The sequence below is a fragment of the Miscanthus floridulus genome, chromosome 10 (assembly GCF_019320115.1).
Source record: "Miscanthus floridulus cultivar M001 chromosome 10, ASM1932011v1, whole genome shotgun sequence".
NCBI classification, from domain to species: Eukaryota; Viridiplantae; Streptophyta; class Magnoliopsida; order Poales; family Poaceae; genus Miscanthus; species Miscanthus floridulus.
The window spans coordinates 131,708,004-131,780,092 of record NC_089589.1 but is presented as its reverse complement, the minus strand read 5'-3'; the positions used below and the strand labels follow the sequence as shown (position 1 = coordinate 131,780,092).

Here is a 72,089-nt window from a genome sequence, read left to right as displayed (position 1 = left end):
CTATGAAGGGTGAGAATGGGCCAATGACGGTCCGTCCAATCTAGCCCCGGGGGCTAACCAACCGACGGCTCCGTCTGGCCCCAAGGTCATGGAGCTTAAAGAGGATCCAGTGATAGAGCCTGACCCTCTATACGACTGGAGAACACTCTACCTCGACTACCTCCTTCGTGACACGCTACCGATGGATAAGATGAAAGCTCAACAGCTCGCACGTTGCGCCAAGTCCTTCATTCTTGTAGAGGGCAAACTCTACAAACAAAGCCACATTGGGATCCTACAGCTCTATATCCCTATCGAATAGGGGAAGCTTCTGCTGAGCGATATCCACAGTGGGGTCTGTGGTCATCATGCCACGCCTAGAACCTTGGTTGGGAACGCATTCTGATAGGGCTTCTACTGGCCCACTACAGTAGCCGATGCCGAGCAGATCATACGCACCTGTGAAGGGTGCTAGTACTACGCTCGGCAAACCCACCTCCTGTCCTAGGCACTCTAGATGATCCCCATCACATGGCCCTTTACGATCTGGGGGCTCGATCTGGTTGGGCCTCTCAAGAAGGCGCCCAGAGGTTACACCCACTTGCTTGTCACCATAGACAAGTTCACAAAGTGGATCGAAGCTCGGCCGATCTCCAAGATTAAGTCCAAGCAAGTTGTGCTGTTCTTCCACGACATCATCCATCACTTTGGAGTGCTGAACTCCATCATCACAAACAATGGCACACAGTTCACCGGTAAGAAATTCCTTCAATTCTACTATGAACAACACATCCGGGTCGATTGGGTTGCTATCGCGCACCCCCAAACGAACAGGTAGGACAAGCACGCGAATGGCATGCTCCTACAGGGCCTCAAGCCTAGGATCTTCAATCGGTTAAACAAGTTCAGCGCATGCTAGGTCACCGAGCTTCCTGCAGTGCTATAGAGCCTGAGGACAACTCCTAGTTGGGCCACTGGCTACATGCCTTTCTTCATGGTCTACGGTTCTGAGGTCGTCCTACCAACCAACCTCGACTATGGAGCGCCGAGAATCAGAGCATACGATGAATAGGTAGCCGAGGCATCCCACGAAGATGCCATGGACCAGCTAGATGAAGCTCGCGACATCGCCCTCCTCCGTTCGGCTAAGTATTAGTAGGCGCTGCGTCGGTACCATAGCCGATGGGTGCAGGACTGAGCCTTCAACGTTGGGGACCTAGTTCTCCACCTCGTGTAGAGCAACAAGGATCGTCACAAGCTCTCCTCGCCCTGTGAGGGGCCATACATCATCGCGGAAGTACTCTAGACAGGCGCCTACAAGTTGAAAACCATCGACGGCGAGGTCTTCACCAACGCTTGGAACATTGAGTAGCTACGTCATTTTTACCCTTAAATAAACGCATACTTTTTCTTATCAGTTTTTATCATAAAAATCCCCAATCTTTAGTGACATCTGACCCCTACAAAGTGCAAGGGGTCAGACCTCACTCGAGGGCTGATATAAGTATGTTTATCTTGCAAACACCCTCTGTTTATCTTTGCAAACATTCTCTATGTTTTCCCTCTTTTCTCATGGCGAGTCCTAAGGGCTAGGATTTTGGGAACAAAATCTGAGTATAACTGGTAGGACTATGGGAAACCCACACCCTAGCAGCTACGGCCTCCTTGCTCACCAGTGTGATCAGATTTGGCTCGCCCGCACTACAAGTTTTTGCAATCTTAATTATGGGAAGGGTCGGAAGGCACGAAACCTCTTTTACAAAAAGAGGGAGAAGAGCTGAAAAGTTGTTTGCCGTAATGAAAGTTGAAAACTTATTCTTTTTTGCACAAATTCATCGCTTATAAAGTGGGGCTTCCCCATGACTTATTCGATTACAGTTTCTGACCAGTTCTACTATAAGCACTACTACGATCGCCGCACCATGCTCTCCATCGGCGACGTCCTACCTCTCCATGAGATCCTCAAGGGCACCATCGTCTGCAACGTTGAGCACCATGTTGGTGACTGTGGTGCCTTTGCTAGGGCATCCAGGGATTATGCCATTATGATCAGCCACAACCCTGACAATGGCACCTAGACGGGGGGCGCTCCCCGCCGAAGAAAGGCCGCCATGGCTGATGGACGTCTCTGACATCTCATCAAGCTTCATGAACTGGATGATCTAAGCAGCTGCAAGGGTGTCACCTCCTATCGACATAGTCCTAGGTGGCTTCCCCACCAATGAGACTCTCCCGGAGAAGATCCGTCGGAAGAGCCTCCCATATGGCTCCAGCCTGACGAAGGCCTCACGGACGACGACAAAACCGACGATGCCCAGCACCATCTAGTGCGCCTCCCCCTTCGGCAGAAGCAGCCCCTTCTCAGCAAAGGCGGCCAGCACCATCTCATCTTCGTTGGATGACCTCCAGCTCAACATCACACTCTGGATTCACGAACAAATCTATGAGTTCTCCTCTCCCTCGCATTACCCTCTCTCACTTAGGAACCGCCATGACATGCGAACACGCTCAGCGAGAAGGAGAAAGGAGGAGAGGTAGTGGCTCAAGAATAGGCGAAGGAATGGGATGAGAACTCCCCTCACCCTCCCTATTTAAGGAAGAGGCGCAGCAGCTGAGGAAAGGCGAAAGGTTGGGATGAAAAACTCTCTCCTTTCCCCTATTCAATGCAGATAGGAAATCGATGTTGATAGGAATCCGAGGGGACGCGCCTAGACCGATGGGACACGCTCTGGTCGATGAGACATTGCCTGGTCAAAAAGGATGTTACCTGGGCATGGCCCACCACTATCGCACGCCGGGCATGAGAATCAGGGCGCACCCGCATGCAGGTGACTCTCTACTTCCCCAGGTAGGACCATGGAACAACCCGACGACGGAACCCCCATCTAGGGGGCCAATAGGCCTCCTGCGTCGCTTGGACGGCCTAGGTAAAATGACAAACGAATGATCGCTGAAAGATAAGCACCTCTGTTTACTTACTTTGCGTGTTAATTTCATTATCGAGCTTTCGACCCCAGCAACGGTAGGGGCACGGACATCGCTCGGGGGCTATCGAGAGTGTCTACTTGTTTAGACATCCTCTTCGTCTGACCCCTCCTTACATTTAAAAATTGGAGACACGGTGTGCAGGTGTAAAACTTTGAGTAAAACTAGATGAACCGCTAGACCCTACGCCCCGGCGGCTATGGTGTTTTCGTTCACCAGTATAATTGAATTCATAGTTCCCCGTACCCCAAGCTTTAGCATCCACCTTCTCGAGAAGGGTTCGGTAGGGTCCTCCTATAGAATCTCCTTCAAGGAGAAGCTGTCAGATCGCCTAAAATCGATCAAGCGGCTTGGATCGCCGCCGAGAGACAGAAACAAAAAATTGCGATGCTCATGTAGGTCACGCCGGCCCCATCGCAAACATCGGAGCCGAACCTCGCACGGACATGTCTGATAAGAGCTTCTCGTTGCCCATGCCACCAAGGTAACATTACCGACCCCCGCTTATATTTCGATTAAATCGTACATTAATCCCATACATCCAAACGTTGCATATGCAATCACTGCATCTCAATGCTTCGTGTAGCGCCACAAAGCGGCACCCGCCTCATTTGATATGAGTGGCAACTGACCGAGGTTTGAAGGCTGGCCCACAAATGGCTCGAGGCCACCTCGCGTCAAACAGAGCCAGGGGAGAAAAATTGAGATTAGCCCCAGCGGCCTTGCCCGACCCCGCTCAGAAGTGGACAGGGACATCTCGACCTTTCTCATTCGATTCTAACCTCAAGCCAAACCCACATAATCTCCATTGAGGAGAGGCCAACGGGCCACCTGAGCCTATCGAACGGCTCAGGCATCTACCGGGAGGCGGGTTAAGAAGTAGTGGAATGCCACATGAGGGCTCTGCCGACCCCGTCAACTAATGATGGACCTAGATTCCACACAAACATACCCATTAGCGAGCTCATTGAGCATGACACTCGAGCCATTGAGGCAAGTGTCGTCAACTCAGCCCCTCTGGTTGCAGAAACTGAGGATAGGGTCACACATGAAACACGACCGACCCCTATCAGACCCCAAGGGGCTCGGGGCTCGAGCCACTTGATCTGATATCGAGAGACTGAGGTTCGAAGGCTGGTCCATGAAGGGTCCAAGGCCGCCCCGCATCAAACAAGAGCTAGGGGAGAAAAGGCAGATGAGCCTCAGCGGCCTTTGCCCAACCCGCATTGAGGCGGATAGGGTCATCTCAACCTTCTAGTTCAATCTAGCCTCTAGCCGAGCCCATGGAACCCCCATTGAGGGGGAATATGTTGGAAGGCAGGTCATGGAGCAACAAAACGCCACCCGAGGGCTTTGCCGACCCTATCGCAAAGCAATGGGATTGGATTCCTTTGAACATCCCCGTTAGCGAGCTCATCAAGCACGTCACTTGAGCCATCGAGGCAAGTGACGTTGCCTCAACCCCTCCAGTTGCAAAAATCATGGACGGGGCGACAGTCACAAAACAAGCTAACCCTTGACTAAATCCCTGCCATGCATGGGGGCTTAGGGAAGGCCTGGCCAGCAATGAGACCAAACACACGGTCACAGAACAATCACCAAAATCCTAAGTAAGGGCTACATGTGAATACAAGAGTAAGTTTGCTACCCTCGCTTCGGTCTCTAGTAACATCCGGCCCCAGCGACCGCAAGGGGTCGAATCTCACTCGGGGGCTGATAAAGGTATAAACACCTCTTTTTTTGAAACAGTCGTTGCATCAGACCTCTTCCTCGCGTTAAGGTCAGCGGCAAGGTTTGTGGGAGCAGATAAACGAGCATGCCTGGTAAGACTGCAAAAAGCTCGTGCCCCAATGGCTACAGTAAATTTGGTCACTAGCATAATCGAACTTCCCCCTTATAAACCCCGGGCCCTACGGTCTTAATGAACGGAAGGGTTGGATCGCATAAACATTTTTTCTCGATTGCAAAAGGGAGGAAAGTAAGCTCAAACGAATGAAACAAAATTGTGAAACAAAATTACGAATCTGTTTTCGGACACAAAAGTACCAACACTTGTCCACATATTACAGATAAATGTTTATCAAACTTATTCAACTAACAACTTCCTCAGAGGAAGAACTATGTCTTTCAGCCTATTCACCAGGTCCCGCGCAATGGGAGTCACCGCCATCTCAATCTCATCCAACTCAGAGTTTTCATAGCCAGGCGCAAAGCCAAGGCTCATTGCCTCCAAGTTAACTTCCTCATCATAATGAGAGCGGGCAACAACAAAGGCTTGGGTGATCCCAGCATGAAAGGCGTTCTCCTCAAGCTAATGCACCCACACCGTGATATCTACGGCATGGGCCGCAAGTGAGCGAGTTCCCTCCAGCCACGCCACCCCTAGGTCATCAAAAACAACCCCAATGATAGCGCGTAGGAGATCATGCTCACTACTCTTAGCCTGAAGAATCCCTTGCACCTCGGCGAGCTCTGTGCGTAGCCTAACAGAGATGCTCTCGGCCTCCAGCCTTCGGGCCACCACGACTCCAAGATCCGCCTAGAGGGAGCTGACCCCCTGACGCACATCATCGCACTCTCAGATGGCCAGGTCGTGCTCCTCGTGGGCCATGCCGCACTCCGAGCAAAGTCTTTCTATGGTTTGGCGTAGCTCATCTCGCTCCCTACGTAGTTGGGCGATCACCTCGGCATCCAGATTCACCCTCTGCTGCAGGGCCGTAGACCTTTCTTCGGCTTTCAGCTTGAGGTCCCGCTCCCTCTCTAGCTCTTCTAGGAGCTCGACGGCCCGCTAGCTAGCCTCAGCGTCCTTCTGGAGTAGCTCATCCCAGTCCTTTGGACCCTGGCGGCCACCTCCTCGTCCTGCTACACCCTCACCGACAGATCCTGGAACATCCCATGGATCTCCTCCGTGTCCCGACACGCCTCGGCTTCCCGCTGCTGGGCGGCAGCAAGCTGGGTGCTCACATCTCCGTGCATCTAGGCCTCCTTGATGAGGCGGTCCCATTCCACCTTCTGCTCATGGAGGAACCGGGACTTCTCCTAGCTATGAGCAATGAGGAACTAAAAAGAAGACCAGTATCAAAAATACAAAAATACAAAAATACATGAAGAAAGAAGAAAGCGAGAGGAAAGATCAAGCAGATACCTGGCCAGTGGGAACAATGACATCACACAGGACTCCCCTGGCCTGGCTCAAGGCATCCATCATAGCCAAGAACCCAACGTCGAGACTCTCCCGCTCTATGCTCTCGGTAGCATCGTTGAGCGAGAAGGGAGTTGATGTTGGGTCTTGTGGAGCCATCCACTGGAGCGGCGGCTCACCCCACGTGAGCGAGCAGCCACCCCCAACATCAAGGCCAAGGGTGACCCCCCGCTGATCCTCTCCACCACCACCATGATGCCCAGGGACCCTCCGGTTGTGTCCCCCTCCGTCTGGCCCGCCTTAGGCACCGCCGCCTAGGCCACCGGTGGCACGAATTGCACCGCTCCCTCAGACACCACCGTGGCTGCGTCCGACTCTTCCTAGCTTGTCACGGTCGTGGCCACCTCCACTTGCGATCCTAGGGCCTCGACTTGCGGCACTGCGCCAACCACAGAGGGTGCCACAAGCGTGGGCGATAGCTCCATCCGCTCCAACATAGGCGACGGAGTCACCTCCGCCGTCGTCTGCTCGGTGACCGCCGAGGGTGCTTCTTCAGTCCCGATGCCTGCTTGACCCACCGAGGGCACGGGCGCCATCGCAGGCAGCGCCTGACCGGCCGACAAGACCGCAACATTGGCTCCGCTCCTGCCCAAAATAGGAGCGACGTCAGGCGATGGCACCCGTTCTGCCTCAAGAGCAACACTCTTCTTGGGCGCCAACACCAAAGAACAGCCCCATCGCAAGAATCTGCAAGAGTTAAAAGGCATAATGCCACACTAAAAAACAGAAAAATAGGAAAAACAGAGGAATCGGTGACTTACGCTGGCGCTGTTGGGCGGTAGGAATGTTTTGGAGATGAATCCCAAGATTCCTGCTCTAACTCGTCTGGGCGGGACCGTTTCAAGCCTGCCCCCTGCTTCCGGGGTAGAGGGGCTCGTCTCCCTTGCCTCCGAGGGCACGGCGGTGGAGCCACCCCTCTCTGTTGGCGCCTCAAGCGCGGCTGGAGATCCACCTGCCCCTATCAGCTCGTGGGGCACGACAGTGGAGCCGCCCCCTCCACCGTCACCCCGGGCACAGGGGTGATGTCAGAACTACACCATGGCTCCATTAAACGATTGGAAGGGGGGTGGATGCGAGCTTGATGGTGGCTATGATGCGGACGCGAGCTCGACGATGGCTGCGATGCGGGTGCAGGAGGTTCAGTCGATTGGCGGTGGAGGCTATAGATGCAAAGGTCGAGGAGGCAAAGTACGGAACTCTGGGGGTGGACCCCTTGGTTTTATAGGGGCGATGAATGCGAGAAGAGCAACCGTCCGGCTAGGTCTCCGAGCCTGCCATGATACACCACCATGTCACGTCGTGGGATATGCGCCCACGATCCCTATCCTTTCCCACAAAAATCGCGCCGGACATTTCGCCTTCCTGAGCAGACTAGGACTCTTTTCCCATAGAGGGGATATGGGTCAAAAAGCTTTTTCTCTATCCCGCCTGGACCCAGGAGTTCAAGGGCTAGCCCAACAGTCTCGATGGCTGTCCCAACGAGGGATGGGCCCATGAGCAGCCAGAAATTAGGCGAACAAGCCTCAAGGGAGCCTCGATCCGTAAACAAGTGTCAACCGAGCTAACCCTAGATGAATCCCTACGAACAGGATACCAGGGTTCCCTTTAAACTGTCCAGTTGACAAAAACCAAATCTCATAGCAATATCTGCGAAGGGTTCGAAATTACATCCCAGGCAATTCTATCTGAGTCACCTAGGGCTCAGAGGCTACACCCTATGGGCGCGCTCACGCGCACCCTCTGGCGAATCGAAATACCCCCTGGGCGATTCTGCCCAAATCACCCGGGGGCTCGAGGGCTACACCCGTCGGGTGTACTCGCACGCACCCTCTGGTAAGTCAAAACACCCCTCGAGCGATTCTATCCGAATCACCGGGGGGCTCGAGGGCTACACCCGATGGATGCGCTTGCGCGCACCCTCTGGCGAATTGAATTACCCCCCGGGCGATTCTGCCTGAATCACCTGGGGGCTCAGGGGCTACACCCGTCGGGTGTGCTCGCGTGCACCCTCTGGCAAGTCAAAACACCCCCCCGGCCGATTCTATCTGAATCACCCAGGGGCTCAGGGGCTACTATCGGGGACCTAATACTAGGGTACCCAATGAGGTTGAACTAATAACCATTAGACATTGACACTTCTAGCCAGACAAGAATGCTACTACGCTTCTTGCCCGAATGATGGAAGATTGGTTCTGCCTCGCCTAACCCCCGAGGGCTAGACTCCACCTCGCCCGATGTCTGAGGGCTGCCTCCACCCTGCCCGATGGCTGAGGGCTAGCTCTGCCTCGCCTGACGTCTGAGGGCTGGCTCTACCCCACTCGATGGCTGAGGGCTGGCTCCACCTCCCCCGACATCCAAGGGCTGGCTTTGCCCCGCCTGACGGCTGAGGGTAGGCTCCGCCTCACCCAACGTCTAAGGGCTAGCTCCGCCTCACCCGATGGCTGAGGGCAGGCTCTGCCTCGCCCGACGACTGCACCCTGCTCCTTCATGATGATGAGTAGGAGGTAAGACAGGACACTCAGGTCAACCACAATATCGAGGACCATGCCCTGCACGCCTACAAGAAGGTACCATCAGGATACGATGGGACGGGCGCTTTAAGCCCTTTCCGACCTGACAGAGCCTGAATAGTGTTGTAGGCGCCGACTTTTGTCGTACAGTGTTGTAGGCGCCGCCATCAGCCCTCGGGCGCGAATACTAACACATGCATACGATAACCACTACAATCCAAGGAAGAACTCACATCATATATAGTAACAGGCATATAGTCATTTCCCCGTCTACTCCCCGCAGAGTCATGGCTCGATGCCCTGACACACCGCACCGTCTGCCCAGGGAGGATGGGACATGACCACTCGCTGAAATGAAGCCAAAGCCTGGCCCTATCAGGATAAGTGAAACATGCTATCCCTGGCATGGTCTGCCATGACAGCAGGATAGGCTCAAGGGAAAAGGAAGACCCAGCACCTTCGAAGGACGTTCTCTACCTTTGGTTTTTTCCTTTTTTCTCCCATATGTAACCCCTACTCCCCCCTTAGTCTATAAAAGGGAGGGCAGGGCACCCCACTAGAGGGACGGATCAATTCCGCACACACAACACATAGCCAAGCAGCAACCGAGCTCTTAGCGTCCTTTTAACCTTTCCATCAAAGACTTGGGACCTGTCCCACTCTCGACCGTTTGTACCCCTACTACGGACTTTTTTCGGTACTAATAACACGAGCAACGGTGAACTAGATGTAGGGACATTCTACCCAAACCAGTATAAACCTTATGTCCTTTAGTACACCATCCGAGCCTAACGCGCAATAATATAAATTTACTAGTTGGTGTTTGTTAGAAACACTGACACTATGTTTTCAAAAGAAGAAAACGTATTATGAATCTAACAGAGGGATTTTATGCTTTCTGAAAGAGAAAACGTATTCTAAATCTACTAGAAAGAAACTACGCCTTCGGAATAGGAAAACGTATTCTAGAAGTGTGCCATGGATTGTGGTTATATTACGCAAAACTACAGAGGCTCTTTTGCAAATAAACCCGCACGAAGGGGTACGGACGATCTTGGACCATTAGATTGAATTTGGACGGCCTAGATTAGAAAGGAGGGGGAGAGAGAGTCACTGGCCGAAGAAGAAAACCGACGTGGCGGAGCTCCATTACCGGCGGCGAGAGGCTCCCCGGAGCGCTCAGTTTGGGCCCTAGAGGCCACGGTTTGACGAGCCGAGAGCATAGGGAATAAGAGGAGAAGACGGCGAACTCACCTAGGGCCTTCTTGCGATCGATGGTGGGTCTACAACGTCGGGCAGCGCGACGACGACGACGACGACGACGGCGAGAGATGGAGGAGAAAAATCTAATTTACTACATGAGGGATTTCCCAAACTAGAGGCTCCCCTTACGGTAGTTTTGGTGTGTTTTGCCCAAAAGGTTGGTTAATATATATAGGGAGAAAAACTCCTGACATCCACGTCAACTAGCAATATGGTACTAATTGACGTTGCACCCTCCACATTTACTAATGGACCTAAATAATCATTAAAGACCATTAGTAAATAAATGCATGGGCCTTTGAGATTTATTAGGATTATTGCACATGGGCTTTGAGAGTTGGTTGGAAAATGAGATATATATTTTATTTTCGGAATTAATTAATTTTGTGAATAAAATAATTTTAGAAAAGTCCAGAATTGATATTTAAGCCATGAAAAATACTCCGAGACCTCCGAAAATTTGGGGAAAATTCTCGGAGACACTTTGGAACATGATGAACCCAAATAAAGTATTTGGAGCTCATGAAAAGATTATTGGGAACTTGGAATATGAAGATTAAGGTGAAGAAGGTAGGAATCAAATTCTAGAAAGAAGCTGAAAATTTCCTAAAGATAGATATTGGTCTCCTAAATGTATTTTTAAAAAAAATCACATTTTGCACATAGAAACACAAGGTGTGACCGGCATGAATGCAACAAACACATTTCTACCTTAAGATAAATTTTAATCTAATGAAAAATTATTATTTCCCTATGTTTTCATGAGCATAAAAATACAAAATTAAATCATTTTAGCTCTGTTTCAAGAGAAGCAAATTTTAGGGTGTTACAGCAAGATCTTCTTTGCTACTCTTGATCGTTCCATTAGTTATCAATCTCGTTATAATTAATGTTTCATTAATTATGACAAATTATCTAATTGAGATAGAGATAGATCGGCATCATACTATTTTAATTGGTCATCTCATAGTCTAGTCACGCATTAAGTCTTAAGATTGACGGCTCATTCTGTTAAATCGGCTGTTCTCTTTCCATCTCAATCGAACTTAGCACGCATTCGAAGATATGTTTAAATCTTGACTAAACCCACTAGTTAACTAAATTTAATCTAATGACACTGCCATAGCTGCATCAATTCGGTCGAACCTCACCGGTAAGACTTTAGATTGGAGATTATTGACTAAGTGGTTTTGTTCATGATCGGGACATATACTCTATTTGTTGGCTAAGCCTGCATCGGCTGTTTAGCCGGTCACCTATAAATCTCACATGTATAACATGTTGCTCATGAATCTATTAACGCATAGATGGTTTTATAGATTCTTTGGCTTTAGTTTGTTATCATTATCATAGCTGTATTGATTCAGTCGAACCTTACTATTGATGATAATAAATTAGAACTAGATTGTTTATAGATTCATTTATGATAAACAATCATCGCATGTTGTACCCCTTTCTATTGAGAAATCGGTTGTTTCGAGCTATACTGTCATTAGTCAACAAATAGGCGATTTCCTTTGTAAAGCGATGGATATTGACTGTTTAGTCGATAGCCTCATTTAATGGCTTTTGAAGCCGTACATTGGAACTGTCCGGAGAAATACCTACATGTTCCGCCCTAAGATTATTGATAAGACTTTTTCTCCTTGTCAATTGCAGGTTGTGGGGGTATTAACCCCTATACCCTTACGGCTAGGCTTGGGCCGGCCCGAATCAGTGGGTTCGGTCCACCAAAAGACGACACGCGGCCCGGCCAACCTGTTCGGAGTCCCGCGTAAGGAGTCAAGACAGATTTGGCGATCAATCAAGATCCTAGTCGGTTAGAATAGAAATCCTTATCCGGCCACATATGGCAATTGTAACTGGCTAGGATTAGTTTCCAGATCTATAACCCTGCCCCCCGGACTATATAAGGAGGGCAGGGGACCCCTCTAAAAAACATCTCTCATTGACATACAGCAATACAAATCAGATGCAGGACGTAGGTATTACGCCTTCTTAGCGGCCGAACCTGGATAAAACCTCATGTCTGTCTTGCGTCACCATTTTGTTTTGTGGCTTGCGCATCTGTCTGCCGACAATCTACTACCTTGGGTATACCCCTAGGTAGACTGCCAACCATATTTCATCGATAGTGGCGCGCCAGGTAGGGGGTGTGCGTACTGCTCTCCAAGCAAACAAGATGGTCATCGTCTCCGGCTCCATGGCTACACCAAACGGCCTCACGTTCACCGTCAGCTAGATCACCTGGACCACCGGCTCCGACGACTTCATCGCCATGACCATGGAGGAGGTGTGGATTCAGTCTGCGCCGACCACTACTTCACCTGCATCGGCTACGGCTCCGACCACGACGGATACGGCTCCGACCATGACGGATACGGCTCCGACCACGATGGATCTGGCTCTGACCACGGTACATCTGGCTCCGACCATGCCTACATCATCTTCAGCCACACCGACAACCCATCATCTGCTTCCCCGCTACGAAGGGAAGCAGATCGACAACACCGACCTACTCGACTCCATCGATCGGGTCGGCATCAAACTCGCTGAAACCCTAGCTCTGGTAAGTACGATTCAAAGTCAACCTAATGAGCAGGTAACCGCTCCCCACAACAGATCTACCCGACCAGCTTGGACTAGTCATCCTGCATGACTTGGTACAGATCTCATGGTCATATCTACTCCTAAGGGGCGCTCCGCTCATCGCCGGCCAGCCCTCGCGACGGGTCTCCGACTCTCCGAGTACGAAGCCTCAACGGAAAACCACCAGGTCCAGCCCTACGGCCTACAAAACGCTGCCTCCAGCTACGCGTACAACCTACAACGCCACTCGGATCTGTGTTTTATGCACCGACCTCGGCCGAAGCCATGCAACTTCGTCAACATGATCCAGATTGAAGATTATCAAGAAGGATCCATCCACACGGTCCAAGAGGGTGACTCCAGCTCCTCGTCTAGCACCGCATCTGATGCCTCTGTCCACACCAAGCTCCAGCATCACGATGATGAAGGCGTCGAATATGATCTGGATATCCCAGATCACGCCCCGGGGTTCCCGCAATTCCCCTCTTTCCCGCCAAGGCGAGGGGGTTTGATCAACGTTGTCAGCAATGACGAACCACCGGCAGTTGACGAAACAGAACAAGAAAGGACTACACGCGAAGCGCGCAACATTGACCGGTTTAATCACCGGCAAATCGAAGCCGAAGCAGACCAGGAGGCACGACGCATAAGGGTCCAGCCACGCGACCTTAACAATGCTTTCGACAAGGTGGGGGACAAACAGGCCTTCAGGACTCCAAGCGCCAACGTAGCTGTCGCCATGGGGACAATGCAAGGGCTACCCAACACCTCGGAAACCCAAGCAGTTCGCGATGAAATATAAGCCTATCTGACGGCTGCTATGGCCCAGACCACGGAGATTGTAAACCAAGCTCGGGCTCCATCTGTCTCAGTTGAGTCAAGCCATAGCCGCCAGCACCCAAGTCGCTCACAGCCACTCAATCAATGTGGCTCGCGCAATAACGACCCATTAGACAACCGTCAAGGTAGAAATAGTGGCCATGATGGTGGCCAGGATGACAACCGTCGTCGAGACGACAACCGCCATGACGTCCGGGACGATAACCGCCGGGACAACCGTGATAATCATCGTGATAACCACGGTCATAGGGCTAATCAAGATGGCAATCGAGATCGCCGCGATGGCAATAATGATCTCTGCCATTACCTCGGTGGACGCGATCTGCGCGCTCGCATCAACTAGAGGGCCGATGATCGAGCATCCCATGAAAGCTATCGCCGTATGGAATATGACACTACCCACGGCCCGTCGGGTTTAAAGCAGTTTACTCCACACCTTCACCAAGTCATATGGCCTAAGAATTTCAAGCTCGAGAAACTTCAGAAGTACGATGGCAAGGAAAACCCTGAATTATGGGTCATGCTCTACGAGACTATGTGTAGATCAGCCATGGCTGATGAGCACGTCATGTCCAACTATTTCCCAGTCGCTGTTGGCCATGCAGGTCACAATGGCTGGTCAGCTTGCCGGCGAACTACTTTGACTCTTGGCAGGAGCTCAAGCAAGCCTTCATCGACAACTTCATTGCTACTTGTGAACAACTAGGCAACAAATACGATCTGCAATGGATTCGAGATCGAAAAGATGAGCCACTACGTGAGTACGTCCGGCGCTTCTCGGAGATGCGCATCAAGGTCCCATCAATCTCCGACAACGAGGCAATCGAGGCTTTCATCACTGGCCTCCGCTTCCACGACGCCCTAAGGGACAAGCTCCTCCACAAGAGACCTGAATCAGTCATAGTACTCTTGGCCACTGCTAAGAAATGCGGATGCCGACGACGCTAAAAAGATAATTATTGAAGAAGCAGCAAGGGTCCCATGCTCCGACCACCCTCCACACCGCGATGACTACCACGACAACCGTGGTCGGAACGACAATTTTGACCGCCGCAACCAGCGCAATGACTCCCACGATCACCATGACCAACGTAATCAGCGGCGTAACCGCCGTGACGATTACAGGGGCAAGCGTGCTCGGGAAGACGACGGCGAGGTCAACACCGTTAAAAAGGGTGGCGGACGCCGCAACTACGAAGATGACTACGCCAAAGCATTGAAAGGGCCCTGCCAACTCCATCCTAAGTCAAACCATACTATGGAGAATTGCCGTGTCCTCAAGACTATCTACACGCGTCAACAGGCTCCAGATACGTCCGATAAGCCTAACGACGCAGGGGAACAGCGCAACGAGGATAACGACGATGGTGATGTAGACCCTCGTCATAAATATGTCAAGCCAACAGATCGTGTGCACTCCATCATCGGCGACAAAGTGTCCATCGAGACCAAATGGGAACGCAAGCTGCTCGCCCGCGCTTGCTTGAATGTGGCAAACACCGACAACCTTCTCACTGATCCACGGCTCCCTCTGTGGTCTCGCCGTGAAATCTCCTTTAGCAGAAAGGACCAATGGGCCGCAATACCTGAGCCAGGGCGTTTTCCCCTGGTCCTCGATCCTTGCATCAACAAGGTTTAGTTCGACAGAGTACTGATCGACAGTGGCAGCTCCATCGATATACTGTTCAAGAACAGTATGCCCGCCCAGAAAATAGCCCAGGCGGACCTCAAGCCGTACGAGGCACAGTTCTGGGGTGTTCTCCCCAGACAGAGTTCTACACCTCTCGTGCAAATCACGTTACCTGTACAATTTGGGACCCCGGACCACTTCCGCACTGATTACGTTAACTTCGTGGTCGCTAACTTTGACGGCACCTACCATGCTATTCTTGGTCGACCGTCGCTCACCAAGTTCATGGCCATACCTCATTACAGGTATCTAGTGCTCAAGATGCCTACAGAGAAAGGAGTCCTAACCCTTAGGGGCAACGTATACGTAGCTTATACCTGTGAGGACAATAGCTTCAAGATAGCAGAGGCCCACGACCTCTCTATCCGCATGACCGAGACCATGCTCGAGGCTAAGAAGACCTCAGCCGACCTCCTGGAGATCCTAGAACTCGAGGCTCCACGCAAGAACATCAAGTCCAAGGAGCACAAGGTGATCCAGCTAGTCGACAGCGATCCCAGCAAAACGGCCCTTATCGGGGCCAACCTGGATCCCAAATAGGAAGACGCGCTTGTCAGGTTCTTGAGGAGCAACGTGGATGTGTTCGCATGGAAACCTACCGACATGCCCGGTGTACCTCGAAACTTGATCGAGCACTCCTTAAATGTCAACAGCAAGGCCAAACCAATCAAGCAGAAGCTACGACGGTTCGCTCACGACAAAAAGGAGGCGATTAGGGTAGAAGTTACATGGCTTTTGGTAGCCGGATTTATCAAAGAAGTGTATCATCCGGAGTGGTTAGCCAACCCGGTTCTTGTACGCAAAAAGAATAATGAATGGAGAATGTGCGTTGATTACACTGATCTCAACAAACACTGCCCTAAGGACCCCTTCGGCTTACCTCACATAGACGAGGTCATAGATTCAACCGCTGGGTGCGAGCTGCTTTCCTTTCTCGATTGCTACTCTGGTTATCACCAGATCGCTCTCAAAAAGGACGATCAGATCAAGACATCTTTCATCACGCCTTTCGGCGCCTACTGCTACACGACTATGTCGTTCGGGCTCAAGAACGCCGGGGCTACCTACCAACGCGCTATACAGGCCTGCCTCAACGACGAGATAAAAGACGGCCTCGTCGAGGCTTATGTTGACGATGTAGTTGTCAAAACCAAGGAAGCACATACCCTTGTTGACAACCTGGAATGCACCTTTGCAGCCCTCAATACATTCCAATGGAAATTAAACCCAAAGAAGTGCATCTTTGGCATTCCTTCTGGTATACTACTTGGCAACGTCGTCAGTTACGACGGCATACGCCCTAACCCAGAGAAAGTCAAAGCTGTCTTAGACATGAAGCCCCCAAAAAAGGTGAAGGATGTTTAGAAGCTTACCGGATGCATGGCTGCTTTAAGCCGTTTCATATCAAGATTAGGAGAAAAAGGACTACCATTTTTCAAACTGCTCAAGGCATCCGAGAAGTTTGAGTGGTCGGAGGAAGCAGACGCCGCCTTCACGCTGCTAAAACAATACCTTACATCACCTCCGGTCCTCACTGCTCCTAGAGGAGATGAAACTCTCCTACTTTACATTGCGGCAACCAATCGGGTGGTCTCCACTACCATGGTGGTCGAGCGCGACGAGCCGGGCCACGCCTACAAGGTACAGCGACCAATTTATTTCATCAGTGAGGTACTCAATGAATTCAAGACCAGGTACCCACAGATTCAGAAACTGCTCTATGCCATACTGATAACATCCCAAAAGTTGAGACATTACTTCGATGGATATCATGTGGTGGTCATGACCAAGTACCCTTTGGGGGACATCATTCGCAATAAGGATGCGAACGGGCGCATCGTCAAATGGGCAATGGAGCTATGCCCCTTCTCCTTGGAATTTGCAAGCCGTACTACAATCAAGTCTTAGGCACTCGTCGATTTCATCGTCGAGTGGACAGACTTAAGCACGCCTGCCTCTCCGGGATCCGACGAATATTGGACGATGTACTTCGACGGCTCTCTCAACATTGACGGTGTGGGAGCAGGAGTTCTTTTCGTGTCACCATCCAAGGAGCAGCTCCGGTACGTCCTCAGGATTTATTTCCCAGCATCTAATAATGCCGCCGAGTACGAAGCATGCCTGCATGGTTTATGCATTGTGGTTGAGCTTGGTGTTAAACGTCTCTATGTCTACAGAGACTCGGCTCTAGTCATCAACCAACTCAACAAGGACTGGGACACGACCAGCGAAAAGATGGATGCATATTGCAAATTGATCAGAAAGCTAGAAGGCAGGTTCTATGGCATCGAGTACATACACGTGGTCCGGGACAAGAACCAAGCAGCGGATGCGCTGTCAAAGTTAGGATCATCCCGAGCCAAAATCCCACATGGCGTATTCGTCCAAGACCTACTCACGCCTTCCATCGAAGAGGAAGATTCCACGGTCGACAAAGCTCTAGACCAGCAATTGGTGGCTACGGTTCCGGCGCCGAGCACCACCGAGCCGCCACCGACCACTCGTGAGCCAGACTAGAGAACACCTTTCATCAAGTACTTAACAGATGGCAGCGGTTATACTGATCGGACAGAAAACGAGCGCCTGATGCGTCACAGTAAGCAGTATCTGCTCGTCGATGGCAAGTTATGGCGCAAAAACGCAAAAGAGGAAATCTTGATGAAGTGTATAACCCAGGAGGAAGGTGAACATCTCCTGGACCAAATCCACTCTGGCTCCTACGGCAACCACGCGGCCTCAAGAACGCTGGTTGGTAAGGCTTTCCGAGCAGGGTTCTATTGGCCGTCAGCAGTAGCTGACGCAGAAAAGCTAGTCCGCCACTGTGAGGGTTGTCAGTTCTTTGCCAAGAGAATCCACATACCAGCACATGAGATCCAGACAATACCAGCCTCTTGGCCCTTTGCATGCTGGGGACTGGATATGATCGGGCCCTTCAAACCGGCTCCTAGGAAATTTACATGCGTCTTCGTGCTGATCGACAAATTTTCTAAGTGGATAGAATACATGCCTTTGGTACAGGCATCTTCAGAAAAGGCTGTCACATTCCTCGACCAGGTCATCCACCATTTTGGCATACCCAACAGCATCATCACTGATCTGGGTACTCAGTTCACCGGGAACGCTTTTTGGGACTTCTGCAATGAAAGGAGCATAGTAGTAAAATACGTCTCGGTGGCGCACCCTAGAGCTAATGGACAAGTCGAGTGGGCAAATGGCATGATCTTAGACGCATTGAAGAAGAGGATGTACAGAGAAAACGACAAAGCTCCTGGAAGATGGCTCAAAGAGTTACCAGCCGTGGTCTGGGGCCTCAGAACTCAGCCCAGTCGTAACACCGGCGTCTCACCATACTTTATGGTTTACGGCGCTGAGGCAGTCCTCCCACTAGATATAGCTTTCAGATCAGCGTGGGTAGAGAACTTCGACAAAGGCAAGGTCAACGAAGTATGGGAGCTAGAGGTGAATAGCGCAGAAGAGAAGCGGCTCGATTCTTGTGTACGTACGGCCAAATACCTTACTATTTTGCGCAGGTACTACAACAAGAACGTTAAAGAGCAGTTCTTTATGGTTAGGGACCTGGTCCTGAAGTGGAAGATGAACCAGGCTGGTGTCCATAAACTCGCAACCCCATGGGAGGGGCCATTCATGATCAAGGAAGTCACACGACCAACGTCTTATAGGTTAGCTCACCTGGACAGTACGGACGTACCAAACTCGTGGCACATCAACAAGCTTAGACGTTTCTATGCTTAACTACTGAGATATGTACTCCTCTTGTACTTTCAATTTACTTCAATAAAGCTATTATGATTTCTCCGACCACTATAATGTGTCACTTCGAATTTCATGATTATTCTAACTTAGCCAGTAAAAGCCGACCACCACTCCTTCTATGGTTTTCGGAGCAGGCCCTATCTCCGGTTCCACCCAACATGTGCATGGGATCCACTCTCTATGTTACGGGTGATCGGTAGGTCTCCCATGGTTTGACTTGTCTGCGTCTACGTGTGCAAAGGTCACGCGCCTCACACTCCGACCACATGGCAAACTAAGGCCACACAAACTATTCGGGATGATGTGTCGAGCAAAACGGTACAACTAAATAGAACATTAACATGTTCTTACTTAGTTACACCAACATGAGTCTCAAGCTTAAATACGTTTTATACAAAGCAAACAAGCTTATGATATACAATTACGTTATTACAAGCTCGCCTGAAGAGGTCCGAGTTTACAATAACACAACTATGTCCTCCTTCTACAGCTCTAAGCCTATTACATTGGCTGGTCGGAGCGCGCGGCACAAACTGCTCGCTGCTCCTGATATCCTACTCGAGTCTCGAGGACTCTTGTGCTGGTCGAGCTGAAGGGGATGGCCCCGCCGATGCCTGGCTGGTCGAGACCGCGGGCTTCGTCAGTTGGCTGGCAACTGATGGCGTTCCCAACTGACTTGTCTATGGCGTACCCTGTATAGGTGCCGTCCCACCTCCACATAGGTTAATGTCACCAATTATCTTTGACGACAGGTCCAGCTGGGCCATCCAAAGCTCCTCCGCCTTGTCTGGGTCTACCTCCTTCGTGTATCCAGCCTCTAGGCGCTTGAGATCGATCAGGGGGTAGTGGGCACACACCATGCTTAGCACATGGGCACCCGTGTACTCACCCGCCTCCTTCATGAACTCTTGGAACCATCCCCATGCTTGTCTGCATCTCTTGACCAGTCTCAGCCGGGGCGTCCTTGGCTCTCCCTCTGTGAGCGCCGGGTCGACAAGGTCGAGGACGGGCAAAATGCCAGTTGCCACTTCTTGGCACTGGTTCTTCCATGTGTCCCGATCCTCGGTGGCCTCGAGGCATCGTGTTTTCCAGCCGTCATGCTCTTTCATCATGGCTTCTAGATGCCTCTTGGCATTGACTTTTAAAACTGCACACCATACAAGACATCAAATGTAATGGTATGACAAGATAAGGCGGCCGACAGAATGAGAAAGGTGACCTGGAACACTTACTTTTTAGTTCCTCCTTCATTTTGGTGGTGTGGTCCTAGAGTCGAGCCTGGTTGCGTGCTAGTTTCTCGTTGTCCTCCTTCAGGCGACCACACTCTGTGGTCGCGCGGCTATTTTCCTCTTGGAGGCGGGTTACTTCAGCTTCTAAGCCTGCATTACAGCTGTCACTACCAACAACGCAACAACACGTGTCATACACTTGCTGTGATAAAATAACAACTTACTTGTTTTTTCCCGTTCTTTGTTATTGAGCTGGCCGACCAGGTTCTGGTTCTACGCCTTTCGCTCTGTCCTCTCCTGGTCGGCGGCTTCAAGTTGGCGGCGCAAGCGTTCCACCTCGGCCACCAGTTCTCTATTGTTCGCCGTGATTCCCTCAATCTGGTCGAAGCACCTCTTTCGGTACTTTGCGGTCTTCATCAAGTCCTACATATAAACAAGCTAAGTCAGATAGTTTGACTACATAACAGGGTCAAGTGGTCAAGCCAAACATACCTAGACTTCTGTCACCAAATGTTTTGCCGCTCGTTCAACTTTTAGGGTCTCTTCGACCTCTGGGATTTCTTCGTGCATAACCCACTCGTCGTTCCGCCAGCGTGACACATACACATGTTGTCATTTATCTTGGGGACGGCCAAGGATTTCTTCTACTTCGTCCTCTTCGGCCTCTTGTTCAGGGGGTGGCACTGGTCTGGAGTCTGCATTCTCCGCGACCACTATGGCTTTCCCACGAGCCACAGCATCGACTAGAGTGCTCTGTGCCAACTCCGGTTGCTGCTCCTCGGCTTGGTCGGGTTCCCTTGGTGCCAAGGTATCTGCTTTAGCAGGGTTAGTGCTCGGAGCACTTGTACTATGCTCGGCTGTCTTCTCGACCAGCTTCTCGGGGACTGACGTCTGGCCGCTCGTCTGCTGAGGTTTCGGCGGAATTTCTTCTACAGGTTCCTCCACAACCGGCTGCTGAGCAGTTCTTTCCGCCAGTACTAGCGAAGCCGTGCCACACCCGGCTAGCTGGTTGGGATTTTCGGTGGACGCCGACCTAATATACCAGAAAAAAGTTCAGAAGACAATAGTATTCAATACAAATTATAAGCTTACACCAAAGTTACAGATACTTATAGCTTGGAAGCACAGAATGATGTGGCAAAGGAGTGTCTCTTTGACCGCGCCTGCTCCATGTGCTTGGCGAGCTCCACCGGGTCTTGTTCCACGACCGTTACTGGCGCTGGAGTTTGGTGCTCGACACTCCCTCCGCTTGTCCTCTGTGTTGCAATGGTCGGTGATGCGATCACTGCTGGCATAGAGGAGCCACCCTGCTCTGTCGACTCCATTTGTCTCCTCCTCTTTCAGGGGACGAGTCGGAAGATGTCCACATCCTCTGTTTCATCGTCTGAAAGAGGGAAGATGGCTTGATGACATTTGGTGGCCACCGTCCGCTTGCCAGCAGCACTGGCCGTTGCCTCCTCCCCAACCTCGAGTGCCGCCCAGTGGACGTCTTCGGTCCTAGCACTGGTCTGGGCGGTTGGGCCGGCAACTTGTGGCCAATCCACACTAGGGGGTGGAGACACGAACACTGCTGCCCGGTCATGACCATTCCTCTGGGAAACGTAAAGGATACAACATAGTCAAATTTTGTTATGACATAACTCTACAAGTACAAGGAAGCATCATTTACCTTTGGGGGAGGTCGGGCCAGCTTGAAGGCATGCTCAATGTCGCTTAACCTGACATAATTGGGATCGGCTAGGTTGAATAGCTCCACAATCCTAGCCTTGATTTCGATCTTATCGAGCGCCTCTTTTCTGGTCCTCATCGGATCTGCGCTCCCCTGGTACTCGAAGCCAGGGTGTACCCTCTTCTGGCAGGGCTGGATCCTTCGGCTGATAAAATTCCCGACCACGCTTGGACCATCTAGCTTTCCCCAGGGGATCATCCCGAGCAGTTCTACGATCTGCTCCAAGTGCTCGGGCTTCTCTGACCAACTGTTCTTCTTCTCCGGAATCAACCCCACATCGCACAGGGTGATTGTGTTCGGCTCTTCATGGATGTAGAACCACTTCTTGTACCATTCGTCCAGCGAGGTGTTCCAGGGGCAGTGCAAGTACTGGGCCTTCATACCGTCACGCAGATTGAGGTAGACCCCTCCGGCTATCTTCGAGCCACCGCTCCCTTTCTTCCGCAGATAAAACAGATGGCGAAAGAGGTCGAAATGGGGCTGGAAGCCACCATAGGCCTCGCAAAGATGGATGAAGGTGGAGACAAGAAGAATTGAGTTGGGATGCAGATTACAAATCCCAATCTCGTAATACAAGCAGAGACCCTGAAGGAAAGGGTGCACTGGAACCCCCAAAACCCCGCTTGAAGAAATCCTCGAAAACCACAATCTCACCTGGTTGTGGATCGGGGAAGCTTTCTCCTTCCGGCGCACGCCATCCCGCGAGTGCCTTGTTGTGGAGCACTCCCATGGCGACGAGGTCTTCGATGGTCTGCTCATTGCTTCTTGACTTCCACCACTCCTTCGCCATGATTCCGCCTTTCTTCTGGGTGTCTCTCTTCGCCATTAATCTGCCCTTGCTAAGGGAGTGGATGTGGTGGAGGGGGGATTGGTGATGATTTTTGGAGGAATAGGGTTCGGTAAGAGGAAGAAGAAGGTTGCGGCGGCGAATGACAATGGGGATCGGTAAAAAGTAACTTATCAGTTCTATATTATAAATAACCAAGAGCTCCATCGTTTTGTCTACCCAAGATTCTTGGGAGACGTGCGCACGCGCCGCAGACGGTTGTTTTCACAACCTCGAGATCTACACCAATAAACGCACCCCTTCATTTCCAGTGTAAGCGCCTCTTCATTGATAATGTGAGAGGGCCCACACTGACGCACCTCCATACAGGTGCCAAGCGACTGTTTGCCAGAAGGAGTAAGAGGGCAGAGTGACGTGCTATATCTGTCTGCTTTTTTGACCAGACGTGTCAGATTGGACTTGACAGAGCAAGGAGACACATAAATACACCAAATAATAGTACAAGCGGCGTTTGTTTTTTTGCTGCATGTCTTGTGCTCAAGGATGGACCAGACAACTGTCGTGATCATGGACTGCCTTGACCACTACAATGCTCGGGGACTGCCCAGACCACTGCTGTGCTCGGGGATTGCCCAGACCACTGTCGTGCTCGGGGACTGCTCCGACCACTGCCGTGCTCGGGGACTGCTCTGACCATTACCGTACTCGGGGACTGCTATGACCACTGCTATGCTCGGGGACTCTCCCGACCACTTCTCAGAGATCGCTCTCCTCGGCTACATGTGATTTGTACTCACATACAGTTGAGAGACATTTATTTAGACCTTGCTACAAGGCTCATACTTCGCCTTCCAGCAAGCTCGGGGACTACATCGGTACGATGCACCTACCGGTGCATCTCGTATCGCCTGTACGACGATTGGATTCTTAACTTCAGTGGAAATTCTTTTTTTAGACCCTGGCACCACGTGCCTGCATCATCTACTATCAGGCTCGGGGACTAAGTGGGCACACTTCACCTTGCGGTGAATGTGTTTATTTAATCGACCCCTGTGCTTTGAATGATTGTAAGGATTATTAATGTGCTCGGAGACTGTCCCGACCACTGCTCGGAGAATGGTTCTCCTCGGCTACATGTGATTTGTACTCACATACAGTTGAGAGACATTTATTTAGACCTTGCTACAAGGCTCATACTTTGCCTTCCAGCAAGCTCGGGGACTACGTCGGTACGATGCACCTGCCGGTGCATCTCGTTTTACCTGTACGGCAATTGGGTTCTCAACTTAACTAGGAATTCTTTTTAGACCCTGGCACCACGTGCCTACGTCACCTACTACCAGGCTCAGAGACTAAGTGGGCACACTTCACCTTGCGGTGAATGTGTTTGTTTTTCGACCCCTACGACTCTGACGTTCAAGGACGCTATGCTTCAAGACCACTTACATTTCTTTTCAGAAATACAAGTGGGCACACTTCTCGGGACGGAAATCTTTTTTCTTAAGAGCACCATACATTCTTCGGACAACCTACTTCTCCGGCGATGACGGTGGTCAGAGATGTCAAGGACTCAAGCCTTACTTGTCGGAGAAGGTTAAAATGGCGTGTCGCAGCATAATACATGATGCTCGGGGACTAGCTGCAGGGGTATTAACCCATATACCCTTATGGCTAGGCTTGGGCTGGCCCGGATCAGTGGGTTCGGTCCACCAAAAGACGACGCGCGGCCTGGCCAACTTGTTCGGAGTCCCGCGTAAGGAGTCAAGACAGATTTGGCGATCAATCAAGATCCTGGTCGGTTAGAATAGGAATCCTTATCCGGCCACATATGGCAATTGTAACTGGCTAGGATTAGTTTCCAGATCTGTAACCCTGCCCCCCGGACTATATAAGGCGGGCAGGGGACCCCTCTAAAAAACATCTCTCATTGACATACAACAATACAAATCAGACACAGGACGTAGGTATTACGCCTTCTTGGCGGCCGAACCTGGATAAAATCTCGTGTCTGTCTTGCGTCACCATCTTGTTTTGTGGCTTGCGCATCTGTCTGCCGACAATCTACTACCTTGGGTATACCCCTAGGTAGACTGCCGACCATATTTCGTCGACACAGGTCAAATTGACTGGCACATCTTGGACTTTCGGAACCGATTGGACCAGTGTTGAAGCCAAGCAGATCTCTGGCTCCGTTCCACTCAGATCGCCCGGCTTGCTGTGTGTTGGGCACTTGGTCACGTTTTTGTGCCAACACACTAGTAGTAGCAGAGTAACAAAAAAAAATAAGAAGGCATGTGTTCAATTCACTTAGTAGAGATAAGAGAGAAGCAGCAGCAACAACACTTAGTAGTAGAGAGTAGAGAGAAGAGTAATAGTAGTAGTAGTTAGTAGTAGAGAGTACACAGTATATAGTAGACCAGGAAGAGTAGAGGAGTAGGAGTAGAGTAGTAAGAGAAGAGGAGGACAGTATAGTAGTAGTAGTAGTAGAGGTAGTAGTAGTAAAGCAAAAATCACAAGCAGTATAGTAGTAGAGGTAGTAGTAGAGTAGAGTAGAGTAGAGGTAGTAATAGATATATGCTCAGAACTTAGGAAGTAGAAGTAGTAGCCGAATTCAGTGAAGAGTAGCAAGTAGTAGTAGGAGTAGCGTAGCAGGAGTATAGTAGTAGTAGTAGGAGTAAAACAGAGCAGTAGTATAGGAGTAGGATTAGTAGTAGGAGGAGTAGTGGTAGTAGGACAGTACTATAGGAGGACACAACAAAATAGGTAATGTAAGTGGCAAGTGTTCAGTTATGAAATTCAGTTAGGTCTTATTTAGTTCCAAAAACTTTTCCCAAAAAGTGTTACAGTAGCCATCACATCGAATCTTGCGATACGTGCATGGAGCATTAAATGTAGACGAAAAAAAAACTAATTGCACAGTTTGGTTGAAAATCGCGAGACGAACGTTTTGAGCCTAATTAGTCCATGATTGAATACTAATTGCCAAATAAAAACGGAAGTGCTACAGTAGCCAAAATCTCAAACTTCACCCAACTAAACAAGGCCCTACAAAATAAGTGCTCAAACTGTCAGGTAGCCAAACTGTCAGGTGCTCTGTTAAGAAATTTAGCCCGTGTTTAGTTGCCAGGCCAAATTCCAAAAAAGTGCTACAGTATCCATCCCATCGAATCTTGCGATACGTGCATGGAGCATTAAATGTACGCGAAAAAAAACTAATTGCACAGTTTGGTTGGAAATCGCGAGACGAACGTTTTGAGCCTAATTAGACCATGATTGAACACTAATTGCCAAATAAAAACGAAAGTGCTACAGTAGCCCAAAATCCAAAATTCACCCAACTAAACACCCTCTTAGTTACAAAATAGGTGCTCAAACTGTCAGGTAGCCAAACTGTCAGTAGCCAAACTGTCAGGTGCTCAGTAGCCAAACTGTCAGGTGCTCAGTTAAGAAATTCAGTTACAAAATAGGTAATGTAAGTGGCAAGTGCTCAGTTAAAAGTAGCCAAACTCAGTAGCCAAACAGTATGAAGCACACAACAAAATAAGTTGCACAAATCAAAAATAGGTAATGTAAGTGGCAAGTGCTCAGTTACGAAGTAGATTAGGCATTATAGGCAGTGGCATATGCTTAATTCCATTTCCAATTAACAAATTTGGCATCACAGGCAGCAATCAAATTCGCATCACAGGGAGCAATTAATGAAAATTGGCATGACAGGCTACGGTTCATCACAGGCATCACACAAGCAGAAAAAAGGGGACGAACCTCGGTGAGCTTGACCTCGGACGGATGCGGATGGAGCCGGTCAGAGAAAACCGCCGCTAGGGTTCCCGGTGTACGGTGCAGGATTCGGCAGATAAGTTATGAAATTCGCTAGTGTCAAATATAAAACTCTAAACTTTTAGGGGGAAAATCTACTTAAGCCCACAAATTATTGGTGGTTGTCTATTCACCTCTTCACCTATGAAAACTAGCTATTTTACTCCATAGACTATTGAAAACCGTCTATATAACCACTTGAGTCAGTTTTTTAATTAAAGGTGGTTTCGCAGACGTGGCATATTGTGTGGCCGTTGACATGGTGCCATGATGGTGAGAGTCAACAAACAACAGAAAAAAGTTTACATAACCTCCTAAGAGAAAAAAAAATTACATAACCCTCCCCAAGATATCAAGGGTTGGCTACCTCAACTATAATACCTACTATATAGCCCTTGAAGCATCTAATAATGTTCAAATGTCCCCCGGATGATTTTGTAGGGTCATTTGAACATCGTATCCCGCCACACTAGCCTAAATGCCCATCCTTGAACCCATATGTTGCATCCCTCTCTCTACTCTTTTCAGGCAGGCGCCATCGTCCGATGAGCAACACACGACCTGTTGTCTGCTCCACCTCACGGCACTCCTCCATGGCTAAGCTCACGCACTGTGTCTGCGCTCTTGTCATCAGACCCCTCCCTCCCCCATCTGGTTGCATGTTTGGCCATTCGGTTTTCTAGGTAGCCATAGAAGGAGAAAGCAAAAGGAACGAAGGGTGTATTGTGCATAATCTTCTATATAAACCTGTTTAAATTTAAAATATTTTTTTTAAGAAAAAAAACGCTAAAGTGTCCAACTTTTTGAACGGAGGCAGTAGAATCCAAATAAATCTCTTATTTCGTGCCTAGCGTCGTGGACACGTCAACGTCATGGGCGTGCTGCTTATTTCACCTCCAATCAGCCCGGGTTCAGCTCAAGTAACACTGAATGCACCCTAACGTTTGTAGACCATACCTAGCCACGAAAGAAGGCCCAATCGCCCTTGGGCCTTACTAGTCCCCGTCCGTTTCTGCAGAAGGCAGCTGTACATGTATGGCCCAGCTTAGGGTCACGGGTTTGAACCACCATTGTTGCACAAGCATGTATTTCACAAGAAAAATCAAGTGACCTAGCCTCCCCGAGTTAAAAAAAAACACTTTGATGTTTTTTTTGGGCCGATCTATGATTTATAGAAAACGATTTGTAGAGACGGTTATATTTCGAGCCGCCTCTAAAAAGTCGGCTACATTTATAGAGGCGGTGGCTACATTTGTATAGGTGGATCTTGTATAGAGAAAGGCAAATAGAGGTGGCTGACCTGTAGAAAAAAACAAATAGAGGCGACTAGGTTAGCCACCTCTAAAGAGGCTTCCAGCTGCCTCTACAGAAACTTTATGTAGTAGTGAAGAATTGTATAGAACAACGACGACACGGTGGCATATTTTGATCCTACTTGTTAGCTGACGGTGAAGTCGTTTCCATCAATCAATTACGTAAAAAACATATATATATTAATCATCATGGACCGATCATTACAGAGACAATCGGACCAACATGTACACACACCACATACATGAGCACAAGAGACTAACGCCAAGCAGAGAGGTATGTAGTAGCAAATTAAAGCTCACGCACACACAGGTACAAGGGCAGAGACCGCATACGCATGCTGGCGAGCCAGCAGATCGATGTACATAAATAAATATAATAAAAACACGATGGCTAGCTCGTCCTTATTGTTCAACCACCAGTTACATATACGTCACACACGACACAAGATAATATCATCAATAAGCAGAAGCATGCATATCATCGGTCTTCGTTCCCCATGGTCGGTCGATCAGCAGTTGCAGGGGTTGCACTTGCAGTTGTCACCGCAGCTGCAGCTGTGGGAGGTCTCGCCGGACTCCGCCGCGACCTCGAACTCGGCCGCCACCTTCTTCTCCGGGGCGACGCCCAGGACGACGGTGGCCTGCGCCGCGGTGCTCTTCTCCTCCAGGTCGGGGTACTTCTTGCTGCAGGTAGTCAACGGGCGGACGGACGGACCCAAAATTAACAAACAAACAATACTAGTACTAGAAAATTTAATTATTCTTCAGATGGAGAGCTACTACTCCATATGTTTTCCAAATTATTGTGAAGAGATAGTAGCCACTAGAAACGAACAGCAAACGAACTCCAAACTGTAGTTTTTGATTCGCAATGAAAGGAAAAGAAACTAAGTAAACAAGGTTGAAGAAATTAGCTAGATACAGAGTGATGACTAGCTAGCTTACCCGCACTTGCAGCTTGAGCCGCAGTTGCAGCTTGATCCGCAGCTGCAAGACATCCTGCTTGTTTTGTGGTGCAAAAAGAAGCTCAAGAACAAATATCTAGCTACCAAAGGGCGTCTTACAAAGTCGTCTTTGCTTGGTTGAGCTTGAGCACAAATGAACCCCAGCACCGGTTTTTATAGCAGTGGATGGAGGATTCGGCCATTAAGCCAACATAGGCACGCAACGTGCCTTGTCAGCACGCCATAGGCTCCCTCCAGAACAAGTCCTCCTGGCCTCCGATCCAATGCCCACTTGTCTCCAGAATTATTCTAGCTTGGAGTATAATATATTTTTTATTTCGACTCTTGGTAATTCAATTTGATTTTTTTTATTTTTTATTATTTGTTGTCATACTCGCTCTGTCCTTGCCGACTGCTAAGTCAAATCATCTTAAGTTTGATCAAGCTTACAAAGAAGAGTATTAACGTCTTCTAGCGCGCAGCAAGGATGTACCAAATGATGTAATATTTTTCTTCTTTTCTATAGAATTGGTCAAACTTAAAATAGTTTGCCTTACATACAAAAACTCAAAAAATCTTGTATTTCAAAAACAGGGCAGTAGATGCTACCAGACCAAAATTGATTGTGGACCTGCAGTGGTTGATGACACGTTATTAAGAGTTGAGCTGAAAGGAACACAACTAATAATAATCAGTGCAGATTAATTAAACTTCGGTCTCGTTTATGATGCACCGTTTCTGTACCAGTGTCAATTATTGAAGCATATATACCTAGAGTGTGAAAACTTCCTCGCATCGATCTCCAAGTTCACTAGCTAGCTAGCTTGGTTGACGAATTTCCTGAATTGCGTGGACGATATGATGCATTTCATTTGCCACGTCTCTATCGTTCAGTGAAAGCTACACGCATTGAAAATATGCGCGCCGTTGCTTTCTTCTCAGCAAAACCACACTAAAAAGCTATGTATGCCGTGCTTGACTTGTTCTGATCTGATAGATGGACGCCATTAACACACGTACACCATCTAAACACGTTTAATTATCTTTCAGGAGCATCGATTACGCAAGACCTGATAATAAGAGGCCCACTATTTTACGTACCTTTATTTTTTCTTGCCGGCAAGAAATTGGCCTGATTCTTTCTTCCTTCTAGAAATTTCGTCTGTGGGTCCGGCCCCAGCCAATTGTTGGTTTCAGATACACAACTATTCCACTTGCTAATATAAAACAAGTTACTGTGCAAATAGTATGCACTAATGGATACAAATATCTCTACTTTATTATTACAAGAAAACATTATGTATAAGAACAAGTACTCAACTATTTTTTTTTATTTAGCACATGCATGCACGTTTAAGTACATAGCAAGAGCTAATTAAGTTTTTAGAAAAGTTATAAAACGGCTTACAAGTTGGACAGAGGGATTACGTTGCAAAACCTGTTCGTGTCATCTCTTTTGAACGAGACTAACAATAATGGAACATCGTCTTATCCTGTGCGTCAGTAATCTAGTAGACGGAGATTTCTATTTCGATGACAGGCATAAAAAACGTTATCGCATCGTCCTTGTTACTTCGTTGTTCAAGAAGCCTAGCCAAAGACGTTCTTTAATTAATTAACAATGTCTATGACTATGAGCTCGATCTGAAATCGTATCACACCAGATTTGAACCGATTCTTATATAATTATTTCTGGTTCTTTAAACACGTACTCCCTCCGTCACATCGAGAATGTCATTCTCACTTCTCGAGAACTAAAAAATGTTATCTGCAGAACTAACAGGTGCCGTCATTATTAGCTACCGGTTAAAAATGTTATCTGCTCCACATCCAGATTTATAGAAAAGAACATAAATTAATGTTTATCACAGCACCATAAAAAATAATTCAATGTTGTATCTAACCATACTAATTTAATTTCATAAATCTTGGCGCCCTTTGCTATAAGTTCAGTCAAACTTCAAAAGTTTGACTTAAAGCAGCGGCGGAGCTAAAGGCCGGCCACCCTGGGCCGCTGCCTGGGCTCACCTGCTCCTAACAACTAAGGTCCAAGTTCTATCCCAGTATGCACAAAGAATGTTGCTTGTCACTGTTAAAATGGTGGTGTGTCTTGCCCATACTTTCACAAAATTGCTGGCTTCGCCACTGACTTAAAGACAACTCAAAGTTGATTTATTCAAGGAGGGAGGGAGTACCTTCGAAAACTTGAATAAAATTATTATGAAAATGCTAGAAATAACATGCAAAGGATAATTTCCTACGCTATTCCTATGTTCAATCCCCCTGAACCATCGACTGTAGAATTTGTATAGTATTTCTAATGCCATGTTTCTCCTCTGTTCTTCACCAAAGGAGGCCTTGAAGGATTGTTTGTCGACATATCAACCCGGCATGCTTTCTGAGAAATTCCGTAGAGGGAAACAACAAAAGCTACAGCGGCAGAGCCAAATTCCAACGCTTTAATTTTCAAAGGTGGTTCGTTTGTGCATATGTAATAACTTTTTACACTACTGGTCTACTGGAATGAACTACACATAGTTATCCATAGGAAAAAGGCAATTTTTAGTGACATCAATTGGACTTGCTTTTGACGATGATGATGTGGAGAAAACTTTCCACCGCATCAGTAACTGGAAAATTGTGTAATAATTGAACTGTAAGCAGGCCAAGTAATGACCTGGGGTTTGTTTTTGCAGGAATGACGCTGCAAGTGTTCATACTTCATAGACGACCATGAAGTATTTCCAGGCCTAAAAATGTAGGGATGCAGGGAAAAAGATAGCAGCCTTTAGTTGGGTGGAGTCGCAAGAAGGCATGAGACCATGAGAGACGAGCAGTGGAAAATATAAATGAAAAAAATGAAACGCCCACCGTGGGGCTCGAACCCACGACCACAAGGTTAAGAGCCTTGCGCTCTACCGACTGAGCTAGACGGGCTTCTGTGTAGGCGACATCTGACTAACTTTCTTTTCTTCTTTATAGCAATAAGCAGGGCCATTCCCATGGAATCTCACATCTGCATCAGTGTGAACAAAATCAGCAGAGCAATCTAGTGCCTATGTAAAGAAAATCGAAGAGAGCATCCACTGAATGGGCCACATGCTTTTTTTCTTCTTCTTCTAATCAAGTGCTACTGAAGTTATATATCTTCATTTCCCGCACAAGGCTAACTAGAGTGTGAACAATTCAGCGTATATAGCGCTAGAGATAGCGATAGGTGTCCAAAACATAATTACGTGATAATAGGTGGTATGTAAAGATTTCTTCAGCCGCACAAGAATTTTACTAGGCATAATCCTCTACCGATCGCGTAGTCAGGTAGAGCATGTGTGGATGTGGGTACGATTACCGGGATCGTACTGCCCGCACCCGCATACTCACGGTAATTTCTATCTGTCTTAGCCACACATGCACACTTTTTTTTTAATACATGTGCACTTATTAATTTAACCCAAAGATAACCCCAAACACACTCGCGGCGAACCTAGCTACGAAATATTCATAGATTCAATAATAGACATATATGACTAATAATTAGTGATTGGTGAAGTTTTATTGCTATATTATTATTGCCGATTCCCATTTACAAATATTTGCCAATATATGCTTTTATACGTATGATATATTCATGACTTTTTGTGGTATATAGCAGGTATGTATTTGGGTAAATGACAATTGTAAATATTTTGCTCAAATCAACTCCCCGCACCAATGACCAGCTACCTACCTGGTTGCTGGTAGGCTGGACCTGCGACAGTCACCGTCAGCGGCTGCGGTTTGTGTGGGCCCTCGAGTCGTTGGGCCGTGGAATGCAAAGGCCCGCCCATGCGGCAGTGCTTCGCTGTGCTAACCTACGAATGCGTAGTGTTGGCAAAAAAAAAAAGTGTATTCGGTTGTGCATGCAGACAAAGAGGACACAAATCAGGTCAAATACGGTGGAGGAGCATGTTTTGTTAATTATTACAAGCAGAGAAATATCCGAGGACTAATATCAATGGCCCAAATTGAGGACTAATAAGCTTGTCATTCTTTTTATTGCCTTTTCAGAGTTTAAGGAGACTGCATATAGAATCATATCTGCAGATGTTATTGTATTCTGCATGCATAAGAATCAGCAAGATGAAAAATTTGGCACATGTGCTTATGCTCCAGCACAGCAGTGCAGCCTGAGGGCCCTGGCCTCTGAGAAAGTATATAGTAGACGAGCTCCTCAACGCTCTGACGAACTCTGCTTCTGTTGTTCAACAAGAACTGTCCAAGGACCCAAACCTGGAGAGGCTAGCTAATCTGAAAAAATTGCAAGAGCTTTTTATGTGCCCAAAAACGAAAGTATATGCCCACACTGCACCCCAGAGGCCCAACTGGTGGACCATGGCATGGAGACAACCCTGGAAGGAATTCATGCATGCAGGGTATAAATCCAAGGCATCTGCAGCTGGAGTGCAGCATAGAGATGTTCGGTGCCATTGGCTAAGCTGAAACCGCCTTGAGTGCGACAAGTTGAGCCATATCCAGCATGTCAAGAAGGCCTATGCAATGGATGGAGGCAACCCATGGAAATGCCATGTGCTGTACAAGAGGCAACCCTACTACAGCTCCGAGATAAATATATCACCAGGAGTTTTTCCACATGTGCAGGTAAGATTAGCAGATAAATATCATCAAGAGTTTCTCCTACATATGCCGGTGAAAATTAGCAGATAAATATCATCAAGAGTTCTTGCACATATGCAGGTAAAACTAGCACAAGCGCTTCGTCACAATTTGTTCGGTTCCTCGGTTTGTTTTGTCTCACCTCACCTCAATCGGTTCCATCTTTCACCATAATGCCCAACCTTTTGTTTCAGGCCCCCCTGATGAAGCACCTGTTCAAGGGTCCAGAGAATGATGATATATATAGAACATAAGATGAAGAAGATGGGAGAATATAAACTAAGGAGAATGTTTCACACGATGGCAGCAACTTTGCCATTATTCTTTTTTCATACTTTGGTTCATGACTTCACATGCTACTTCTGAAACCAGGATTATGCTTTCAACTCTTGTAATGTGCATGTTTGTACTGTAGTTCTAACATTTGCCTTCTAAAATTTCAAAAAATTATTATTCATACTAAAACCATAAACACTGCTTGCTCTGTGTATTGTAAATCCTGTTATTTCCATGTTTATAGCAGAATATCACATTTTTTATCCATGACAAATGGCGGGCACAAATTGGTAGACTTATCAAAAAGACAGCAAGTTGATTAATGCTCAATGTTCAAAAAGGCGACGCTAGGCGGTCGCCTGGGCGCGCTTACGCGCTGGGCGACGGGGTACCGCCTCGCCTATGGGGTAGGTGGGTACCTAGGCGGCGGCCAACTGCTGGCGGCGAAAGGAGGCCAGATTCACCAAGGTAGGGACGCGTGGGGGCGGCGCGAAGGTCAGGCGACGATGGGGAAGGAGGTAATGTGGGGCAGCGGCGGCCAGTCGGGGAAGAGGCGACGTCAGTCGCAAACAGATCCACCAAGGCAGGCATGCGTGGGGGCGACGCGGACGTCGGTGGGGGGAGGAGGTAACATCGACGGGGGTGGGGGCAGGGGTGGTAACGGCCGGTGGGGAAGGAGGCAGCGGCGCGGGCGAGATGGGCGGACGCGAGCAGAGGAGAGGCCAGAAGAGGAGGGGATAATAAGGGGATTAGGTGTTGGTGGGGGGTACAGTTACAGGCTTACAACATGAGACTTGGGCTTTTAACTGGGCCTTCTTCTCCTCTTTCTCTCCGATATGGACCACTGATCTCCTATTTTTTCTTTTCTTTTAGGTATATATGCATGTATTAGTCACCGCCTAGCCATCGCCTCGGAAACGCCTAGGCTCTAGGCCATGGGTCATTGCCTAGATACTGCCTAGCGCCTTCTTGAACTTTGTTAATGCTACTTACAGACAAATAAGGAAAAACTCACTAAAGTGATGCCGGTATGTGAAATGCATCCAAGATCAAAAATATCAGGGGTACTACTTTGAAGTTGCATTTTGAGGTACGTTCAATAATAAATGCTTGCTTTCATTTGACCTTGATGCTTTAGAAATCCTTTAAAAATCAGGATTTTCTTTTGGTTATCAATCAAAGATCAAACTAAATCAGTAGCACACGCCAAACTGGCAAGGTAGTGAGAGTTGCATCTTCTGTGGGTTAAAACAGTAAAAGAGACCTGATTGTCCTAGTCAAAAACTCTTTGGTCACACAGTTTGGGCTGATGGGAACGGGTCAGATTAACATTATTAATTCTTTTGCTGCGATTGTCTCTTTGTCTGGCATGTTAAGTGCTCTCTAAGTTAGTAACCTCAGAAGTTAACTTTTGGCCTTGGTACTTTGCTTTATATATAGGCCAGATCAAACTATGGTATGTAAAACATGATCTTGAAAAAACAGAACAGCGACTTCTGTCATATCTCTGATAAAAAGTGTAAGACCGTCCAGTAAACACCCCCCTAAGCACTTCTGGCATAGCTACGATAAATTTTATAAACCATACATTGTATCATTTTGGTTATATATGCAGGTGGAAGCTAAAGCTAAAGGTCTTATGTTGCTGGTACCTGTACTTAATCCACAGTTGTGAACTGACAGCAGATTACCAGAATATTACTCTCTGTTTGACCAAGAAGCTTTTAGTAAAAGAAAGGATCAAGTAATTAGATTGGCTTACTTACAGAAACTCTGGCAGAGGTCTCAACACGTCGTAAGTTCCACTGGACAAACTTCCAGTGGGGTCAAAAGGCAGTAAATGTACAGAAATTGTCATGCTTCTTGTGGCCATCCCACCATGGCAAAGGGACATCTCCTTCCACAGTTCAATGGTCCAACATCTTCAGACCTCCCTCCAGAACCAGTCGCAGCAATCAGCATGCAACCATAATGGTAATCAACCTGCATAAATGATATAATACTGGTACGAGGTAACTCTTTGGTACTATATACCACCAGAGAGCAATCCATGTCATCTGGACCAGAAGATTGTCTTCACTTTGCAGATTACAGCTCCATGGGCATATCTTCAGTAGGAATGATACCAACAGGACATGTGCTATGTTTATTTTAGCATTGGATTCTTAAAAGCAAGTTGTAGATTGTGGGCTGTTTAGCTGTAACTGGTGGGATGCAGCTTGTGGATTGTCATGTAAATGGGACTGGATTATCAGAATCTACTTTTAAAAGGTACCCCATTTATTTTATCTTCAGCATTTAGAACCAGAATCCATCACTCTTAACTGAAGAAAAACAGACCGTAATTCTTGACTTATTGTTTTTTTAATGTAAAATACAGCAGGGGAGCCCCCCACTGTATAGTTTTATTAGAAAAGAAGGCACCGTACAAAAAGGAGGCTTTAACCAAGCCAAAGCACAAAAGAAAAGAACAGCAGAGGCAATGTCAAGGAGAGCTGCAAAGCTAGGGGAGGGAATCTATACAGAGAAGGAACTCAAGACGTTTGTCTTCACCAAGTCTACAAGCCTGCAACCTGGTTTTACCAAGTGCAAATGCAGTTATGTTTATTTACTGACCAAGGCCAATGTTTCAGCTGCTACTACCATGTACAACTTGAAACAAACCTTATAGCTACTCCATATTTCTGCTCTTTAACAAGAAGGGCACTAGAAATATTGCAAGTGCTCAATTGTTGTAATAAATAACACAACAAGAAGAAAGGAATAGCCACAGAGTCATCAACATTTGCAGATCTAATCGTATCCATATTAGCCTCTGATTCTCAGGGGAAATATCAGCAACACACTCATATGCGTCAGTGTCATGAGGAGAGAAAAAAAGATGGAACCTCATTCAACAGTCATTTTTCTCAAAATCAATGCCCTGCGGATCTGAGTCATCCATAAGGTTCCTTAGACCCACTCTCAGATCTGGCACCCCCTCCTGCAAGATGGCGCAAACTGGAAATATTGGAACACCATGCACTCTCCTCTTCAGTTCCTCGTACATCTCTTCAGCTCCCTCTTCGTCTATCTTGTTTGCGACAATCAGTGATGGTCGTCGAGTCATTCCTTCTTGGTAATGCTCCAGCTCTGCGACCAAATCCTGCAGCTGCTCCCAAGGTGGGACACCCTTCCTGCCATTAAGTGTGGCTGCAAGGTCAAGCACATAGGCGATAATTTTGGTGCGCTCTATGTGCCTCAGGAAAGCATGACCCAGGCCACGGTTCTCATGTGCTCCTTTGATCAGGCCAGGTATATCAGCCACTTTAACTGAGAAGTAGTCCTCGTAGGTCAGGCTGCCAATGTTGGGCCTCAGCGTGGTGAATTCATAGTTGGCTATCTCTGGCTGCGCCCTAGAGAGAGCACTGAGCAATGTGCTCTTCCCAGCATTGGGAAATCCAACCAGACCAACATCTGCAATGCTCTTCAGTTCAAAGATAAGGAAGCTCTCAGTTCCTGGCTGCCCGGTACTCAAACAGGCTATCTTCTCTTGTCTGTTTGCTTTGGATGGCCGCATCTCCTTCATGATAAAAGCATTCCCCAATCCACCTTCGCCTCCTCGTGCTATGATTAACCGCTGCCCAGGTTTCGTCATCTCAGCAACACAATATTGCACATCTTGTTCATCCCTCACAATATACCTCACATTCTCTTCCTCCTCCTCCTCGTCCATGTCAAACTCGTCTTCATCCTCCCAAAATTCTTCATCCTCGCTTTCAGTCTGATTTTTTTCATCTGTCCCCTCCTGACATGAATAGATTCTTACATAACGATTAGTGTTTGAGAACTGAGGCTTGGAGCATGTATGAAGGTATTTTGGATTCTCCGACTGACTGCTGCTTCCCTTTACAGTGCCATTTCCATCAGTAATATGCTTAGGGGCAATATGCTGATGGAACAAGCCACCATCAAAACCTTTCGTCACTGTATTAACAATCTGGTCCGAATCTGAAGAGTGCTCTTCAGCACTAGGTATGTCCCAGGGATCTAGAGCTCTGGTTGGTTTATTTACTGTGAGAGAAGGTTGCTCCCCTTCGACAAGATGAATCACCGTGCCTACAGGTACTTGTGCAATCTGTTACATATAAGTAGAGAAGGTGATATACAACGTAAACCAAAAAAAAGAAGTTATGACATATAATATGCATATACTCGTGGTAACCTTGTCAGAACCTCTTGTTCCTATCTGATTCTTAGAAACTCCATTGCCACCTCGGCCTCCTCTCTGAAAACCAAAATTAAACAAGCTAAAGTCAGGTATCAATGATTTCCCCCTAATTCAAATGATCCATGATCCGTATCATATCGAGCTACACCGCAATGTCTAGCTTCACACTTTAGGTAAAATTCTGGGTTGGGCGACCTTTCTTATACCAATACATTCACAACACTAACTTTCAATTAGGAACCTATAATTTATGAAATACGATCTTACATCAACCACAACAATCAGTGCAGCAACCATATCTAACTGAAGCAAAATCATATGATGTTTTTGAAGACATACCATGTGATGCTGCAAGCCACTGAAATCCCAGATAGACCTTGAGCACTCAAGAATTACATCACCACCCTTCCCTCCATTACCACCTGTACTTTTTAAAATTCATTATACGGATCGACCACTCCAAATATTGCAAATAATATAAATCCCACTGCACTAGCATGTGAAAATCAGAGTGAGTATCAGGAGGTAGCTTCGACCAACAGAAACAGGGGAAACATTTATATATAATATAATTATCAGGGTTTAAAATCCAGCTCGCACATGAGTTTTTACAATTCCAGGGATCATTCCCTATCCGTAGCATTGCATTGTGACATCAAATTCAGTATTTACAGTACAATTGCACCTCTAGTATCAGGTAGTCAAGCATTAGCTCCCCAATCCCCATACATCAGAGATTCAAATCATCATCTTTCAAAAAATAGAATTTTGAAGACAGACAGACATGATCTGTTTGTCAATTAAACAGTTTACTTAAAGATAAAAAAAATATCTGGGCAGTTCAGATGAGGACAATAGACAGTTAACCAAGTGCCCAATCAAAATAAATTTTCCAACAGTAAGAGCTCTACTAATGGACAAAGCAACTAAAGTGGGAATTTGAAGATTGATCTTCATCAAGGGAAGCAACAATTTAATTAGGCAAGCTGGAGTTGTATTATAATAAAAAGGGAACCAACACATATTGGTCTCCAATGCTAATACCACAAACAGAGCCAATTTCACAAGAGCATTAGTATTAGTACGAAAGCAAGGGCAGCACGAAAGGGTGGGGTCTCTCACCGTCAGGCTTGCCCAGGCGGCTGGACCTGGAGCGGCGGAGGCTGACGCAGCCATTGCCGCCGTCGCCACCCTTGGCGCGCACCCGGAACTTGTCCACCATGCCCCGCGCCTGCACCAAATCCATCAGTAAACAGACGGAGGGAAAATGGACTCAGGGAAACGAATATGGAAGGAGGGGACCTGCAAAGGCGCCGTCTTTCCCTTCCTCCCCTCCGGCGCAGACCCGTAGTAGCATCCCAGTCGGTCGGCCGCCCAGGATGAGGGAGCCTGCGCCACCGCCCTCAGCGGCGGGAGCCGGCAGAGGAGAGCCTGCTGCTGCCGCCACATATCCTGGCGGAGGAGAATGCTAGAGGGGGGTCATGAATCTCGATCTCGACCTCCGGCGGCGGCCGGCCTCGGGTGGGAGACGAGCGAGAGCGACGGACTCCCTTCGCTCCGCGGTGAGCTCTAAAGCCCAAAAGCGTTTTTACGTTTCATTAATGAGTTGGGCCCAAAAGCATCAACGGTAGCCGAGGTGTGCAGGTTGGGAGTCGGTGTGCATCACGAGTCGTGCATAGAATTGCTTCCTGGGGAGGAAGCAATTGGATGGAGCAAGGGCGCGGGCATCATGGTGATAACCTGGCAAATTAAGCCGGATTAGCATGCATGGCGATGATGGACGGGGAGTGTTGCATCAGCAAATCTAGATATTGGCACAAGGGACAGAGAAAATATACTAGTTTAAGTAGCCAAGTAGGGTATCCTATATCCAATGTATGACAACGGTTGTATTGATTATACATTGTTTGCATATGAGATCTAGAGTTGCATGCATCTGGTACTGATTAGGGTCTCCCAACCCCTTCTTATATAGTCTGGAGCGTAGGGTTAGAAGACAAGTAAGAAGTCGAAGACATCAAGTAGAAGAAGCCTGGATGAAAATACGTGAAGAAACAGAGCTAAGTGAGCACTAGAGTGCATCACCAGGGCGCTCCGGAGAGGAGCACCAGAGCTTAGATAGCTCAACGGTTAGAGCGCCGAAGAAAACAACCTCACCTTAACTTCCAGTGAGCACCAAAGCGCACATCACTGGAGCTTGGGGTACGGTTAAGGGCACTTGGAGGCACGGTGGAGAAGAGAAGATGGCACCGGAGCTCTCCAATGAACCACCGGAGTTAAGGGCCAGAGCTTAAAGGTACAACATAGAAGCTATGTAGTACATCTAGAGGCCACTGGAAATGTCCGGTGGTGCATTAGAGATCACCTCTAGAGTTTAGGACATCCACACTGGAGCTCTTTGGTGGGGTCACCGGAGCTCTCCGGTGCTTGCTACAAGTGTACCGTTTGAAGCCAACGACTATATTTAGAGTTGGGCTATATATACCCCTACAGCCGGCCAATTGAAGTGTATTAGATTGTGATAAAGTTGCAAGTGAGTTAAGGCTCTGATCCAAGTGTTTAATTAGACCATCAAAACAACGCTTGCCCTAGGCTTAGGCTTAATGCTTAGTGAGATTTTCATATCTAACATCTTGCGTCCAAAATTTGTTTACGACCCAACTCCTCATGTGGAATGGGCCTACATACACATAGCATCTATCTTAGACTTCTGTCCTGGCTTCATGTAAAATGGTTAATCCTAGAGGTGCTACATTTGGAGCGACAAGGATAATAAGTTGACCCTCACCCTCCTAAACTTTTAAGGTGGTACTAAACCCACCAACTTCAACCTCACATGGGCCACTACTATATATAGACTACTAATGGGCTAGGGTGTTAAAGCATACCTCTTGCTACTCGGTGCTTACGTGGACCAAGTTTGTACTCTGAGGGACCTATAATCTTGCGATATCACACCAACTATGTTTGTGTTGTGGTTGCTGAGGGTGTACGAAGGGAATGGGGTCTACAATGTTTTGTCCGGAAGCTCGATAGTGAAGGCGGCGGGGAGCGGTCCAGAAAAAGGCCACATGGAGACCCACTTGTGCTTGGAAAGGCCTATGGACTATCCACGAAGCTAACCTATCGAGAGCTTGGCCCTTGCGACGGGATCCTTATGAGTGGATCCAATGAGTACTAGGGAGAAGCACGAGCTTCTCGAAGTAGGCGTGGTAGTTTGCATCCTTTAACTCAATTACGTTTCCACACTTACTTGCATTACTTGGTTCTGTGCTTATCTCTCATAGTCTAGGTAGGTTAGTTGATAGGATGCAAAAGAGTTATTCTATCTCTCAGAAGAGTTTCTATATTCTCAAGAGAGACTATGAGAGATAAGCATATAGATTTCTTAAAAATATATAAAGCATATAGATTTCTTGAAAGCCTGTTTTAGAAACTCTTTTGTATTAGAGATAGAAACACTTAGCAAAATCACGGTGCACAGATAGTATCTTACATAGGTTTTGATAAGTAGGATTTATTGGTGTAAGTGCAATCAAGCCCTATTGTGGGTTTTGGCATTGATGACCACAAAATTAGAGGACTAATGAGATTTATCGAGATGACAAGCAGGGAATCGAAAAAATGAGGATGATGTACAGGTTGCAGGTGTTCTAATTACAAAATGTGGCTAGACCTAGCTCAAAGGAGGTTTAAATTCTTTTATGTTTTGAAATTGAGTTTAGGGAAAGCCGTACTATTAAGAGGGATTTTAGGACAGTTGGTCAACTGTTGAACCAGATGCTCAAATTCTTAGATTTATATTCTCTCACTGAGTCAAAATAGCCAGCCAAATTTCACTTTAACTTACCTGTGTTTGGCTAGGGCGGCAGTGCCGCCCTGTTAAGAGCGGCAGTGTGGCCCTTAAATGACCGTTGGACCCAAGGGGTATTTATACCCTTCAGGCCCAGCCCACAACGGTCATCTTCTTCACTCAGTCATTCTGCTCAAAACATAACAGAACCAAAGCTGACCTCTCTCCTCCAGTGTTGCTCCTTCATCCCTCAAGCAAATCCTTGATTCCAACCATCAAAACTTGAGAGAAAAGGCAGTAAAACTCGATTGGAGAGTAGATCCACTGATTCTCAAAGTCTAAGAGCATTTGGTTCACGTTTGGCCGGTGGTTCTAGGGTTTGTTACTCTTGGAGCTTGCTCCTAGCCGGTTAGGCATCGCCCTTGAGCTTGCCAACTCATATGGCAGCCTTGGGAGGTTTGTAGCCTCATTCTCAAAGCTAAGAAATCACCTCTCACTTTAAGAGTTCATCCTCTTGATTTGAGAACGAGGGTAAGGCAAGCCTTTGTGGCAAGCCCAAGCCTTTTGTGGCTTCCTCAACAATGTGGAATTAGGCAAACCTTTGTGGTGAGCTGAACCACGGGATAAATCTTGTGTCTCGCGTGCTTCATCTTGTTTACTTGCTGGTTTAGCTCATTACTAGCTGGTGTTAGGGTTTGGTTGCTCAATCCACTCTTGTGTGGAGCTTCTGTGATATTCAGTCTTTGAACTGGATTTTATCTTTCTGTTGTAGGATTAAGCAGATAAAGGGGTCAAGTTTATCTCTGTAAAATCTTAGTTGTGTTAGATTTATTTTTGTAGAGCGGCAGTGCCGCCCTATCAAGCCGGCAGTGCCGCCCTCTGTTCTGACAGAGTTTTGAGTTGAATTTTTTTAGGCCTATTCACTCCCCCCTCTAGGCCTCCTTTATCTTCCTGGAGATCCTACAAGTGGTATCAGAGCGAGGTTGCTTCGTATACGCTTCACCGCGTGAAGTATGGAGGAAGGAGGAGGTTCGAGGACCGTTCACGATGCGGACGCAAGTGGTGTGCGCATTGAGGATGTCGGCGGCAGCAGCGAGCTTTCCATGTCGACAGCAAGTGATGCCACCATCAAAGAACCTAAGACCACCGATGCTGAAAGAAGAAAGGCAAGAAAAGAAAGAAAAGCTGCCAAGATCACAACAAGAGAAGCTAGAGAAAAGAAGAAGGAAGAGCAGCGGCTCAAAGACAAGAAGAAAAGAAAAGAAGCTAGAAGAATCACAAGAGAGATAAGAGCCAAGAGAAGGGTAGCAAGAGCTCAAGAGCAAGAGAAGAATGAGTATGATGTATCATCTAGTGAGCTCTCTAGTAGCTCGGATGATGGAGATGATGATGTGTCATACCATGCTTCGAAAGATAGCAAGAAGGTGAAGAGCAAGGACAAGAAGAAGGATAGCGATGACAAGGGCAGCAACAACAACAAGAACAAATATGCCGCCGTATCCTTTAATTATTCTTATTTGTCTAACCATAACAAAAGGTCCTTTATCAATATACCCGCGGGCAAGTTGCCTCATTTTAATAGGACAAACTTTGCCAAGTGGAAGCACTTGATGAGTGCCTATCTTGTAGGTCTTCACCTCGATCTTTGGGAGATTGTGGTGAATGGATTGCAGCCACCGGAAGATCTCGAAGCGCCAACAAATGAAGAGTTAGCTGTTGTCCATCTCAATGGCCAGGCCACAAGCATTCTTCTTAGTGCCTTGGATGGAAATGAGTACAACCGAGTGATGAATGTCAATGTTACAAAACAGATTTGGGACACTTTGCATCTAGCACATGAAGGTGTTGATAAAGTGAGGAAAGCAAAGATTGATTTGTTGATGGCTAAGCTCAATAGGTTTGTGATTGTTGATGGAGATGGGCCACAAGAGATGTTTGATAGATTAATGACCTTGGTGGGCAAGATTAGAGGCTATGGATGTGATGAGCTTGATGGTCACAAAGTGGTGAAGGTTATGTTGGAAGCCTACTCACCAAGAAATGAGACCGTAGTTACCTTGATTAGAGATAAGAAGTTTGAGCACTTCACACCAAATGATTTTCTTGGAAGATTGTTGACATTTGACATGCAAAGAGAAAAAGCCAATGAGAGAAGAAGACTTGATGAGTTGCAAGCCAAGCTAGAAGGCATGAAAATCAAGGAAGTAGCTCTCAAGGCCAATAAATCAAGCAATCAAGGCACCTCCAACAAGGTGAAGGGCAGCAAGCAAGCATCAACAAGTCAGCCCAAGGAAATCAAGTCAACTCCACAAAATGATGATCCAAGTTCATCCTCAAGTGAAGATGAAGATGATGGGGCTGATTACATGAAGATTGATGACATGGCTTTGTTCATGAAGAGCTATCACAAGGGGCTGAAAAGGAATGGGTATAAAATAGTGCAAAGAAGGCTCCCAAATAAGAAGAAGAGGACTTGCTATAATTGTGGCAGCACCTAGCATTTCATTGCTAAGTGTCCTTATGAGAAGAAAGACAACAAATACAAGAGGGACAACAATGGAGGCAAGCATGAACACAAAAAGAGATACAAAGCAAATGGGAGAGGCACACATTGGGCATGAGTGGGACTCAACTAAGGGGTCAAGTGATGAGGATGTGAAGGTTGCAACCGTGGCCATTCAAAAGCCATCCTCTACACCAAGGCTCTTCAACAACATGTCCGATGATGATGACCACCACTCCACTCACATTTGTCTTATGGCAAAGGGTGAGAAGGTAAAACGAAAAGCCAAATCTCCTCCACCTCCTAGTGACATCTCTAGTAGTGAACTTAGTGATTCTAGTGATGATGAAACTAGTGATGTTGAGAAATATGCTAAATTAACTAAAAAGTTGGATCCTAAGACCAAGCTCTTCATCATAAATCTAATGGAGAAATTAGAAAGTGTCAAAGCCGAGCTAGCCGATAGAGATAAAAATCTTGAGGAAACCAAAAAGATGTATATTGGCTGCAAGGAAGCTCTTGAGTTAGAGAGAAGTGAGGTGGACTCTTTGAACAAGGCCTTAGCCGAAGAACAAAGAGAACATGCTCTCACAAAGAAGGCAAATATTGCACTCAATGACAAGTATTGTGTCTTAGTTGAAAAGCACAACAAACTTGAGGAGCAATATAATCTTCTATGCGAGAGCACCCCACTGCCCTCTAACACAAATGACACTTCTATTCCCTCCACTAGCTAAGGGTGTGGAAAATGCTATAATCTTGACTTAAATGTTTATTCCACTAACCTTGCAAACATGGAGGTTATGAAAAAGGAGATTGCTAGGCTCAATACCATGTTAGGCAAAAGATGCATGGAAGGCAAGAAACCTGCTGGTGGCAAAGTTGAACAACCAAAGAGGCCGTAATACAAAGGTGGAAGAAATCCACGGATCAAGGATGGGCTTGGGCACACTCATGGAGGTAAAACCAATGGGAGAAAAGTAATCAATGGATATGAGTGTGTTCCGTTCATAAGCAAAGGAAAGGAAGGTATAGATGGGTCTGCATAGATGGTGGCACAAGGCCAGCCTAGAGCAGCACCGTAGCCTACGGGCGGTAGTGCCGCTGTGGGCAGTGCCGCCCCCCACAGAAAAGGGAAGACCACCACCTCCTCCTCTACTCATGTCAAGCCCAAGAAGAAGGTGTCTCATCCTAAACAGGTTATCCAGAAACCAAAGAAATCTATCTGGGTCACTCCAAATAGATATGCTTATCAACCAAAGGCAAAAACACATCAACAATGTTTGAATTCTAATTTTGTTTTGCAGCACAACAGCAAGGGCGAAGTGTTTGCCAAGTTTGTTGGCAATGGTCGAAATATTTATCATAATGCTTTCATTTGGGTTCCTAAAGTTCTTGTGACTAACATGCAAGGACCCAAGAATATTTGGAGGCCTAAAACTAGGAACTAAACTTGTATTGCAGGCATACTCCTCCGGTGGGTCAAGTTGGGTGCTTGACAGCGGCTATACAAATCATATGACCGGAGAAAGGAGTATGTTCTCATCATATTCCCCAACTACAAATTCAGATGAGAATATCATATTTGGTGACAATTCAAAATGGGGTGTGATTGGACTTGGTAAAGTAGCTATTACACTTGATTATTCAATTACAAATGTCTTACATATTAATTTCTTGAAGTACAATCTACTGTCCGTCTCTCAATTATGTGAGATGGGCTACAATTGTCTCTTCACGGATAAGGGTGTGGAAGTCTCTAAGAGGGAGGATTCCTCTATTGTCTTTACGGGTCGTCTCAAGAACAAGCTTTACCTAGTTGATTTCAGCAAAAGTAAAGCTAAGCTTGAGATCTGTTTAGTGGCAAAATCTAGCATGGGTTTGCTATGGCATCGCCGAATGTTGGGATGAGGAACTTGGCCAAACTCCTAAAAGACAACCACATCCTTGGACTAACCAATATTCAATTTGAGAAAGACAGGATTTATAGTGCTTGCCAAGCCGGAAAGCAAGTAGGTGTACCTCACCCACCAAAGAGCATCATGACCACCACACAACCATGGGAGTTGATTCACATGAAACTCTTTGGACCGGTCTCCTACCTAAGCATCGGGGGTAACAAATATGGTCTAGTTATTGTTGATGATTATTCCCGTTTCACTTGGGTGTTCTTTGTTTATGATAAGTCCTAGGTGCAAGAGAAAGTCAAGATATTTATGAGAAGGGCACAAAGGGAGTTCAGTCTTCCTATCAAGAAGACAAGAAGTGACAATGGGACTGAATTCAAGAACACTCTAGTTGAAGAGTTTCTTGATGATGAGGGCATCAAGCATGAGTTTTCAACTCCTTACACCCCTCAACAAAATGGTGTAGTAGAGAGGAAGAACCGTACACTTCTTGATATGGCAAGGACAATGCTAGATGAGTACAAGACGTTAGACCTCTTTTGGAGTGATGCCGTCAACACCGCTTGCCATGCCATCAACCGCCTCTACTTACACAAAAAACTCAAGAAGACTTCATATGAACTTCTAACTGGTAACAAACCAAAGGTGTCATACTTTAGAGTGTTTGGGTGCAAGTGTTTTATACTTAATAAAAGACCCAAAACCTCTAAATTCGCACCTAAAGTTGATGAAGGCATTCTTCTGGGTTATGGATCAAATGAGCATGCCTATCGTGTCTTCAACAAAACCATGGGTAGAGTTGAAGTCACGGTAGATGTGACATTTGATGAATCTAATGGCTCTTAAGTGGAGCAAGTTGATTCAAGTGTTGTAGAAAAGGAGGATCCACCATGTGAGGCAATCAAGCAAATGGCTATAGGCGACATTAGGCCACAAGAAGATCGAGCCACTGATGATGAGGATCCCCAGGCTGTTGCTGCACAAATTTCCGCTGACGTACTCCATCAACAAGGGTAGCACTCACCTGCTAAAAATCAGCAGGGCGGTAGTGCCGCCCCATCCACCTCAGCAGCAGCTCCTTCGACTCCTACTCCACAACTTCAAGGGTTCAACTTGGAGCCTATCTTTGAACAAGAAGAAGCTAAAGGTCCAGAAGAAGAACAAGGAGGTGTTGATCATCCAAGGCTACGTCAAACTATACAACGGGATCACCCCGTTGACAACATCCTTGGGGGCATTCGAAAGGGAGTAACAACTCACTCACATTTAGCATTTTTTTTGTCAATATTACTCGTTTGTTTCCTCTTTGGAACCTCTCAAGGTAGAGCAAGCACTTGGAGATCCGGATTGGGCCATGGCCATGCAAGAAGAGCTCAATAACTTTGAGAGAAATCAAGTATGGAACTTGGTGGAAAGGCCAAATACCAATGTCATTGGTACCAAGTGGGTCTTCCGCAACAAGCAAGATGAAAATGGCGTGGTCACAAGGAACAAGGCAAGATTGGTGGCCCAAGGCTTCACTCAAGTAGAGGGCTTAGACTTTGAAGAAACATATGCACTGGTGGCAAGACTTGAAGCAATTCGAATGCTTCTAGCCTTTGCTGTCCATCATGACTTCAAGCTGTACCAAATGAATATCAAGAGTGCATTCCTCAATGGCCCAATACAAGAGTTGGTGTATGTGGAGCAGCCACTAGGGTTTGAAGATCCCAAGTTCCCCAACCATGTATATAAACTCCAAAAGGCGCTCTATGGGCTTAAGCAAGCACCAAGAGCATGATATGAATGCCTTAAGGAATTCTTGCTCAAACAAGGCTTTGAAATAAGCAAAGCTAACCCTACACTCTTTACTCACAAAGTTGGAAATGATATATTTGTGTGCTAAATATATGTCGATGACATAATATTTGGTAGTACTAACCATGTGTATTGTGATGAGTTTAGTAGGATCATGACTAAGAGATTTGAGATGTCCATGATGGGTGAGCTAAAGTTCTTCCTTGGATTTCAAATCAAGCAAATGAAGGAAGGGACGTTCATTAGCCAAACCAAGTACACCCATGATATCCTTAAAAGGTTCGACATGGTGAATGCCAAGCCTATCAAAACTCCCATGCCAACCAATGGACATCTTGATCTAAATGAAGAAGGGAAAGCCATGGACATCAAGGTATATCGCTCCATGATCGGCTCTCTACTTTACTTATGTGCATCTAGGCCGGACATAATGCTTAGTGTGTGCATGTGTGCTAAATTTCAAGCCAACCCAAAAGAGTGTCATTTAGTGGCTGTTAAGAGAATCTTGAGATATTTAGTACACACTCCTAACCTTGGCTTGTGGTATCCCAAGGGCTTCAAGTTCAATCTACTTGGCTATTCAGATTCCGATTATGCCGGTTGCAAGGTAGATAGAAAAAACACTTCGGGGACATGTCAATTCCTTGGACGGTCCCTAGTGTCTTGGAGTTCAAAGAAGCAAAATTGTGTAGCTCTTTCCACCGCTGAGGCTGAGTATGTTGCAGCCGGTGCATGTTGTGCTCAACTACTTTGGATGAGGCAAACCCTTCGTGATTTCGGATGTCAATTCACCAAAATCCCACTCTTGTGTGACAATGAAAGTGCCATAAAGCTTGCAAACAATCCCGTAAGCCACTCAAGAACCAAACATATAGACATCCGACATCACTTCTCGAGAGACCACGAAACCAAAGGAGATATCAAAATTCGTCATGTGAGCACCGAAAAACAACTAGCCGATATTTTCACTAAGCCTCTCGATGAGTCAAGGTTTTGTGCTTTGCATAGTGAGCTAAATATACTTGATTCTTATAACATGGTTTGAAATATGGCATACCTCTGTTTGACAACCTAGCAACATAGGAAAATGATTTAAAAATGATATTACATTGTGTTTCAAAACCATTTAAAAGGCCAACTAAGTGTCATGACCATTGTCTGTATTGTTGATTGCTTACTAGTCATGATATCTAGATAATATGTATCCATATCTGAGGTAAAGGAGGTCATAAAGTTTTAGTGTAATCCCTGCAAAATTGGTAGGGCGACAGTGCCGCTCATTATGGCCGGCAATGTCGCCCTCTGAAAACTGGGCCGTTTTCTGCCAATTTTGGCTGGGTTGCGGGACCCATTCTCTTATATCTATTTCATTCCCTAGCCCCTGACTCAACTCTCTCCTTCTCTCCCAGCCGACACAGACACCCATGCTCCTCTTTCTTTCTCCCCCTCAAGCACGTGACGTCGCCGTTCCCTGTGGGCTACCACTCTGGTAGTGCCGCCCCTGCAGCTGGCCGAGTCTCCTCATCGCTAGCCCCTACAGGAAGCTCCTGGCCGAGCCCTTTCTCCTCTTCTCCCTCCACTCCATCATTTTGGAAGCAAGGTGAAACCCTAACCCCATTCGATCTATGCAATGTGAAAGTTTTAGTCATGGATTTCTGTTTCTAGGGGGAGTATGAAGGGTTTAGAAAGGTCTTTGATGAGTAAATTGAAATGATTTTGAGTTTCAACGGTTGGATGATTTTGGGGAGAGCGGCAATGCCACCCATGGGACCATTAATGGTACCCCTAGCAGATTCTAACTGCTATACTCAATCTCATTAATCTGGAAGTTCGGAATGGATTGGATTCATTTATCAAAAATTGTTTCTAAAAGTTTTTCATACTCAATCTTTCAAATCCATGGCTAGGGTTTCATATATTTTTGTTTAGACTATGATTATGAAATTGTGATGATGGATAGACACTGTTGGAAGTAGGATTTAGCCAGAACGAGAAAGTTGAAAATGAACTAGTGAAGCAACTAAGGGCGGTAGTGCTGGCCTCAGGGGCGGCAGTGCTGCCCTATCATGCTGATTCCAAATCCAGCAAAGCTTCCTGTGTCATTTTCAAAATTCTTTTTCTTGTTAAAGCCTGCTTGCAACTATCTCTAACTCATTATCTTATACAGTTTCTTATCAAGTCTCATTTAATTGCATAGATGGACCGAGGAAAAAGGAAGGTGATGTCAACTAAGCAAAAGGTCAAGAGAGGCAGGGGACAGGCAAGCTATATTCCTAGTGACAGAAATCTTGATGAAGACCTTGCTGAAGAAGAAAGAATTCAGAGGATGGGAATGACTATTCGTGTGTGACCTGATTCTCCTCTGCACATTTCAGAGTTTGATAGCAGCTATATGAGAGAAAATACTGATGGGTTCAACCTCAATCCTCCCCAAAACAGTGACAATCATACAGTTCTTGATTATTCCATGAGTTGGAAGAAGACAGATGAAGCTATAGAGATTGATCCCTACTCCTCTAATAGGTCCAGTGGCATTGATTATAGATTTTGGAATGCTTTCCAATTTGATTTTTATGCTACAGCCATCCTATCCAAGCCAAAGGGCAAGATTAGCAAGATGCAGTACAATGATTTTGGTGACTTGGAGAGCAGGGATGATCATGGGTTTGCTGCAACCATCAAGACCTGTGACCGCTTTGAGATGACATATATCATGAGTTTTAGGTATGATTGGAATAGGGAGATTCTTGCACAGTTTCATGCCACTTACTATTGGAATAGGGAAGTGGATGAGCTTCATTGGATGACTAATGGGCGACATTATCGCATTGATTTTGTCACCTTCTGTCGTATTCTTGGTTTTGGACACATCCACAGGGGATATGAGAGGATTCATAATGAACGTCGTCTTAAGCCAATGGAAGTAAGCTTCATGTGGGAGAATCAAAATCTTGCAGTTCCTGATTGGTCAAGGACCAAGCTCAAGAGCTTCTATTACATCATGAACAATCTTTTCAGGATCACTCTTAACCCCAAAGACAATGCAACAGATTTGAATGGCTACATCACTAATGTATTGTCTAGGTTTCCCAGTAGTGAAAAGTTTAATGTTCCAAGGTTTATTTGGGTTGAGCTAGCATATGCCATGGATGATGGGAGGAGATCTTTGCCCTATGCTCCTTACCTCATATTTGTGATTGAGAGAGTGACTGGCATGTGGTTCCCTAAGGATTGTGAGCACACAGTTTACAAGATCAAAAAGACCCATGGTGGCTTAGGGGGACTTGGGTCAGCCACTCAGCGCACTTGTTCTGAAGGACATGGAGATAGTGGGGCAGTAGGCTTTCACTCTTCTGGAGCTGCACATGGAGATATTCCTTAGCCGTCCAGGGCTAGGGAACAAAAGAAGAAGTCAAAGTGAGGGAAGATGAGTGCATGGATCAAGGCAATCTTTGCTCATTGTGCATATGCTTCATAGACTGCTTATGAGGATAGAATGGAAAATAGGGAAGCAATGAGGCATGCTAGGGAGATGGCAGGGCTGCCACCACTTCCACCAGTGCAGTCACCACCTCAGTTGCCTAACTTGCCTAGCCTTTCTTCCTCTGACAAAGAGCAGGATCAGCCACATGAGCACCATTATGAACAGCCAGATGATCAGCACTATGGACACTCATATGAGCCGTTCAGTCAGTACTACGGGTATCCACAGGAGCAACATTTTGAGCAGCCCCCAAGGCAGCAGGACCTTGGTGCAGAGATTCACTCCACAGAGGCTGATCCATAGGTTCAGGCAGTCTTGCTTCGCACATATTCTAGGAGACCGTGCCCTTCGATGGATCAGCCAGGTCCTTCTACTTCAGCTAGGGCATCTTCTCCGCGACGTTCAGTATGCTTCACTTCTCACACCCACGTCGCCAGATGTGTCCGCATTGACTCTGACAGTGACGAATGACTTTTCTTCTCTTTTTGGTACTTGATGCCAAAGGGGGAGAAAATTAGAGGGGTCAACAGATTTTCGACGCCATGAGTTCTCTGCAACTGCGCTTTATGTCTAGATCCTATGAGAGTAGTTTTTGAGAGTTGCTCAAAACTCTATTTTATGAAATATGCTACTTTATGACTTAATTTGCTTCGGATATGGACATGTATTCATGGTTACTGTTTTAGCTTGTCATATTCTGAGTTTAGATTGTTTTATATTCATATGATCTGCTGTAGGAACCTGATTACTACCTGACTAATATAGTCAGGCCGGCAGTGCCGCCCTGTGCTGTATCAGCCAGGGTCTTGTGTGCTTGAACTGATATAACCTGTCATATGCATCATGTTTATTCCTATGACACTTTATTCAGCACCCCATAGCAGGCATGGATGTAGGGGAGGTTCCCATCACACCTAAAATGTGAATCATGGCCTTTCATGCCAAATTGAGAATTCAAATCTCTATTCATATATTTAGGGAGAGGCTCCTACACCCATAGTTCGAAAATCTTAGTGTTGATTTTATATCTTTTGTAACCTCTAATTAGGTTATCATCAATCATAAAAAAGGGAGAGATTGTAAGTGCAATCAAGCCCTATTGTGGGTTTTGGCATTGATGACCACCAAATTAGAGGACTAATGAGATTTATCGAGATGACAAGCAGGGAATCGAAAAATGAGGATGATGTACAGGTTGCAGGTGTTCTAATTACAAAAGGTGGCTAGACCTAGCTCAAAGGAGGTTTTAAATTCTTTTATGTTTTGAAATTGAGTTTAGGGAAAGCCATACTATTAAGAGGGATTTTAGGACAGTTGATCAACTATTGAATCAGATGCTCAAATTCTTAGAATTATATCCTCTCACCTAGTCAAAATAGCCAGCCAAATTTCACTTCAACTTACCAGTTTTGGCTAGGGCGATAGTGCCGCCCTATTAAGAGCGACAGTGCCGCCCTTAACTGACCGTTGGACCTAAGGGGTATTTATACCCTTCAGGCCCAGCCCACAACGGTCATCTTTCTTCACTCAGTCATTCTGCTCGAAACAGAACAGAACCAAAGCTCACCTCTCTCCTCCATTGTTGCTCCTTCATTCCTCAAGCAAATCCTTGATTCCAACCATCAAAACTTGAGAGAAAAGGCAGCAAAACTTGATTGGAGAGTAGATCCACTGATTCTCAAAGTCTAAGAGCATTTGGTTCATGTTTGGCCGACGGTTCTAGGGTTTGTTACTCTTGGAGCTTGCTCCTAGCTGGCTAGGCATCGCCCTTGAGCTTGCCAACTCGTATGGTAGCCTTGGGAGGTTTGTAACCTCATTCTCAGAGCTAAGAAATCACCTCTCACTTCAAGAGTTCATCCTCTTGATTTGAGAATGAGGGTAAGGCAAGCCTTTGTGGCAAGCCCAAGCCTTTTGTGGCTTCCTCAACAACGTGGAATTAGGCAAACCTTTGTGGTGAGCTGAACCACGGGATAAATCTTGTGTCTCGCATGCTTCATCTTGTTTACTTATTGGTTTTGCTCATTACTAGCGGGTGTTAGGGTTTGGTTGCTTAATCCACTCTTGTGTGGAGGTTCTGTGATATTCAGTCTTCGAACTAGATCTTATCTTTCTATTGCAAGATTATGCAGATAAAGAGGTCAAGTTCATCTCTGTAAAATCTCAGCTGTGTTAGATTTATTTTCGTAGAGCGGTAGTGCCACCCTGTCAGGCCGGCAGTGTCGCCCTCTGTTCTGACAGAGTTTTAAGTTGAATTTTTTATAGGCCTATTCACCCCCCTCTAGGCCTCCTTTATCTTCCTAGAGATCCTACAATTGGTCATTAGTTTTTAAGTTGCCTAATTCGCCTTCCTCTTAGGCGTTACAGTCCCTTTAGTGTGCCATCCTACAGTGCGTAGAAAGTTCGCAATTTTTTTATAACGGTTAGATGCATGGGTGGATAAACCTCAGCTAACTCATTTCTTGCCCAAAAATTAATTACCTGACATGCCATTCTAGTTCATTGAATGACCCAGAACTCGTGGGATTTGTATCCTTTGGTAGTCGGGGTGTTAGACATTAAATAAGGTGACACTAAAAAAATGAATTTATCATATCATATCATACTTTAAATAAAAAGAGAGAGGAACATAATTTCATGGGCATATAAGATTCCTTTTAGAGTGGGCGCAGCGTATAGCCTAACGAATTCTGACAGGTACCTGTTGACAGTAACTTGCCCAACTGATTCCAAGATTCTGACAGGTACCTTGAACAACTTTCAGGTATCTCCAATTACTAGGCCACCTTTCCTATAATACCAAATCTCTTCCTTAAATATTCACCTTCCAACGAAGCCTAACGAATCTCTTGATCAGAAAGAAATTCTACTACCAACCTTCAAAACATTAATGATTTCGGTTAAGTTGCTCAAACTTGGAATATAATTCTTAGTCCTTGGTGTCACACGAACCTTCTTAGCACGATTCTCCGTTGCTAAGGGCTTCGGTCGCGACTTTTACTTCTCTAGATGTTAGCATTTTTCCAAGTCATAATCAATCTCATTCCAACGAGGATATCACAAGCTCGAGACCAACTTGATGAAGATGTCCTATAGATTCTTGTGATCCTCCTAGATGTCACTTTTGCTTTCAAGAAGATATTACTTCCATGCTCCATAATGGATATCTCCAGATAACAAGTTAGGTAGTTCAACTCACGCTTCCTTAATTGACTTAATGAACAAGCCACTACTTTTCCTTCTGGTTTAAGGACACATCCCACACCTTTGACAAGATGCATCATTGTAGCTATAAAACTCTTGTCCTGATCTGACAAAGTTAATACTTAGGTTTTACTTCAACCTCTTCTTGGATTCCTTCAAACACTTACCTGAAGTTTCTTTATCCAAACTAACTTGAAAGCTTCTCCGGTAGCTCTACCAAAATCTTGATGAGCTTGGATAAACTTTCATTGAACCTTTAACCAAACCTCATTGAGACTCTAAGTTTCTCTCACATCTTTGGGTACCACCACGCTTTCGCTGCGCAAACTAGGACGTAGGATACTTTATCTTGCAAATTCTTCAACTTGGCTACCCCCTTAAGAAAAGATAGACTAGGGGACACCAGAGTATAGCTTGCATCTCCTTCTTTTAGATGAGCTAACTAGTATCAAGATGTTCTGACATCCCAACGATACTCTTGTGTATGGGCAAGAACTAGAAATCTAAAATTCCTCGCGAGATGGAAAACAGCAGCACAGTAAAACAGCTGTAACTCCCATTCTGTTAATCCACTAAAGTTGTAGCTTATACCTTTGGAAAGATTACCAAATTCTTCACAACTTCCTTATAGAACACTTTTCCAAATTCTATAGTTAACTTGATAAAAAACAGTGCACAACAGAAACCGTTCTAGGTTCCAAACAGCACAGATGCATCACCTTGTGATTTTCGTATCTCCATAACCAAAATAGCTATCAGGCTGATTCTTATGCTCAGAGAAAGATATTGAAGTCTACTATTGTCCAGAATTTTCTTATGATTTTTTATCATCCAAAATCAGAGATATAAGCCGAAGAGTGCAGACTATTCTGAAAAGACAGGATAGGGAGAACAGAAGAAAACCATAACCCAAATATTTATTTCACTAATCCTTATACCTTAGGCCTATAAACTAAATAAAATTATGGGAACACCCAACAGGATCATTGCAATCATTACAAAGATTCAAAACAATCATAAGCATAATGACAATTCAACAAGCAATAAAGATGCACAATTCAATTATCGACTCAACTTGCGTTACTATCGTCCTTATTGTACTAGGGGTAACAATCCTAGAACTTATCTTCAGATTACGCAAGAAGGTGATGAGGGATAGTTCTAAAAGCATATCAAACCAAGGAGTAAAGATGAGAACAAAGTCTTCAAAATAAGTAGCAAGGTAGAGATGAATAGCAAAGGTAGAGATATAGTAGAGAAGAAAATATCAAGATTTATAGAACAAGGATTCTATAGCAATTTCCAATCCTTAAGATGGCTAATTTCTAACTAGGATTGCGTCCTACAGTTAGCATTGCTCTGATACCACTTTGTAACACCTGGTTTTAAGAACAAAACCAGATACACACCATATGTGAGCCTAGAAAGTCAAATCTCACATATAGCTACAAGTAAGGGTAATATCGAAAGACGATGCTCAAAATAGAACGTACTTAGTATAAAGTATATAACCTCAGAGTATAGATAGCGGAAAGACAACTTCGATCTTCGGGTGAAGACTCCAAATCCACGGGGACAACTGACTGGTTGATCACAAGCCTAATTCCTCCAAACTCAAGCAATCTGGTACCCATCCGGGATTTTTATCCAGATAATTAAAAAATAAAACAGCGCCGCACCCGGTGTGGCCTCAGACGCGGTCGATCCAGGTGTTGGCGTAGAGGATCCCGCGCCTGATGCCGTACCGCCCGGGGACAACGCGGTTGGGGAGATCGACTCTGATCCCGAGGTGGGTGCGCCGCCAGTCGCAGGGAACTGGACGCGCGGATCATAATTTTGAGCTGCAACTCCAGAAGAATCATTTGGTGCATGAGTAGGTAATGGAGAGTTCAGCACATGATCAGACATTTGGAGTTCCCCAATACCAGAGGGATTGAGAAGGGTCTCGGGTAAAAGAAGAATTTCAGCGCGCAAACGAGCACCGGCATTTGGGTGTAGTGAGGCGAATGGAAACACATTTTCATCAAAGATAACATCTCTGGAGATATAGACTCGTCCTTCCTTGGGATCTAAACATTTGAATCCCTTATGTTGGTTGCTATACCCTAAGAAAACACACTATTTTGACCGGAAGTCTAACTTTCTAGCATTGTATGGACATAGATGTGGCCAGCAAGCGCACCCAAAAGTGCGCAGAGATGTATAATCAGGGTGTTGTCCAAACAGACGAAAATAGGGAGTATCATTACTGATGACTCTAGATGGGAGCCGATTGATCAAGTAAACGGCTGTCAAGAATGCCTCATCCCAAAATTTGAGCGGCATGTAAGCATGCACTAGGATTGTTAGGACAATTTCAACTATGTGTCTATGTTTTCTTTCCGTGGTGCCATTTTGTTGATGGGCATGGGGACACGAAATGTGATGTGAAATGCCCATACGCTTAAAGAAAGGACTTAGAGCTTGATATTCTCCTCCCCAATCGGTTTGGATAGAATGATTTTTTTGTCAAATTGCCTTTCTACTAAGCTTTGGAAATCACGGAATATTTGAAAGACTTCGGATTTTTTACGCAACAAATAAAATCCAAACAAACTTGCTATAATCATCTATGAATGAAACATAGTAATTGTTGTGACCAACTGAATTTGGGGCAGGTCCCCATACATCACTGTCGACGAAATATGGTCGGCAGTCTACCTATGGGTATACCCAAGGTAGTAGATTGTCGGCAGACAGATGCGCAAGCCACAAACAAGACGGTGACGCAAGACAGACACGAGGTTTTATCCAGGTTCGGCCGCCAAGAAGGCGTAATACCTACATCCTGCGTCTGATTTGTATTGCTGTATGTCAATGAGAGATGTTTTTAGAGGGGTCCCCTGCCCGCCTTATATAGTCTGGGGGCAGGGTTACAGATCTGGAAACTAATCCTAGCCAGTTACAATTACCATATGTGGCCGAATAAGGATTCCTATTCTAACTGACCAGGATCTTGCTTGATCACCAAATCCGCCTTGACTGCTTGCGCGGGACTCCGATCAGGTTGGCCGGGCCGCACGTCGTCTTTTGGTGGACCAGACCCACCGATCCAGGCCGGCCCAAGCCTAGCCATAAGGGTATAGGGGTTAATACCCCCCACAGCTAGTCCCCGAGCACCATGTATTATGCTGCGACACGCCATTTTAACCTTCTCCGACAAGTAAGGCTTGAGTCCTCGACATCTCTGACCACCATTGTCACCAGAGAAGTAGGTTGTCCGAAGAATGTATGGTGCTCTTAAGAAAAAAGAAAAAGATTTCTGTCCTGGGAAGTGTGCCCACTTGTATTTCTAAAAAGAAATGGAAGTAAATCTTGAATCGTAGCGTCCTTGATCATCAGAGGTATAGGGGTCGAAAAACAAACACATTCACCGCAAGGTGAAGTGTGCCCACTTAGTCCCCGAGCTTGCTGGAAGGTGAAGTATGAGCCTTGTAGCAAGGTCTAAATAAATGTCTCTCAATTGTATGTGAGTACAAATCACATGTAGCCAAGAAGAACGACCTCCGAGCAGTGGTCGGGACAGTCCCCGAGCACGATAGTAATCCTTACGATCAGTCAAAGCATAAGGGTCGATTAAATAAACACATTGACTACAAGGTGAAGTGTGCCCACTTAGTCCCCGAGCCTGGTAGTAGGTGACGCAGGCACGTGGTGCCAGGGTCTAAAAAAGAATTTCCATTAGAGTCAAGAATCCAATCGTCGTGCAGGCGATATGAGATGCACCGGCAGGTGCATCGTACCGATGTAGTCCCCGAGCTTGCTAGAAGACGAAGTATGAGCCTTGTAGCAAGGTCTAAATAAATGTCTCTCAACTGTATGTGAGTACAAATCACATGTAGCCGAGGAAAACGATCTCCAAGCAGTGGTCGGGACAGTCCCCGAGCACATTAGTAGCCGGAGCAGTCCCCGAGCACGGTAGTGGTCTGGGCAGTCCCTGAGCACGGCAGTGGTCTGGGCAGTCCCTGAGCACGACAGTGGTCTTGGCAGTCTCTGTCAAGTCCAATCTGCCACGTATTGTCAAAAAAGCATTTGGTGTATTTATTTGTCTCCTTACTCTGTGAAGTCCAATCTGACACGTCTGGTCAAAAAAGCAGATAGGTATAGCACGTCACTCTGCCCTCTTACTCTTTCTGGCAAACAGTCGCTTGGCACTCTTTCTTCGTGGCGATCATCATTGCGGGTCTGGTGGTTGGAGCTCGGCGGAGCCGCTCGGGACGTGGTCTGGTGGTCGGAGCTCGGCGGAGGCTGAACGCCGGGATCGATCTTGACTGGGATAGATCACTACGGCATCTAAAGTCACCACGGGTGGTGTTGATAAACGGTAGTCGAACTTCTCGGATGCTTCCTCCGACCACTCGAACTTCTTGGATGCTTTGAGCAGTTTGAAAAACGGTAGTCCTTTTTCTCCTAATCTTGATATGAAACGGCTGAGAGCAGCCATGCATTCGGTAAGCTTCTGGACATCCTTCACCTTTTTGGGGGGCTTCATGTCTAGGATAGCTTTGACTTTCTCCGGATTAGGGCATATGCCATCGTAACTGACGACATTGCCAAGCAGTATCCCAGAAGGAACACCAAAAATGCACTTCTTTGGGTTTAACTTCCATTGGAATGTATTGAGGGCTGCGAAGGTGCGTTCCAGGTTGTCAACAAGGGTATGTGCTTCCTTGGTTTTGACAACTACATCGTCCACGTAGGCCTCTACAAGGTTGTCTTTTATCTTGTCTGTGAGGTAGGCCTGTATGGCGCGTTGGTAGGTAGCCCCGGCGTTCTTGAGCCCGAATGACATAGTCGTGTAGCAGTAGGCACCGAAAGGCGTGATGAAAGATGTCTTGATCTGGTCGTCCTTTTTGAGAGCGATTTGGTGATAACCAGAGTAGCAATCGAGAAAGGAAAGCAGCTCGCAACCGGCGGTTGAATCTACGACCTCGTCTATGCGAGGTAAGCCGAAGGGGTCCTTAGGGCAGTGTTTGTTGAGATCAGTGTAATCAACGCACATTCTCCATTCATTATTCTTTTTGCGTACAAGAACCGGGTTGGTTAACCACTCCGGATGATACACTTCTTTGATAAATCCGGCTGCCAAAAGCCGTGTAACTTCTACCCTAATCGCCTCCTTCTTGTTGTGAGCGAACCATCGTAGCTTCTGCTTGATAGGTTTGGCCTTGCTGTTGACGTTCAAGGAGTGATCGTTCAAGTTCCGAGGTACACCGGGCATGTCGGTAGGTTTCCATGCGAACACATCCACGTTGCTCCTCAAGAACCTGACGAGCGCGTCTTCCTATTTGGGATCCAGGTTGGCCCCAATAAGGGCTGTTTTGCTGGGATCGCCGTCGACCAGCTGGATCACCTTGTGCTCCTTGGACTTGATGTTCTTGCGTGGAGCCTCGAGCTCTAGGATCTCCAGGTGGTCGGCTGAGGTCTTCTTAGCGTCGAGCATTGTCTCGGCCATGCGAATAGAGAGGTCGTGGGCCTCTGCTATCTTGAAGCTATCGTCCTCGTAGGTATAAGCTGCGTATACGTTGCCCCTAAGGGTTAGGACTCCTTTCTCTGTAGGCATCTTGAGCACCAGATACCTATAATGAGGTATGGCCATGAACTTGGTGAGCGACGGTCGACCAAGAATAGCATGGTAGGTGCCGTCGAAGTCAGCGACCACGAAGTTGACGTAGTCCGTGCGGAAGTGGTCCGGGGTCCCAATTGCACATGTAACGTGATCTGCCCGAGAGGTGTAGAGCTCTGTCCATGGAGAACACCCCAGAACTGTGCCTCGTACGGCTTGAGGTCCGCCTAGGCTATTTTCAGGGCGGGCAGACTGTTCTTGAACAGTATATCGATGGAGCTGCCGCCGTCGATCAGTACTCTATCAAACTGAACCTTGTTGATGCAAGGATCGAGGACCAGGGGAAAACGCCCTGGCTCAGGTATTGCGGCCCATTGGTCCTTTCTGCTGAAGGAGATTTCGCGGTGAGACCACAGAGGGAGCCATGGATCGGTGAGAATGTTGTCGGTGTTTGCCACGTTCAAGCAAGCGCAGGCGAGCAACTTGCGTTCTCGTTTGGTCTCGATGGACACTTTGCCGCCGATGATGGTGTGCACGCGATCAGTTGGCTTGACGTATTTATGACGAGGGTCTGCATCATCGTCGTCGTTATCCTCGTTGCGTTGTTCCCCTACGTCGTTAGGCTTGTCGGACGTATCCGGAGCCTGTTGACGCGTGTAGATAGTGTTGAGGACGCGACAATTCTCCATGGTATGGTTTGACTTAGGATGGAGCTGGCAGGGCCCTTTCAATGCTTTGGCATAGTCGTCTTCGTAGTTACGGCGTCTGCCACCCTTTTTAACGGTGTTGACCTCGCCGTCGTCTTCTCGAGAACGCTTGCTCCTGTAATCGTCATGGCGGTTACGCCGCTGATTACGTTGGTCGCGGTGGTCGCGGGAGTCGTTGCACTGGTTGCGGCGGTCAAAATTGTCGTTCCGACCACGGTTGCCACGGTAGTCGTCATGGTGTGGGGGGTGGTCGGAGCGTGGGACCCTTGCTGCTTCTTCAATAATTATCTTTTTAGCGTCGTCGGCATCCGCATATTTCTTAGCGGTGGCCAGGAGCGCTATGACCGATTGAGGTCTCTTGCGGAGGAGTTTGTCCCTTAGGGCGTCATGGAAGCGGAGGCCAGTGATGAAAGCCTCGATTGCCTCGTTGTCGGAGATTGATGGGACCTTGATGCGCATCTCCAAGAAGCGCCGGACGTACTCGCGCAGTGGCTCATCTTTTCGATCTCGGATCCACTGCAGATCGTATTTGTTTCCTGGCTGTTCACAAGTAGCAATGAAGTTGTCGATGAAGGCTTGCCTGAGCTCCTGCGAAGAGTCGAAGTAGTTTGCCAGCAAGCTGACCAGCCATTAGTGACCTGCATGGCCAACAGCGACTGGGAAATAGTTAGACATGATGTGCTCGTCAGCCATGGCTGATCTGCACGCAGTCTCATAGAGCATGACCCATAATTCGTGGTTTTCCTTGCCGTCGTACTTCTGAAGTTTCTCGAGCTTGAAATTCTTGGGCCATATGACTTGGCGAAGGTGCGGAGTAAACTGCTTCAAACCCGGTGGGCCGTGGGCAGTGTCATATTCCATACTATGATAACTTTTGTGGGATGCTCGATCGTCGGCTCTCTGGTTGATGCGAGCGCGCAGATCGCGTCCACCGAGGTAATGGCGGAGATCGTTATTGCCATCGTGGCGATCTCGATTGCCATCTAGATTAGCCCTATGACCGTGGTTATCGCAGCGATTGTCGTGGTTGTCCTGGCGGTTATCGTCCCGGTGGCGGTTGTCATCCCGATGGCAGTTGTCATCCTAGCCACCATCATGGCCACCATTTCCGCCTTGACGGTTGTCTGATGGGTCATTGTTGCACGAGCCACGTTGGTTGAGTGGCTGTGAGCGACTTGGGTGCTGGCGGCTGTGGCTTGACTCGACTGAGACGGATGGAGCCCGAGCTTGATTTACAATCTCCGCGGTCTGGGCCATAGCAGGCGTCAGATAGGCTTGTATTTCATCGCGAACTGCTTGAGTTTCTGGGGTGTTGGGTAGCCGTTGCATTGTCGCCATGGCGACGGCTACGTTGGCACTCGGAGTCCTGAAGACCTGTTTGTCCCCCACCTTGTCGAAAGCATCGTTGAGGTCACGTGGCTGGACCCTTATGCGTCGTGCCTCCTGGTCTGCTTCGGCTTTGATTTGTCGGCGATTAAACTGGTCAATATTGCGTGCTTCGCGTGCAGTCCTTTCTTGTTCTGTTTCGCCAACTACTGGCGGTTCGTCATTGCTGACAACATGGACCAAATCCCCTCGTCTCGGCGGGAAAGACGGGAATTGTGAGAACCCCGGGGCGTGGTCTGGGATATCCAGATCGTACTATATGCCTTCATCTTCGCGATGCTGAAGCTCGGTGTGGACAGATGCATTAGATGCGATGCCAGACGAGGAGCTGGAGTCGCCCTCTTGGACTGTGTGGACGGATCCTTCTTGATAATCTTCAATCCGGATCATGTTGACAAAGTTGCGTGGCTTCGGCCGAGGTCGGTGCATAAGACATAGATCCAAGCGGCGTTGTAGGTTATACGCGTAGCTGGAGGCAGCGTTTCGCAGGCCGTAGGACTGGACCTGGTGGTTCTCCATCGAGGCTTTGTACTCGGAGAGCTGGAGACCCATCGCGGAGGTTGTCCGGCGATGAGCGGAGCGCCCTTCAGGAGTAGATATGACCACGAGATCTATACCAAGTCGCGCAGGATGACTGGTCCGAGCTGGTCGGGTAGATCTGTTATGGGGAGCGGTTACCTGCTCATTAGGTTGACTTTGAATCATACTTACCAGAGCTAGGGTTTCAGCGAGTTTGGTGCCGACCCGATCGATGGAGTCGAGCAGGTCGGTGTTGTCGATCTGCTTCCCTTTGTAGCGGGGAAGCGGATGACGAGTGGTCGGCGTGGCTGAAGATGATGCAGGCGTGGTCAGAGCCAGATGTATCGTGGTCGGAGCCAGATCCATCGTGGTCGGAGTCGTATCCATCGTGGTTGGAGCCGTATCCACCGTGGTCGAAGCCGTATCTACCGTGGTCGGAGTCGTAGCCGATGCAGGTGAAGCAGTGGTCGGCGCAGACTGAACCCACGCCTCCTCCATGGTCATGGCGATGAAGTCGTCGGAGCTGGTGGTCCAGGTGATCTGGCCGACGGTGAACGTGAGGCCGTTCGGCGTAGCCATGGAGCCGGAGATGATGACCATCTTGTTTGCTTGGAGAGCAGTACGCACACCCCCTACCTGGCGTGCCACTGTCGATGAAATATGGTCGGCAGTCTACCTAGGGGTATACCCAAGGTAGTAGATTGTCGGCAGACAGATGCGCAAGCCACAAACAAGACGGTGACGCAAGACAGACATGAGGTTTTATCTAGGTTCGGCCGCCAAGAAGGCGTAATACCTACGTCATGCGTTTGATTTGTATTACTGTATGTCAATGAGAGATGTTTTTAGAGGGGTCCCCTGCCCGCCTTATATAGTCTGGGGGGGGGCAGGGTTACAGATCTGGAAACTAATCCTAGCCAGTTACAATTACCATATGTGGCCGAATAAGGATTCCTATTCTAAGCGACCAAGATCTTGCTTGATCACCAAATCTGCCTTGACTGCTTGCGCGGGACTCCGATCAGGTTGGCCGGGCCGCACGTCGTCTTTTAGTGGACCGGACCCACCGATCCAGGCCGGCCCAAGCCTAGCCGTAAGGGTATAGGGGTTAATACCCCCCACAATCACTGAAAACAAGATCAAAAGGACTAGATGAAACACTAGTCGATCTAGGATATGGCAACTGGTGACTTTTGCCTTGTTGACAGGCATCACAGACACTAGAGTTATTGGACTCCTTGGCAAAGGGAAGTTGATGACGGTGAAGGACTTGGTGAACTATGGCAGGTGCGGCATGGCCTAGGCGATGGTGCCACATGGACGTCGTTGGCTTGACCGCACCTAGCACTTCTTTATTTGGTGGCCTTACTGGGTAAAGGCCTTGCTCAAATATGCCTTCAAGGATCATTTTCCTCGTTGACTGTTCCTTGACAAGAAAGCAACCAGGATGAAATTCTAAGAAAACATCATTGTCATGGGTAATACGATTAACAGAAAGTAGATTCTTGCTTGCAGATGGAACATGAAGAATGTGTTTGAGTTGGAGATTAGTGTTTGGGGAACGTAAAATGCCATGACCAATATGACTGATCTCCATACCTGAGCCACTGGCGGTGTGCACTTGCTCACCGCCATGGTATTTGTCACGCACGGTGAGCTTGTCCAGCTCGCTGGTGATGTGGTCCGTGGCACCGGTTGGCCGGGTACATCCATATACCAGTTGGTGTCCACGCCGTCGGATGCTATTGCCGATGATTCCGACTTCTGTGGAGGCATGTATGATGCATCAAAATGCTTGAAGCAGCCTATGGCGGTGTGACCTTCCTTGGTGCAGACTTGGCAGTAGACCCCTAGTTGGAAGGGTTGTTTGCGTTGGCCACCACCGCCACCGCGACCTCCTTTGTTGCCGCGACCGTAGCCTCCACGACCAGAGCCTCCGGAGCCACCATAGCCACCGCCACCGCTGCGGTTGCCACTGCCCCCATGATCTCCCCTCGACGCCATGTTGGCCGAGGACTGGTTCCCACCACCGCTACGCATCTCGAGACGCTGCTCGTGGCTAATGAGCTGGGTGTATAGCTTGGCGATGGAGATAGGCTCCACACGTGTAGTTACGGCGGAGACAACAGGGTCAAAGTCGATGTCGAGACCCATAAGGATGTAGGAGACAAGCTCCTCATCCTCAAGTTTGCGTCCGGCCGATGCCATCTCATCTGCCAAGGTTTTCATCCTCCCAAAATATTCACTAATGGAATTTGTACCTTTTGTGGCCGTAGCCAAGGCCATGCGCGTGGAGATGACTCACGCACAGGAGGAGGAGGAGAACATTTTTTTGAGTGCACGCCATGCGCCTGATGCGGTGATCTCCTGATTCACCTGCCCAAGGATCTCCTTGGACATGTTGGAGAGGAGGTAATTGAGGACCATCTGATCCTTCGCCACCCATGTGTCATACTCCGGGTTGGGCTTGGGGGGTTCCTTCGAATCTTCCTTCCCCTTCTCCGGGGCGAGGAAGGGAGACGGTGACTGTGCCTCTGGATGAATGTACCCGGCCAACTGATATCATCTCAGGGCCGAGAGAACCTGAGCTTTCCACGAAGGAAAATTCGCTCGGGTGAGTTTTTCATTGGTTGGAAGAAAGCAAATGGGAAACATGGCAGCAGAAGGCAATGAGGATGAACTCGTGAACGCCATTGAAGAGCTCCGTGTGGAAGATGGCTCTTGGTACCATGTAAAAATGAAATAGGTTAACAAGGTTGCCCCTTGGGATCCTCGGTTTCGTGTTATACATATGGAAACAACCTCCACCGTGGTAGGTTACAAGATCATGATTACAACAAACTGATTCCTAGAATCACTCATCTACTTCCTTGTATAACAACCTAAAGATATACATAGAACCTAGACTACCTCTCCTACAGCCGCGGGCACCCAAGCTCCGCAACACATGCAACACGCATGCGCAAACTAATGCAACATATGAAACACTGCTAGACATATTGTCTAACACCTACCACGCCACTCCTTTGCCCCCTCCTGACATGATCAACGCCCTCCCCTCACCCCCAGCAGGTCACCGCCCGCCATGGACAGCATGCTTGAGCTCTACGACTATCCCTCCTCCCCCTTCCTATGCGCCTATAAAACCTACCCCAGGCTCCGCAGCTACACACCGCCACCACCCCACTCCTCCCATGCCCTCCTCTCCCATCCAGTGCCGCAAATCGAAGCCGCCATCGCCATGGTTAAAGCTTCACCGGGCTCTCGATCTCCCTACTCAAGCCATCTCCTGTCTTGATTCTTGTCTCTGTTGACTAGAAAGGTCACGAAGCTGACCCCAATCCACCGGTTGGTGTCAATCCTAGCTAGAAACGCCATTGCCCGTGCCGACCGCCTCTCCCCGGCTCCCTCCCTCTTCGTGTCGTGCCCGACGACGAGGACCTCACGATGGCCATCGCAAGCAGGTGAGGCACCCGCCTGTGCCACTCTCGCTCTCTTTAGTGCTCGCCTACTCGTAAATCCTGCAGCCGTGCCTAGTCCCCCCCCCCCCCCCGCCGTGTCCTCCACCGTCTCTGACCGCCGTTCGTCATTGAGGCCATCAAGATAGAGTCCATGATGGAGAGCTCTTCATTCTCATGCCCCATAACCATCGCAGTGCCCACTCTTGCGAAATCTCACCGCCGCCTATGGCGCACCACCGCCCAGATCCATCCGAAGGCATGGTCAACGGAGTCAACCGGCCTATTCAGCCTTGCTAACTCAGCAGCCGCGTCAGCCGCCACATGTGCGCCACGTCAGCCGATGACCTGGTCAACCAACCCACACCAGTCAACCCCCGGTCTGACCTAGATGGTTTTGTAGAGAGGCCCCATAGTTTCTTGTTATCAACCCATGGTCCTGTCTAGACTAGGGATGAAAACGGATCGGATACGGACGGATATCACCGATATTACATTTGTTTTCATATTTCTGTCCGGATTCGGATTCGAATACGGATAGTGTCAACTATGTCGGATAGGATACGATTGGATATCGACATCATAAATATGCGATTTGAGTATTCGGATACGGATACGGTATCAGATGTTGGATATCCAGACTCGGATACGGACAGATCTCAACCCCTCTAAACGGATTCGATTTCGAATACGGTCGGAAAATATCCGTACCATTTTCATCCCTATGTCTAGTACAAAAGTAATTAGAAATAGTCCTAGTTTTTTGCGGTTTAGACCCCGAGCTCCCTAGGTTTTAGAGCCATAGTCTAGACCCTTTTAAAAATCAGGTTTTCTTTTATTTAAAATGCTAAATTAGTTCCAGTAAACTACAATTTTGCCACTAGATACCTTTTTAGCCATAACTTGTGTGTTTTAGCTCTGTTTTAGCCCGTTCTTGTTGCGTTGCGTACGTGCCAACATAAGCTACATGTTAACATCGATGTTTACCAAGTCCCATGCTTTTGAATTTTAATATAAAATGTTAATTTGATTAATACTTATGCAACTGAGTTTCAAATTAAAAGTAATTTAGGGTTTTATCTCCGATCTTTTGTAAATAAATGTTAAATTGATTAATATCACTTGAATGTGTCTTTTTTAATTATAATTTGTTTAGTTGAACACGAAACATACAATGACTCGATTAGTTGCTCTCACATGTTCTATGTTTTCTTAATTAAATGTTCTGTCGTCTTAAATACTATAGAGACAGAGGTATTTATAAGTAAAATATGATTAGGGTTTTACTCATGCTTTATAATTCAATATAGTTTGAATTAGTTCAACTTTGGGATGTTTCTCTCAGATATCCTTGATCTTATTTTGGTTAACTAAAATGAATCAAGCATATAGCCTGCCTTTAATGTTCCGATAGCCGTCCTTTTCAGTGATAGTCCTATTCTGGCGTCTCATGCGTTCTTGCGACCGTAGCAATGAACCGTCTCTTTTAGCATGCTGGTTTCAAGCCTTTTGCTTTGATTGGTGCAGTGTGCTTAGCTGTCTTTGCTTTGCCTGTTTGTATGTTTCTTAGTGTTTGCTATGAGTAGAAGAGAACCGAACGTAAGCGCTGCAGGTCGGAAGTTGCAGAAGAGGAGACTGAAGAATTTCTATGAGCAGTTGCCTTGAGTGGAAAGCAAGTGTAAAAGGCAAGTATAGCATGGAATCATCCTTGTTATCTATTCATCTTTAATTACTTAATTCATGCTACATGTGTCTACCTTGATTACCACTAAGGATTTCCTAGCTTTGTACTTTTACCTTGTCAGCTATGGGATCATGCATTGGGTAGTGTGATGCTACTGCTCAATAAATGACCATGATCTGTAACTTGACTAATGGTATATGCAATAAACGTTAAAATATGCTTTTTAGCAACATGGACAGAAGGGTGCTGGAGTATTTGGCTACTCTCCAAATGCTTTAGTTTCTCTCTCTAAGGACTTATCTGTAAGTGACAACCTGAGATTTACAGTACAACCATGAGTGCTGTGTGGCTCTGTAAGTGACAACTCGGGACTTATAGTACAACCATGAATGCTATATGGACCTTTTTCTAGCTTGTTAGTGGTTACTGAAAGGCGCAAAAGAGGCTTGACGAGCTGGGTATAGTGTGGCCTCTGTTCCTATGAGTACTTCTGCGTGAGTGTGCCATTCGAAAGGGGGCTCTATATCCCCTTGCCACATAAACCTAGTGGCCACTAACTTATTAGACAAGCCTTTGAAATACTTTATAGTGAACCCTGCCAACCTTCCTTGGAAGTGGGTCAAGAGGCTGATCACCACGGGCGAAACGGTAAATCATGGCTCATGGGTAAAGATGTGCAACCTCTGCAGAGTATAAAACTGTTATAACAGTTGTGCCCACAGACACGAGCGGCCTTGGGATCCTCATGGAATAGATGATCACTTATACTTATTGTTTATGTTTATCGCTATACATTATTCTTGTTTACATGATTATGTGGTTATATGGCTTTTACTAAACTTGTTGCTACTCAATTGCTAAAATTATGACTCACTAAAAGCTAATATCAGTAAACCAGTGTCAACCTTTTGAGCCTCAAGAACCCCATGTTATATTCATTGAGTATGACATGTACTTACGCTTGCTCTATATTCAAATTTTAGAAAAATCCCAGATGGGTAGCAGAAGATGGAGCTTGGTTAAAGTTTTTGAGGAGGGCTAGGCGTATATACCCCAGTCAACCGTCCCTGTGGTGTTTGGAGGCTTCACTTGAAGATTAGAATGTTGAGTTTCCGATACTCTGATAAATATCTTGTCTCTATGTAGTATTGTTGTTCGTTATATAATAAAGCTTTGTCTCTTGATACTATTATAATTTGTCGTCTTATTTGTGTGACTGATTCATGGGCACACATAGGATTCTACATTCGATTTTGTCCTTAAAATCGGGTGTGGCATATTTTTTGTCCGACCACGTGTTTTCTCCGTCCTATCGTCTATCTATGACGCGTCTCTATATCTTCGTTCCCATGTAGATATAATTTCTTATCTAAGAAACACTTTCTTTTCTCTCTTAATTCTAACACCATAGCATAGTTTTGCTTAGTAGGCACTTTATAAACTTGGCTATGAATGAGCCCGTTACAAGCAGGATATAAATACACTTACACCCGACACCACGATACCAATTTAGGGAGATGTTGCACCAACAACAGTTCTTTAGAGTTTTGCGGTTTTCAAGGACAAAACATCTCCACGAGCGACCCTAATGACGTGGTAAGAGTGTCGTCACCAAGACAACAAGAGCATCTCCAATACTTTCCAAAATCCACTTCCAATCCTGATTTTTTAGCAAGATTAATAAAAAAATACTCTCCAACAACTCCCAATCTTTCGGCACTTGGGGAAACTGATCAGATTGCACGGAAATATACGCGCGCATATCGATCGAGCAATCCGGAGGTGGAAGGATGTGGAGAAGAATAAAGAGTAGGACATAGCTCACAATACAAACGTACAAGAGATAAAGAAAGTATAAGAGTGGTTGGGGTGATTTGAAAATAGTCGGGATTCCTAATGCAAAATTGCTCTTTATATTTTAGGAGCAAGATTTTAGAAACTGTTGCAGAGGCCCAATAAATCTGCTCCCAACTTTTTTTAGCCACTTGAAAAACTCATTAATTTACCAATTAATTTTTTTAGGAACTATTGGAGATGCTCTAAGGAGTCTAGCTAGTTGTGGATATTTGCCTTAAATATGATGTGCACACTACGCCAGAATACACAATTACTGCCGGAGCATCACTACCGGTTGTGCTTGAGCCAGCAGCGATTACTTATCATTGCCGGGAGGTAAGCCTAAGATCTACTGGTTATCCATCACGCAGCTTTTATGTTTTGAAAAAGAGTACAATCAGCTTATTATGCAGATGAAACTTGTTTGCTCTCTCTCGATAATTCTAATGACATGTATTATTAAATTTTACTTACCTTAGTGACACCTCTTGTAATGAGAATCAAACCCTGTTGGGACTTCTGAAGGCCCCAAAGTCAGCGGCCGGCCGGCCACTAACGTGAGGTCGGTTGCCCTATATCCATTTATGCTTGCATTATTGCACAGCAGGAAAAAGTAATGACCATGCATATAGTCTCTCTAAAGAATATTTACGTTTTGGCTCACGTAATATACAATTCTCTATACCAGCTGGCCTAAGCGCGCCTATCAACGAGTACATGCTTAGGGAGATAGTGAACCACCAACAACTCTTAGAGTTTCGCAGTTTTCAAGGACAAAACAACTCTATAAGTAGTGTCGTCACGAATACTATAACGAGTTCCAGTTTTGGAGGCTTGCCTTACATATGATGCATGTGCATATACTAAATAAGTCTAAAACTGGATGATTTGATGAAACAAGAGAGCACAAAGTAGAACCAAGTCACAGACGACCCGAGCAGAAGTGCATGAACCATCTCGTGCAACATGCATCGATAAAACACTGAGTTGGCTGGATTAGTGTGAGCCCACCTCTTTGGAGTTTAGTACTTAGTGCATAGAATATTAAGAAATGGAGTTATTAAGGACAGTCTGAATCTAGAAGCTATCCAGAAACTGTAAATAAAACTATATTTAATGGATAGTTTCTTCTAAATATTTTTTTGCCTAACCACGTGTTTTCTCCGTCCTATCATCTATCTATCACACGTGTTCATATCTTAGTTCTTATGTAGATATAATTTCTTATCTAAGAAACAATTTTCCCATCTCTCCCTTCCGTAATTCTAATGCCACAGTATAGTTTTTCTTAGTTGGCACCTAATAAACACGCTTAACAATGAGCCGTCTGCAAGTGGAATATACATATATCCACACACACACCACGTCCCCAAATAAATCAATTCGTGGAATCCGTGTAAGTCAAACTATCTTAAGTTTGACTAACTTTATAGGAAAGAGTAACAACATCTATGACATAAAATGAGTATATTATGAAAATATATTCGATAGTATATCTAATGATACTAATTTGATGTTATAAATCTTTACGAGTTTTGCTATAAATTTGGTCAAATTTTAAAAAATTTGACTTAAGACAACTCTAAGAATCTATTTATTTAGGGACAGAGGGAGTACGTGTTTAGGAGATGTTGAACCACCAACAGTTCTTTAGAGTTTTGCCGTTTTCAAGGATAAAACAACTCACCTCATAAATGGAGTTTTGCGGAACATGCATTCTTTTTAACTTTCTTCTTGTCTCGTTTTTACCCCACATTTTTCATAGATGGTGTCTATAAAATCCCTGCAAAAGAAAACAACAACATTGCTAGAGCTAAACTAAACATGCCTATCAAAAAGATTAGAGTGATGAACCACCAACAATTCTTTAGTGTTTTGAAGTTTTCATAACGACAACGCAAGAGTGTCTTTTTTTTTGAAAGATCCGGTTTTACCGGCTTGTATTAATAAGTAGAAGATAGAGTTCAACATACATGCGCGAGCAGCGCCCTCCCAAGTGGCAGACCGCCACCTGGGAGGTTAAAGGTTCTATGCTAATTACTCATTGGATTCATCTCAATCCTGAGGAAGTGGAAGGTCCTCCCCCCTGCTGACGCCCAATTGGAGTACTCATCCTTGATCTTGGCGAACAGTGCCTGTACGGTGCTATGGTTTTGTTGGAAAACAATAGCATTTCTTTCCTTCCAAATATGCCAGATAGTCAGCATTGCTAGTGAGTGCGCCGCTTTCGTTCCGATACTTGTGATTGCAAAGAACCACTCTTCCATGTCGCTGTAGTCGTTCCAACCCTCCGGCTGAAGGTTAAGGCAACTGCTCCATGTTGCTACCATCGTCCAGACTTCTCTCGCAAACGGGCATTCCGTGAATAGATGGACGGCAGTCTCCAAATTCCTTTCACACAGAGCACAAAAATAGTT

The 72,089-nt window shown here is 46.6% G+C and overlaps 2 protein-coding genes, 1 long non-coding RNA gene and 2 other non-coding genes across 5 annotated transcripts; 1 reads left to right on the top strand and 4 right to left on the bottom strand.

Annotated features, from left to right (window-relative positions):
* Window positions 1-27,867: 27,867 nt before the first annotated feature.
* LOC136485729 (metallothionein-like protein 1) lies at window positions 27,868-28,813 on the bottom strand. Its single transcript, XM_066482573.1, has 2 exons — window positions 28,655-28,813; window positions 27,868-28,393 (listed from the first exon to the last, which is right to left on the bottom strand). The coding sequence occupies exons 1-2, from the start codon at window positions 28,705-28,707 to the stop codon at window positions 28,219-28,221; spliced, it is 228 nt and encodes a 75-aa protein (XP_066338670.1). The 5' UTR covers window positions 28,708-28,813; the 3' UTR covers window positions 27,868-28,218.
* Window positions 28,814-31,517: 2,704 nt separating this feature from the next.
* TRNAK-CUU (transfer RNA lysine (anticodon CUU)) lies at window positions 31,518-31,590 on the bottom strand. Its single transcript has one exon. It is a non-coding gene; the product is annotated as a tRNA-Lys (tRNA).
* Window positions 31,591-34,311: 2,721 nt separating this feature from the next.
* LOC136487256 (uncharacterized) lies at window positions 34,312-36,095 on the top strand. The gene is made up of 3 exons (XR_010767197.1): window positions 34,312-34,672; window positions 35,198-35,853; window positions 35,963-36,095. It is a non-coding gene; the product is annotated as an uncharacterized lncRNA (long non-coding RNA).
* Window positions 35,991-39,373, bottom strand: LOC136487255 (probable GTP-binding protein OBGM, mitochondrial). Its single transcript, XM_066484383.1, has 5 exons — window positions 39,095-39,373; window positions 38,915-39,023; window positions 38,132-38,214; window positions 37,787-37,849; window positions 35,991-37,699 (listed from the first exon to the last, which is right to left on the bottom strand). Exons 1-5 carry the CDS (start codon window positions 39,239-39,241, stop codon window positions 36,476-36,478), a joined length of 1,626 nt encoding a protein of 541 aa, XP_066340480.1. The 5' UTR covers window positions 39,242-39,373; the 3' UTR covers window positions 35,991-36,475.
* Window positions 39,374-64,745: 25,372 nt separating this feature from the next.
* LOC136490460 (small nucleolar RNA Z247) lies at window positions 64,746-64,884 on the bottom strand. The gene has a single exon (XR_010767740.1). It is a non-coding gene; the product is annotated as a small nucleolar RNA Z247 (small nucleolar RNA).
* Between the last annotated feature and the right edge of the window lie 7,205 nt (window positions 64,885-72,089).

Coding starts and splice junctions, on each gene's coding strand:
- LOC136485729 (XM_066482573.1), bottom strand. CDS start 28,707: ATGTCTTGCAGCTGCGGATCAAGCTGCAACTGCGGCTCAAGCTGCAAG. Junction 28,394..28,654: donor GGCTCAAGCTGCAAGTGCGG/GTAAGCTAGCTA, acceptor GACTACCTGCAG/CAAGAAGTACCCCGACCTGG.
- LOC136487255 (XM_066484383.1), bottom strand. CDS start 39,241: ATGTGGCGGCAGCAGCAGGCTCTCCTCTGCCGGCTCCCGCCGCTGAGG. Junction 38,215..38,914: donor CCGCCTGGGCAAGCCTGACG/GTGAGAGACCCC, acceptor TAAAAAGTACAG/GTGGTAATGGAGGGAAGGGT. Junction 37,850..38,131: donor GTGGCTTGCAGCATCACATG/GTATGTCTTCAA, acceptor TTTGGTTTTCAG/AGAGGAGGCCGAGGTGGCAA.